Source organism: Fukomys damarensis, unplaced genomic scaffold, assembly GCF_012274545.1.
Source record: "Fukomys damarensis isolate Sample0158 unplaced genomic scaffold, DMR_v1.0_HiC HiC_scaffold_35, whole genome shotgun sequence".
NCBI lineage: Eukaryota > Metazoa > Chordata > Mammalia > Rodentia > Bathyergidae > Fukomys > Fukomys damarensis.
Window position 1 is genome coordinate 43,372,326 of NW_022900947.1, and position 72,089 is coordinate 43,444,414.

The window sequence follows — 72,089 nt, forward strand, 5'->3', positions numbered from 1 at the left end:
TTAATAGAGTGGCACTTTGGAAACTTGCAGCATAGGCATTGTTCCAGAGGCTCACTTCTTTGTACAATAAAGGAATGACTGTGATTTGGTGCTCATCTTAACACCTCACAGTGATTTTGAACATCAGATGATAGTAAAGGTTGCCTTTAAAGCATGTTTTACCTGAACGTGGCTTAATTTTGTCAGGGTGTGGATTTCCTAACTTGCTGCTAATAGAAGAAATCTCAGCTTCTCAGTGTGGCTCACCTCAATTCCAGCTGCACTTTGATTTCTGGGCCACTCCTACAACATTCCCTTCATACTTGTCTGTTCACCATTGATGGAGCATACTGTGTATCACTTAGGAAAATGCAACCTCCCATAACAAGTGTACCCAAAATACAGAGTCATTCAACACTTGAGCTGTTTCTCATCACTGAGCTGTGCAGGGCCAGGGCTTCTGATGGGTGAGTCCGTTCTGCTCCCCAAGGTCAGTCAGAAAATCAAACTGATGCAGGCTCTGACACTGTGGTCTCCACAGTGGTCCTGCTTATCCTCTTCCAGCCAGTGAGAGGTGAAAGGGCTCAGAAGGTCCAGTGGGAGGGTTCTGGGCCAGGCTGTCAGTCCTCTAGGGACTGGGTTAATTCTCAAGGCAGCGAGTGAGCTTCTCCTCTAGTGGCATTGGATAGTTATCCTGAGAATTTGGTGTTGTAAAGTAAGGTAACCCCCTCATGTTTTCCTTCTCCTGCAGGTCCCTACTTGCCTTTCCATTTCCCTGTCATGTTCTGATACAACAAAGGTCCCCGGCCCCTGTCTCAGACTTCCAGCTTTCAGAACTGTGCATGGAAATAACCGTCTAGTCTTTGTGAATCACCAGTCTCTGGCATTCTGTTATAGCATCAGAAAACAGACTGAGACAGTCTCATGCTCTCTAGGACTCTGTCATTTTGCTCATGAGTTTTACTTGCAAATTTAAGCCTCCTGGTCCATGTTGCACTGACTTCTTCCTTTCTCTGCTCCCACATGGAAGGTGTGAGAGTCTCTAATCCATTCTCCTTGTGCTCTGGTTACACCTTGGCTTTACTCACTGGACTCTAATCCCCTTTAGCACACCCTGGAAGAAAGCAGAGGTACAAAGTCATATGGGCCTGGGTTTAAATCAACTTCATGATCTTTTAGCTGTGAGACACTGATTAAGTCACCTCCTTCTTCTCATTTTGCTCATTTTAAGAACTGTGGCAATTCTTTGTAATGTAGTGAGGGTAAACTGTAGTAGCACTCGGTATTTTCCAGTGGGATCTTATCTATAATAGGTGCTCAATAAGTGTTAATATTGCTGCTTTTTGCATCTCTCCCAGTAATTTTCCTTTTTTAGTGTTTTATTTAAAAATGTACCTGAAGTGAGCTCTAAGTTCCATGCCTTCATAACAGCAGAGGCATGAGTCCAGAGTGTAAATGGCTGGAACAAAGTGTGGGCAGCACAGCCCAGGGCAGAAGGCAGTCACTTGGAATGGCATCAGTACTGTGGCTGTGCAGACATGCACTAGCTCTGTGGGACTTAAAGTCTGTTAATTTCAGCCAAGCTTGCAGCTCCGCAGACAACCTCTGAGAATTACTTTCTACCAAGCAACAGCTGCCTCATTACAGATAAGGCCCGAGTCACAAGGCAGGGCTCAAGCCAGGCTGTCCCCATGTGACCTACTTCAGCTTCCTCCAAAAGCTGCTGGGGCACTAGAGTGAGAAGACACGGGTTGGGAAACTGGGTGCCACGAGACAGGCCTGAAACACAGCTTACAATGTCATGGAGGATTCTGCCTTGTTTAGATTTATTCTGATGGCCACACCTGTTCAGGCATTTTGGGAGCTAACAAATTAGCTTTGGCCACCAGCCTGGAGAAGGTGAGGAAGAGAAAGACCCGGGTTATTGTTATCCTTGTAAATGCAAGTCCCCCGCAGTTATCCTGTGTGCCACAGGGTGATGTGACCCAGGATGAGGAGCTGTGTGGCACAGGGGTCAGAAGTAGGACCTTGGAGCCAGACCATGTAGTGTAAATGACATCCTCACAACCATTTCTTCAACTTTGAGGTGTAATGGACACATTCTTTTTGTGTATTTAATATGTACCATGTGAAGTTTTGATATATGTGTATACGTCATAAAATGGTTACCAGAGTCAAGCTAAGTCCATCACTTCCTATAGTTACGTTTCCTGTGTGTGTGAGTATGTGAGTGTGTATCTAAGGTCTATTCGTGTATGTAGCTGGGATTATAGCATGTGCCACAACACTTGGCTAAGATCTAGTCTCTTGACAAATTGCAAGTATATAGTATATTGCAGTTAATTATGGTTGCTATGCTCTTCTCTAGAATTTATTCATCCTCACTGAAAGTTTGCATTCTAATTTCTTTTCCTCTTCCCTATGCTCAGCTCCTAGTCTAGTCTTTGTTTCCGTGAGTTTGACTCTTTAAAGATGCAACATGTTGAGACGATGCAGTGTTTATTTTTCTGTGTTTGGCTTATTAATGTAATTTTATTCTGCACAGCAGAGGCATGAGTCCAGAGTGTAAATGGCTGGAACAAAGTGTGGGCAGCACAGCCCAGGGCAGAAGGCAGTCACTTGGAATGGCATCAGTACTGTGGCTGTGCAGACATGCACTAGCTCTGTGGGACTTAAAGTCTGTTAATTTCAGCCAAGCTTGCAGCTCCGCAGACAACCTCTGAGAATTACTTTCTACCAAGCAACAGCTGCCTCATTACAGATAAGGCCCGAGTCACAAGGCAGGGCTCAAGCCAGGCTGTCCCCATGTGACCTACTTCAGCTTCCTCCAAAAGCTGCTGGGGCACTAGAGTGAGAAGACACGGGTTGGGAAACTGGGTGCCACGAGACAGGCCTGAAACACAGCTTACAATGTCATGGAGGATTCTGCCTTGTTTAGATTTATTCTGATGGCCACACCTGTTCAGGCATTTTGGGAGCTAACAAATTAGCTTTGGCCACCAGCCTGGAGAAGGTGAGGAAGAGAAAGACCCGGGTTATTGTTATCCTTGTAAATGCAAGTCCCCCGCAGTTATCCTGTGTGCCACAGGGTGATGTGACCCAGGATGAGGAGCTGTGTGGCACAGGGGTCAGAAGTAGGACCTTGGAGCCAGACCATGTAGTGTAAATGACATCCTCACAACCATTTCTTCAACTTTGAGGTGTAATGGACACATTCTTTTTGTGTATTTAATATGTACCATGTGAAGTTTTGATATATGTGTATACGTCATAAAATGGTTACCAGAGTCAAGCTAAGTCCATCACTTCCTATAGTTACGTTTCCTGTGTGTGTGAGTATGTGAGTGTGTATCTAAGGTCTATTCGTGTATGTAGCTGGGATTATAGCATGTGCCACAACACTTGGCTAAGATCTAGTCTCTTGACAAATTGCAAGTATATAGTATATTGCAGTTAATTATGGTTGCTATGCTCTTCTCTAGAATTTATTCATCCTCACTGAAAGTTTGCATTCTAATTTCTTTTCCTCTTCCCTATGCTCAGCTCCACTTCATGTTGAACATAATTGCAAGATTTCCTGCTTTGTTAAGGTTCTATAATAGCCCAATTGCATGTATGTGTCCAATTTCCTTGTCTTTCTGTCCCTCAGTAGACACTTAGGTTGTTTTTGTATCTTGGATGTTGTCCCTAGTGCTACAGTAAACTTGGGAGTACAGATGCACTGATTTCCTTTTTTAGTTAACTATACCCAGGGCTAAGATGCCTGGATCACACGGTGGTCCCAGTTCAAATTTTCAGAGCAGCATCTGGGCTGTTTTCCATATTTATGTCCCAGGTTACATTCCCACCAGTGGTGACCAAGGATTTCCTCTCCTACAACCTTGGCCAACTTCTCTAGAACTCCGTATCTCATGTGGCCATCAGGATGTTGGGAACAGTTGAAATGGCAGGGCCTTCACGGCTGCATATTTTAGGCCTTGGGTGCTGCCAGGCTCCGGAGATCTGCCCCGAGGCAGACTTTGGAGGAGCTGATGCTGGGACAAGTCCTCCCAGAAAGGTATGTGGCTGGCGCAACTGCATGTCCGCTGCAGCTGCTAGAGGCCCAGAGGGGATCTGCAGAAATGCCGGGATGGTAGGATAGGAGCACCACGGAAGTCCGGGGTTGCTCTGTTAGCAAGTTGGATTTGGGAGTTGATCAAACGCATGCAGGTGACATTAATGTGACTTTGCTCATAGCCATGCCCCGGGGAGGTCTGGGAACAGTCGAGTTTATATCATCCACCATTCAGGATAAAAATAACATAGGGCCGGGGATTCAGCTCAGGGGTGCTGTGCCTGCCTCGCAAGCACAGGGCCAGAGTTCGATCCCTGGTACCAAACCAAACCAAACCAAACAACAGAAATACTAAAAAAAAAAAAGACCTAAAATTCTACTATCTCCTCTACTCACTTGCTCCCTTCTGTTTTTTTCTCACATGCGCCTACGACTTTGATAGAGCCTAGTTTTATCTTGTGGTCAGGCTAATTCAAGGAGTCAGCTCTGGCCGCCTAGACATAGTGTGGGGAAAGTGGCTTGGTTGGTAATGAGGGGCGTGGTGAGTGAGCAGATGTGGTACCCATCACCGTGCAGCGCGGGCACAAGTGAAGAATCAGCTGCGGGAAATAAATATTCTTATAGCCCTTACTAGGAGCTCCATCCCCCCTTTCAGAGAAACTACTCTTTATGATTAAGTGGTAATGTTGATATCGAGAGGAATGTTCTTAATCTCTTGCTCCAGCTTGTTTCTTCTGAGTCATCAGAACAATTTTCCTGAGCTTGTCAGTTTTTGCATGTTTGTCTCATAACAGGCAGCTGCATTTTGGGTTGATTATTTGCATTTTAAAAAATAGGCTGCTCACACTGCATTAAATTTTTATAGCTACTGTGTTCATTGATCAGATCACTATGTTAGCAGTTACTATTCCAGCTGTATATTTTAATTACACTTGAACAATCAGCCTTTCTTAGTCCTTGAGTAATTCGCAGAGTTTAATTTGTCCCTTTGTCTAATTCCAACTTAAATTATTTCATTAGTGTTGGCAGTCCTGTATTACACACCCTTCCTGGTCTTTTTTAAATCAATTTCCTGGGGTTTTAATTATGTAGAATAGTCAATAAAAGATCATGCCAACAAAAGAACTATCGAAGCCAATGATCATGAAGAATATATGCCCACGAGATATATTTTATTAATGAACATTCTTAACATTTATGCCAAAACATTAACTAATTAATTCATACCATGCCCAAGGAGAATGGTCAGCATTTTTATTTTTTATTTACTTAATGACAAACTGTGATACAGAGGAGCCAAGCAAAGTTTTGAAAGTTGCACAACAATTTAGAGGGGAATTATTAGAGATTTTTGATCATAGAAACATTAAAATACATGCTTTACTTGCTATGCTTTAATCATGCTATACTTTAATCAGAATACATTAAACTTTGATGAAAACGCTGAATTCTGATAGATGTTTTATTTTCATAATAAAAAAGTCATTGAATTAGAATTTAGTTCAGAGGTATAGCCTCTTAACTGTGGGCTATCTTTGACTCCATACCTGTCTTCTGGGCTCTACACAGTTTATTATTTAAAGCTGAATTCAAATAAATGCCTTTGAAGGGATGTGAGCTGCCTAGTTGTCTATCTCTGCTTGGATTCCTGGATTGGCTTTCTGAATTCTCTTAGGCCCTGGACTTTACTGCACCCATTTCTTGTTCAGCTAGAAAAGTGAGCTGCGAAGTGCAGAAGTTGGAAGGTTCCCATGAAGTTACTTGTTGAGATCAGTTTACTTCCATGAATCCACTCCAGTGTATTTTTTTCCATTACAGTGAGTAGCCTGTATAAATTTCCTTCAGAGAATTAAAGCAACATGAGTATTTCATTAAATCTTTTTGGATTATGGAAATAAGGGCTTACAGCTACAAGATAGATACACAGAGCAAGTCATCAGTTTGCCAGTGCTTAAAAAGCCTGTTGGCTTGGCATGGCAGAGAACACTGGCTGTGAGAGCAGAGACAGTTTCTGACTTGTGTCACTAACTGGAAGCTATTTGACTCCACAGGCTTCAGTTTCCTACGAGTATTATACTAGATGAGCTCTAAGTTCCCTTCCAGTCTCAAGATCCTGTGATTCTTTCATGAACATCAATAAAAGAATATACAGGAGGCAGAGAAAAATAAGCCATTGGTGTAAAATGCCTCTGTGCCAGACAGTCAGTTGTCTTCTGGCAGCATTTTTGAAACTGAGCTTTAACATCTTTGTTCACCTTCTCAGTAGGCTAGGAATTTCAGAACCACGTGGTCCAGGGAAGTGGTGACTGGTAAATATACACTTTAATACTTAAGAGGTCCATAAAGAAACTCTATGGATAACTCAGAGGTCTTTATACTTTCTGATCTCTTTTGGGAGGATATTGCTAAGTCACCAGCTGTCATGCTAAGATCATGAACCCCTTGAAGAAAGGGTCTTTTCCATTCATGTTACTTTTCTGAGTGCTTCTTACATTGTCTGGTATGCAGTAAATGATAAATTTTGAATGAATTTCAATATTCAGAGAAGGATCATGGAATCTTAGTACTGGGAAGGCTCTCAGAAAGCAGATTGAGTGTTTCTGCTGAGGGCAGAAATCTTTCTTATAGTATACTAGAAAGGTACTAACCTGCTGTACCAATACATCTCCTTATTCACTTCATGAATTTTCCCTGAGTGTCTCCTGTGTGTACCAGGAAGGATGATAGGAGACCACAGTGAATCCGGCGAGTTTTCTTGCCCATCTAACAGAGGGAGTGCAACCCCTTTCCCAAAGTTTCGGTGTGTACCTGATGGAAAACTTAGTTTTTGGAAAGAAGAATGAAAGAATGAAAGAAACATGTGAGCATGGATGAGGAGTAATGGTGCTGAGGGGTAGGCTGGTCCTGAACACAGGAATGCAGTCTTCAAAACCTCCAAACTCCACCAGCATTCCCTGCAGTGAAATAAAATCTGTGCTGCTCGCTGATCCAAAGTTTCGGTGTGTACCTGATGGAAAACTTAGTTTTTGGAAAGAAGAATGAAAGAAACATGTGAGCATGGATGAGGAGTAGCGGTGCTGAGGGGTAGGCTGGTCCTGAACACAGGAATGCACTCTTCAAAACCTCCAAACTCCACCAGCATTCCCTGCAGTGAAATAAAATCTGTGCTGCTCGCTGTTGCACCTTTAGCTCATAGATGCTTTGCTTTGGCTAGACAGAACCTCTCAAAATTTTCTTACACACCACTTGTATTTTCTTCCTCTCAGTCTTTGCTTAAGTTTTCCCTTATTTTTGGAACCCCCGTCCCTCTGCCTTGAAGACCCTCAGCTCCCATCTGACCATTCCCGTGGACTCACCATCATTTAAGGCCCATCTACAAGGCTACCTCCTCCAAGGAGCGCTCCTTGTTTCAGGGTGGTTCTCCAGCTCCCACTGTCCTCCCAGCTGGAGCTACTCTTTCCCCATTCTACGCCTCTGTAGACCTTGATCTATGCTTCCCTTTCAGCCAGTGCCTGCTTTTAAATCGAATATAATTATCATAGCCATTAAATGGTAATTACACTGGGCTAAGCTCCTTGAAAACAGTGTCCTTGTCTGTTATCTTTTTGAATTATCCACAGGCCAGGTTGAGTGCTTTGTAGTCAACAATGTTAAATAAATAGAATAAATTGCTCTCAAAAAATATTAGATACAAACATCTAAACATCCCGTGAAAAATGGAGTCACTGTATAGGCTGATCTCAATAGAGTGTAACATTAAAAAAGAAAACAAACTCCACCTATTTAGAATTCCAAAAACATTAGAAAAAGCAAATTTAATCTCCAAGAAAGCAGTTTCTCAAAAATATATAAAAAACACACAGGCAAATGAAACACAAAAACACAATTAAACAAAGAAATACATTCATAATGTGTACGCAACCTCTTAAAATCATCTTTTCTGGTCTTTTGCTCTAAAAATGTCTGTCAGGCCTTCTCTGCCCCCACTAAGCACCCCATGGTCCGAGCACCCCCATTCCAGCTGGTTCAGCAGACCCAGGGCCCCAGCCTCCTCTCTCTGCTCTTGCCAACACTGCTTTAGCCTGTCTTCTGCTTCTTCGGTTTCTTCTCATTCTGCCCACACTGGGTCACGAAAGCCCAAGAGTGACAGAGTCTGGTAAGCCGGATTTCCTCAGGGTGGACGTGAGTTGGGCGTCTGTGTGCGGCTCCCTTCCTTGTGCACAGAGGCTGTTGGGTTGCCCTTCAATTCACCATCAAGACAGCCCAAGTGGGATTTCACTGAGAATTTCTGGGGCAGGGGATTGCCATCACTTCCTCACTGACAAGGAGCAAGTGAGAGCTTGCTCTGGGGTTAGTGGCTCGCAGCCTCTCCCAAAGCGGGGCCTCAGGCCAACCGGTCTCAAAGGCAGATGTGGCAGGGGTCAGGCAGAAGAAAGCTCCTCTCGGCACTGGTTGGTGGACACCAGCTCCCGAGTTCCGAGGAGCCAGTGCCTCCTAAACCATTTGTCTCTCACGCTGACAGGAGACCCCCCTCCCCTGGTGGGAGATGACAGTAACCATTTTTCAGCTTGTGCTTCCAAAACGTAACCAGTGTAGTATTTTTTATTCTGGGGCTGCTTGGCTTGCTTCATTTGCTTTTATGACAGTGCTTGGGTACGATTAAATGACAATTTAATGTGTATAATAACTCATTTAAAGTTTTAGGGAGGGCTTGAATGAAGGTGATGGGGTTTGAGTGCATTTTTGAGCAAGCTGTGTAGTTTAAACCTAAGCCACGGGGCAACTTAGAAAGATTTCTTATCTGGGCAGAAAAACAGCTTTAATTTTTACAATCTTTCTCTTCTCCTCAGCTCTTTTTTTTTCCTCCCACACATTTAGTTCTGTATCTCAATTGTGCAGGAAAAGAACATGGGGGAATCTGGGCTTAATTTCTACCCTGGATTTAAAAATTTTCTTTTTGGGATTCATAGATATTTGAAAATTATCTTTGGGCACTGAAACCTGTCTTGGCCTGAGTTTGTGTGAACCAGCAACAGTTTGAGGGGCCCAGAGGCTGGGGACACAGACCAGAGTGTCTAGGCTTTCCTGTGCTCCTGACTGACGAGAGAATATACTTTGCCCCTCATTTGCCTGTCTGTGTCTTCAGAGGAGGAACGGATGACTGACTTCTCTGTCATTCAGTGACTTTGGTGGAGGAGAGGGGAGAATAAGAGATGCATTGGCCCCCTCTTTTCTCAGAGATCCTGGACTGAAATTTGCCCTGTGGTCACAAAGCTGGTAACGGGCTCCTTCACTGCCAGCTTGGTGACTGCCATGGTCCTGACCCAGGGACCATTGAGGGGAAGGGGCACCTGGCCCCAGAGATATGTCTAGCTTCAAATGCACTCTGCAGGTGAGAGTGGGCTGAGAGTGTCCCAGAGTAACTTTCCCTGGGGCTGGAGCTTCTGGGTCTTAAGTTCTAAATAGTCTACTAGCAACCAGTCTTGGTTTGAGAAGGAAAAGGTTGTAGTTGTTTTCAGACTTTGAAAATGCCATTAACAGCACACCATGTGAGTGTGACAGTCGGGGTCTAGAACTTCTAGGAGTTTCCGTGAGTCCAGAGCTCAGTGTGCTGGAAGCCAGGGCAACCGGTTCCCAGGAGGGAGGGCTGGCTGGGCTTTAGCGGAGGTGGCAGCAAAGCCACCCACATTTCAGAGCTTTTCAACCCCCACATCCTCCATCCTGATTCTAGGGTCCTGGAATGGTTTGTTCTCAGGAGCACTGTTAACTTCTCTTCTCTGCTGCTTTGGACCAGAGGAAGTTCAAGATGTGCCAAGCTAGCAGGGACAGAAATTACCCAGTTTCTAGGAGTGTGGACCATCAAGGTGTTTTTTAAAAACAATTATTAATATTGAGGATACATTTTAATTCCTAAGTTAGTCTCAGGAGTGGTTTGGGACTTCCCCTTTCAGAGCTATGTCTTGGTTTGACCAGTTAGTAATTCCAGGATCCTGATTTCAGCTTCAGCAGCAATCTGTGTTTTCCTGCCAAGCCCAAGGTGAGGAAGTGAGGTTGGCGGGTGGCGGGGCTCATTTCTTCCTCTGGGAGGTGTTTGAGTGCTGCCGACGTGGAAGGTTCTGTGGGAGGCTCCTGAGTGGAGAGTGAGGGAGCGAAGACAAAGAGGCTGAGTCTTTTTGCAGAAGCCTTTCAGATCCAAGTGGAAATGGATGTCTTAATTACAGACGCTTTTTTGGTTTTGTTTGTTTTGTTTTTCCCTACATGAAGAGCCAGTTAATTTCCACAAAGCACAACAACCATATTTTGGAATGTCAAGTTTTACAGTTATTTTGTTTGCGTCTCAATGGCCATTTCCAAAATAGGGGCGAGGGGGGGTGGTTCGAACATTTCGAGAATAGCAGGGTAGCCAGACCAACAGTAGGGTACCACTTTATAGGGCAATCAGAGGGAGAGTTGAAATCACAACCTCTCATTTATCCACTGGTAATAATGTAGCTGGAATTACAGGGTGTTTTTTCTGGCAAGAGCATTTGTTTCTATAGAACAGGACTAGATTTGAAAATGCATTTTGGGTTAGCAACCCCACTTCCCCTCCCTGGGAGACAAAGGACTTGAATACCACTTTTGTGTTCACTGGCTAACTGTGTGTATGAAGTGCAATTAAAATGTAAGTTGAATGTTTAAGATAAAAAAAACTTTTACTAAAGTAAAAGACAGTGCCATTCATCCCACGCAGGATGCCCTCTCACTTTGAACACGGGTAGCCCATCGCTCCCACCACTTTCTTTTGTTTTTTTCAGCTTTAATTGAGTTTATTGGTACATTTTAGGGATACGGTACAGTTACATTCATTGTTGGGATCTTGCACCTCTATAACTTCCACCACTTTCTGAAGCAGTCCTGAAAGTCTTCTTCCAGGGGTATTTTTTATCGTGCTGTTGTGACTGCCTCCATGTCCTGATTTGATTCAAAATGTTTGCCTTTCGTGGTTGTTTTGACTTTGGGAAGGGGCAGAAGTCATGTGGTGCCAGAGCCAGTGATTCTGGGAAAGCAGGTGGTGGAGGACCCTCCTGTGACATTTTTATGAGCTGCCTTTTCATGCGATGACTCTTGATGGTGCATTCACTGTAGTTTTGACCACATCTTTTAAGGACACTCACAAAAGAAGATCTCCTGGACCGCTTCAGAGAGCGTCAAGAACGATGGGATCAGTGTGTTTGTTCAAAGTGAACATACTTGGGGAAGGTTTTGAGAGGAGTCAATGACAACACCTTTTACTGTGCTGATTTAAAAAATTTAAGCCTTCACTCTACATTCTGATCACACCACCAGGAAGTTCTGCGTACACGTGCAGGTCAAGCAGGGGTAGGAGAGGGGTCTTCAAGAGGAGTGTGAAAATAAGTAGGGCTGCCCCTGCTTTCCCAGACTTCCAGCTCCAATCTAGGCATTCAGAGTTGGGAAAGCAAAATGGGCACAAGGTGGAAGAGTGATGAAGAAGACGAAGGACTACAAGGGGTCCATGTTTTTTTCTTTATCACTAGTGCATAAATTTGACTCTGAAGGCTAAATTTCAATTCTACAAAAAAAAAAATCATCAACTTAATTTTAACCCTATGTTAGAGGACTTAGCGGAATGTTACACCCCAAATAAAGACTATTATTAGTGCTGTTTTCGGGCCCTGTGGAGAGCTCTAGGGAGTCATTTATTAACTCATGGACTGACACGGAATGCACAGGATGGACACAAATCTAAGAGAAAGGAGGAGGTGGGACCAGGCAGGACAGGGAAGGGGGCACTGGCTCATCACGGCGGGTACAGAGGCCCCAGACAGTGGAAACAGCTTCTAGCCCAAGGATGCTCACTATAAGAAGGGTGGAGTCTGCTGTTTGCTATCAGCATAGAGTGGGCAATCATTTGTGAATTTATTTTGTTGAGTTTTCCCATTTACTAAAGGTGGTTTTGAGTCAAGAGGCCTTGCGGGGCTGGGAATTTAGCTCAGTGGTTTTGCCACCTGCCTCGCAAGTGTAAGATCCCAAGTTTGATCCCAGTACCCACCCCCCGCCCAAAGTCTTGCCCTTTGGTGCCCTTAATGGCTCTGAAGACAGACAGGGCGTCCCCTTCACTGCTAACCTCAGCAGCGATACACTGCCCCTCACTGAGGGGCCAGTGCTGGACCGGCCCCTCTGGCCCCTTTGCAGTACATCTGAGTACATCTCTGGATCCCCTGCCCCAGGCATTTCAGATGGGACAGAGATGGTGTCTGCATCGTTGACAGGGCTTGGGAGGAGAGGTCTCTGATTCATACCTGGACAGCAGTTCCGGAGGCTTCTATGGGTCTGATTTTTCTGATAACTTTTTTTTGAGCCAGTTACTAACCAGTGAGAGGTGGGCACATCTGTGGATCACATCCTGTTCATTCTGCTTATCTTCCTTTCTCATTATTTACTCATTTATTTTTCGAAACAGGGTCTCACTTTGTAGTCCAGGCTGGCCTCATGACCTTCCTACCTTAGCTTCCTGAGTGCTAGAATTACAGACGCAGCCTGCCGTGCCCAGCTCTTCTTTTAGTTTTGATGCTCTCTGCCATGTTGAAAGGACAAACAGCAGAGGCTTGCTTTTGTGGCAGGTCTGAAGCCACACTACTACTGACCTTCTCTAAGACTAGCCCTGATGGCCAAGCTGGGTTCTCAGGGGAGATGTAGTGGCTCCCAGGCTACTCAGTCAGAACCTCTGACCCACATACCTAATCGATCAGGGCACTCAAATTCTCAGCATCTCTTTACCACATGTACTCCGAGAAATAGTAGCTGAGGGACTGAATGCTTATGCCTTGTCCCTCGGCAGCACACACCTGCCATAGTGCAGGGACGCCCGGGCCTACATCACACCAGGTGTGCATCTTTCAGCATGAGCCCATCAGCCTCTGTCCCGGTGAAGGAGGCTACGTGGGTGTTGTTGTTTCCTGAAGGACATGGGGACTGGCTCACAAGCCAGCCCCGCAGTCTGCCAGCTGCTCCAGGTTCTGAGACCGGCTCCAGCCGAGGAGATGCTGCCAAAAGGTGGCAGAGTGCTATGGTCCTCTTCTGACCGGAGGACAGGGCCACTGTGGAGCTCAACAGGGCAGAGTGGGAGCTGAGTTCCAGCCTGTGCCTGAAGATGATGCCAGCCTTCAGGATGAGGTATCCTTTCCTCCTTCCCTAATTTGCATAATGACATTCTGCTGAACTCTGCACAGGGTGCCTTTTGCCTTTTTGTCCTCAGATCCCGTGTGTGCTGTGGCCCACGCATGCCGTGATCCCCCTGCACATTGCGTGGCCAGCTGGAGGCTAGAGGGAAGGTTAACGGCAGTCCCCGCAGTAAGCCTGTGCTATTAGCACCCGGAACTCGGAATTCGACAGGCCTGCTTGTGAAGGAATATGGCTGAGTTAGGTAAGGAGGGCACAGAGACAGGCCCGCTTACCTCTGCTCTCCCCCTTCTTTAGGATGCAGACCTTCTGGTTGACTCCTGAAGTGGGGAAGCCACATTACAAAGACAAGTGAAGTGAATTTCAGCGAAGTGATACCCTTGCACAAAGAGAAATTCTATGTAAAATGTCCCCCCAAACAGAAACGCAGAGCAAGGAGTTTGTCTTTGGGCTGTCTTTAAGGTATGAGACGAAATGCAATTGCTATGGCTGCATGAGACTCATCTGATCCGCAGGCCTTCCATTCCATGGGGGCTAAAACTGTTTTGTTTTCAAAGGGGAAAACATATCTATGTTTGCCCTCCTTTGCTTTGTAAAATTGAATCGCAGAGAACTCATGAATAATAGAAAGAACACTAAACACTGTGAAATTAACACTGGCAGAAACAATTTCTAAAAGGGGAAAGTGCTGAAGGAAGGCTCCCTTTCACCTCCCCTCCACATGGCCTGGCAACCGGGCAGTCTGAGCCTGGGAGGGTGGGTAAGGTTTTGGAGGCCTGCTTTGGCTCCTGCTTACAGCATGGTGAATATTTTCAAATCCTTTTAAGTCGAATCACTTTTCGTTTCTTTCCTGTTTTTTTTAGACTCAGGGTCCTGCTATGTATTTCAGGCTGCCCTTGAACTCATTTTATAGCCCAGGTGGGCCTCAGACACATGGTGATCCTTCTGCCTCAGCCTCTTGAGTGCTGGAATTACAGGTTTTCTTATTTTGTGGAGAACATCAAGAGTGGGAACTCTAGTGGTTATGCGTCCACTGAAGACCATGGGAGCGTCCCTCTCACTCTTCAGTACAGAGGGGCAGCTGAGTTTTATTGAACATTTAGTGTTGCCAGGCACTATGATTTATACACATCTTCTCATATATTTGTATAACTACTGCTGTAGCTTGGATGTGGTATGTTTTGCACACGTATAGCTCACGTGTTGGAGACTGGGCCCTTAGGGTGACAGCGTCGAGGTGGTGGGGTCTTCGGGGATGGGCCTAGTGGAAGGTCCTCGGGTCAGTGTGTGCCTTTGGAAGGGATTAATGAGGTCCTCATGGGACCCCAGCTTGGCTTCTGTCTAGCAATGTGATCTCTTCCGGTCACACACGTCCCCTCACTATGATGCCACCCACCGTGAGGTCTTAACCTGAGACGGGCTGATTCCAGTGCATGTCCTCCAGCCTTTAGAACAGTGAGGTTGTTGAGAGAGAACTGCTTTTCTTTATAAAGTCACCCAGCTTTGGGTACAGTAACAGAAAATGGATAATGCATCTCCCTAGTGAGGTAGGTGCAATGACCGCTATGGGTATAAAACAGGGGTAGGAAAGGCTAGGTAGACAGCGAGCAGAGATGGAGCTGGATACCTACCCACACTCGAATGACTCTTTTTAAAAAAAGCTTTTAGGTACTGGGCACTGAACCAGGGCCTCGCACATGCTCAGTGCATGTTTATTGCTGAGCTATGCTCCTGGTTCTGAATGATTGAGTTCACCAGCTCGGCCCCCAGAGCTCTCCTTCCCCTCTGTGTCCTTTTATCCTTAGTCTGCAGAGCCCCTGACCCTCCTGACGTGGCCTTGTGGCCCCTCTTCCACCTCCTTGCACTGTCCCACAAGGCAGTGGCCTGTCTTGAAATGCCTTGCATTTCACAGCCTCTCCGGGTTGCCTTGGAGTCCTATTGATGAAGAGAGGGTGTCCTACAAGAGTGAACTTCTTATGGAGCCAGGGATTTAGCTCAGTGGTCCTGGCGCCTGCCTCACAAGTGCAAGGACCTGATTTCAAAGCCCCAGGACCAAAAAAAAAAAATTAATGAACTTCATGTGGATCAATAATACTATGGGCTGTTTCTAGCTTGTAGTCACCGCAGCATAAGGGAAAATGCTTAAAATCTATAAAGAACTGCACAGTGCATGTGGTTATGAGGCAGGCATTCATTTGAGAATTGTTTATTGAGCACTTACTTTGCCAAGCACTAAGCTAAATGCTGGGTTTGAATTCCGGATTCACTGCTTAGAGCTCTGGATCTTGAAGGATTTATTCAACCTCTTTAATGAGAAGAATAATAGTCACCTCTGGGCTGTTCTAAGACTGGGAGCTGGCACAAAGTAAGAGCTCAGTACATGGTATTATTAATAAAATTACAAAGGAGTGGTGTTTCTGGCCAGTGCTTGCTTCCATTATTTTCCCTCAGGAGTCTGTTTCCCAAGGTTTCAGCTGGCAGGTGTGTGGCGCCTTGGCCCCCGTAGTTAATGTGCTAAGTTAAGCCATTAGCCTTTGCAGAGGCCTCTTGGACAGATAATGCCTCAGCCCTAAGCAATTCCTAATTCTCAGCACATGACCTACTGGGGTGGGAATCATTTCAGCCAGGGACTTGGGCATCAGACTATCAAATACCTACCTGCTTCTGCACCTTTGCTAACTGCTTTCTCCGGGAAGATAAGAAGTTTGCTGGGTAGGATCAAAGGAATGGGTGGTTGCTTCAGAAATATGGATATATTTATTTTAAATAATAAAAAAACCCCTCCACTTGTCCTACCAGGTGTTAGTCTCTCACCTCTATTTAATGCATAGTCCTCTGACGGTAGCACTTGAGGTTTTCCTGATGCTCTCAATAACACCACTTGGCTAATCGAATGTGATTCAGCTAATGGGTTTTCCATCAGCATTTATGGACCGTCTCATCCGCAAGCCTTCCAGCCAGAGAAGTGTGTATGCAGTAGGACTGAAACACCCTCCTTTCCAAGGCAACTAAACCTGTTTGAAAATCAACATGTAGGATTGGGTTTCCCTGGTGGGTCTTCTGAAACATAATGAGAACCGCTCTTTCTCTCTCCCCAGAAAAGAGCGAAAAGGACTTGAAGCAGTCCTGTTTTTAAGAGTGCAGTTTTTTTAAAAAATCTACAAAGCTGAGTGGTTACTAATAGTAACTGCTTTAGGATGATTTAAGTTATTAGCAGGAAACAGTGATATCAGAATAGCTGCGCTAAGGTTAGACTTGATGAAAGAATGTCATTGTACACTTTTTGTTTCAAGATGACACAGGCTTGCTACAAGTTTCAAAGAGGGTACATGCACCTTCCTCTAATGGTGCCACCTTATGTACCCACGCCAGCAGTCCCTTTTTAAGGTGTATTGCCTGGCTCTGCAGACCCCTGCTCAGAGGCCTCTGCCTCCAGTTCAGTTCTCTGGTTCGCAGGCAGTGTTTCCTCGCTCCTCCATACCCTCCCCTGGCTTTTGTCTCACCCGAGTCCCTGGATTCTTGGCTCAATGCTCACTTCTGCCTGGCCCTCTGTTCTCCTGACTCTGTGTCCTACCACCCTCCCTGCTCCCCTGGCCACACCAGCTTCCGCCGCTGCTGTCCCCTATGGCGGTGAGGGCGCCAGGGCAGGCAGGTCCTTTCCTCGGGGTCTCTGCCTGCATGACAACCGACCCACTCTCCTCTGTCTCCCTGTCCATTTCTGGCGTTCCTCAGCACCTTTTCCTGTCTTCCTTTTCATTTTTGTACCCTCGCCCAGCGCATACATTACCTCTTTTCTGGCTTAATCAGATTTGACATCTCTCTTCTTCCTTCCCTCAAGGTAAGCTTTTTGAGAGTGAAAAATTTTCTCCAAATTGTCTGCCGCTGAATCTTCAGGGACCAGAAATGTGGCTGGCATGAACTCAGCACTCAGTGAGTATGCATTGAATTGAGTGTGATCATGGGTGGATTAGTTTTAATTTGTTCAATTCCACTCGGTGTTTAGATAGAACAACAAAACCAGGATCCTTTTGTCACATGAGAACTTACGGTTTTCAGACACGTTTACATCTAAGTTATTGAAAAGCAAGTATTAAAATATTCTGAGAGTGGCAAAAGTCTTATTTGGGATTCCAAATAAGTCAAAATTTGGGGCTTGTGGTAAAGCCAACTGAAAGTAGAAATCTACATACCAAAAGAAATCTACATATAAATGAAAAACACATTAAAGACCTAGATCAAAGAAGGAAAGGGGACCTAGGAAGAGAAACAACTGGTGCACAATCTCAGCTTCTCTCCCAAGTCACTTTCTGACCTACAGACAATTTGATAATGGCTAGGACTCATTTTTTTTTTTAATAGGGGGAGATGACTTCTCTCTTTCTCTATTTTATCGTATTTTATTGTTTTAGTCATTCGCTTTGAGATCTTCAAGCTGTGGCTTGCTATTTGTAATGAGCTAAGGAAGGCACATCAGCTCCTGTGAAACTTTCATTATTGCTAAAACTAATGCGGTGGAGTTGAGCCCTCTCCCAGGGCTTCCCTATAGCCATTGCTTGCTATCAGTAATTTCAGTAAATATTCATAAATCTGCTATCATGGAAATTAAATAGAATGCCTCAAAATTACTTTGGGGGCATAAGGAGGGCCCTGAAGAGTGAACTTGGAGAATGCATTTCATTTGCCTGTTTGGAATGAAGTAAGTGTTCTTTTTGTCAGCAGATGACAAGCTGTAGCTGGGAGAAGTCCAAGGAGCTCTGCAGATAGTCTTCAGGACAACCCATGCACTGGGGGCATGACAGCTCTCTCCATACCAGTATGGGCGCCTGTGAGGGGGCCGCTGGCAGCCACTTCGGCACTTTCATCAGCAAAGAAGGGATTGCTGGCACTGAGTACACTTTAGATTATACTTTCTCAAGACTCCAGTAACATCCCTTGCAACCGAGAGGATTGTCCTTAGGCCAGTACATATTGACCGAGTGACTCCAGAAGGGGAGGTGCCCCACAGGAACGCCCAACCCTACCTAGAAAGAGCTGATAAATGACGGGATTTCTGATGGGGCTGTTCTGTTGGACACTTTTAACTGTAGGATTGAATCCTCTCCACCCTGCCCCCTTTCATTATCACTCTGTGGGCAGATCTAGGTTCTGGGGTCAAGGGCAGAATGATTCTAATGAATCTAGTGAATTCAAAGCTGTCAGGAGAGGCTGTTTCTAGAGACAGACGTCTGTTCTTGGAATCACTTAAAGGAGAACTATCATTTAGGAAATTAAATGCCTCAGCAGTATTTGCAGTTGTGGAAGATCAAGGTCAAGAGGGAAAAAAAGCCCACGAGGTCACTTTTGTCACTGATTTCAAAGCAGCTAATTCTTAGGGTTATTAGCTGCCTCAATTTACAACGCTATATACTCTTGAACACCCAGTGCTCATTATCAAAAATTAAAGAAGCGTGGAGCTGTGATTTGAATTATATTTTAGATAATAGATTTTGGGACATGCGTCCTAGTGTTAAGATTGACCTGACCTTTTAACAAATAAAGTTTCTGTGGGCATAGAATCCTAGCTGTAATACCTCACCTCCATGAATATGAGGAAAACAAGGAAATCTTCTATGCTTTTATTTCCATTGTGATGGCAGCCCAAGCTGGTAGATAATGCAAAGCTAGGCTTTCGAGTCCACAGCATCCACTCTCCTTGAACTCCATATGTCCTAAGGTTTTAATCATATGCTTTATCAGAATCTGTCCTCAGGAAGAAGACATAAGCATTCTTAGTTCAAAGGATTGACAATACCTTAGTGGGTGTTCTTATGGTTTAGATCTAAACTGTCCCACAAAATGTGTCTAGAGGTGGGGCTTTTGGAAAACAGTTGGATCAGGGAGGTGCAGTAGTTACCAGTGGATTCATCCTCTGGTGGGTTCATAGCTGAGTGTGCTGTTAGAAGATAGGACCCGGTGGGAGGAGGTGGGTCATTGGCGGTATGCCTTCGGAAGGCCCTCCCCCTCCTACTGTGTCTCTGCCTCCCTTGCTTTCTCTCTGTTTCCTGCCACCACAAGGTGAACAGCTTTCCTCTGCTAGGCCTCTCTGTCATGATGTTTCTTCGCTGAAGCTACTGACCACAGATGGAAACCTGTGAGGTACTGAGCCAAAATAAACCTTTCCTTAAGTTGTGGGTGTCAAGTATTTTGTCCTAGAGAGGAAAAGGTGACTAATACAGGTTTTCAATTATGTCCCCCCAAATTCTCATGTTGAAGTTCTAGCCCCTAGGACAGTGCCTCAAAGATCTGAAGCAGGTTAAATGAGGTCCTTAGGGTGGGCTCTAATCCAATGTGCCTGGTGTTCTAGAAAAGGAGATTAAAACATACAGATAGACACAGAGAAAAGCCCATGAGAGGACACAGGAAAAGACAGCCACTCTCAGGCCAAGGAGATGGGCCTTAGAAGAAAACAAAATCAATGGCACTTTGATTTTGGAGGTTCTAGCCTCCAGAATTGGGAGAAAATCAGTTTCTGCTGTTTAAGCCACACAGTCTATGGTATCTACACTTTGGTAGCTTGAGAGAAATAATACAGTAGATCTGCAGGGAAATCAGCAAGAACTAGTCTAATGGTGAGTTTTCACACTTCTCTGTGTGTGAGAGTTTGGGAGGTAGATAGTAGTGACATGCTGAGTCCAAAGTAAGGCTGGCCCACTGCAATGACTCCAGCTGGCTTTCCTATGTTTGTCTTTTCTTGTTCCAAGTCATGCTAAGAAGGAAACCATACCCACCCAACAACCAACCAACCAACCAACAAAACCTGCATTAAATATGGTTTTGTCACAACAATTCTAATCAAGTATGCAATTCCCATTATATACTGTCATATTTGCTTGTTGTAGTTCTCTACCTACATCTGAATTCTCCTTTGTGCTCTCAGAATCTTCTGGTGCTTTTATTTCTCACAGTTCCCTGGACTTGATTTGTCAGTCAAATTGTTGTTCCATCTTAGACTTGCTTATGATGATTTCTGTGCTTCCACCCCTCACATTTTACCTCCAAAATGCTTTTTGTTCCCTGTCCCACCACAGGCCACATGCCTTGCTTAGCAACATTTTGTATAGTTTTTTTTTTTTTTAACAATCAGAGCTGAGGATTGAACTCAGGCACAGACTCTACCGCTAAGCTATACCCCCAGCCCTCAGTTTAGAATATTCTGATCACATATCTGGGGAGAGACTCACCAACGAGTCTTAATAATTTTAAAAAATATTTCCAACCCCAAACCCCTTTTATTTCTAAATGGAAATCTTAACTTTACAGTTTAAACTCATTTGCTTTTTCCTCTTTCCTTCTTTTGTTTCCTTAGATATATTAGAAAGGCTGTCATCCTCTTAAGGATGGAAGCTTTATAAATTTGAAGCCTGTTATCTACTTTCCAAGCCAACTATTTTTAGAAAAAATATCATCTTACTGGATATATTTTCTGACTTTTAATTATTGTCTGCAGCTATATGAAAACCCTAGGTAGAAATACCATATTCCACTGATTTTAAGATGTACCTTTCCTCTCATATTTTAACATACTAACTTTCAACATTTAGCAGAACTCGTCTTATAGTTGATGACATCTTACCATTATGAATGGCAGCACTTTCTTAAAAAGTGATAATCAAAATGAAGATGTCTATTAAGTGATCAAAAAAAGCAGGAGGAACAGAATAAAGGAGACTAAAGAGACACAACAACCAAATGCAGTTCCTTCTTTCCTTCATTCCTGAAATCCCAGAATTGAGGGGAAAAATAAAAGCAAACAGAATAGCAATAAAACAAACAAACAAACAAAAAAGCATTTTTTTTTTTTTGTAACTAGGAGCAACTGAATGTGAACTCTAGCTCCATATTAGTCTGTTGAGGGTGCAATAACAAAATACTGTACCACAGACTTGAGGCTTAGACAACAGAAGTTTATTCTCATAGTTCTGGAGGCTGGAAAGTCCAAGTTCAAGGTTCTGCAAGGTTTGGTATTTGGACAGGGGTCTCTTTTTGGCTTGCCCTCTTGCAGTGTAGCTTTCCACTGAGCTCAAGTCTGTGCATGTGTGTGTGTGGCGGGGCAGGGGGTTCGGACAGCAAGAGAGAAAAAGACAGCTGCAGAAAGTGCTGGTGTCTCCTTATGAAAGGACACGAATCCATCAGATCAGCACCCCACCCTTGTGATCTCATTTAACCTTAATTACCTTGTAAAAGCCCATCCTACAAATACAGTCATATTGGGAATCAGGGCTTCAACTCATGATTTTAAGGAGGAAAAAACACATGACTTACCCATAGCAAGCTATACATTAAATACAACTGTAGTATAATATTGAATTTCTTGTATGTGATAAAGACAATGTAGTTCTGCAGGAGCTTGTTTTTGTTCTTAGGTGAGCTTGTTACAGTTTAGGAATGTGATGTCATGATATCTACCTGCATTTAGTTTCAGTTTAAAAAAAATATATATATATATATATATATATACACACATATATATATATATATATATATATATGCACACGCATACACACACATAGATACAGATGTGGTAGCATTTTAAAAATTGAAGTGACCTAAAATGAATTTAAATAAAGGATAAGAATGTATATCTAACTATAATTTCAACTTTCCTTTATGTTAGAAAAATTTCAAAATAAAAAGTTGGGGAAATAAATGAAAAAATATGATGGATTCTTACCATTTAAAAGATCTCTGAATTGATAGTATTTGATAAATCTCACTAAAACACTATTGTGAGGTGTAGTGCTGGCCTGCATTTGTCCAATTGGGACCCCAGATTTTTGATCAAGACAGTCATATAAGATCCACCAGTTCAGATATTTCACCTGGAATGAGTTGTGTGTCCTTGAGCAAATAGCTGTTACGTGTTCTATAATCATGAAATTCTGGATAATAGCAATGCTCATGCATTTGCTGTGAGAATTAAATGAAAATGTACATATCAATATTCTGAAAGGGGAAAAATAAGAACCAAGACACATCATGTAAAGGCACAAGTTCCCAATGACAAATGTCATGATATTTATATCCAAAATGTACCAATAAAATTGTTTTTTTTTTTTTTGGTACCAGGGTTCGAACTTGGGTCCTTGCGTTTGCAAGGCAGGCCACCGAACTGCTGAGCTAAATCCCCAGCCCCCAGTAAAGTTAATGAAAAAAAAGTTCCAAAAGGTTTGTGGAGCTTATAAACAGTATCAATCAGCATTATCAACATAGTCACTGTTGTGCTAGCTATCATAGTGCTTTGTTTGAAAAGGTAGTAAACAACCCTTACAAGTTTCAGAAAGGGATTCCAAGAGAACCGTGGGAACTCAAGGCCTGGAACTTCAGGCAGGTGTTGGGAGAGACCGGAGCCAGAACTGGGATGCTGGTAGAATCCAAGGCCACCGCCCCGGGACCCCTCTTGTTCTCCCTCTCATTCGGATACTGTCTCAGCTTCCCTCCAGGAGTTTAATTTATTTATTTCTCTCCATACATTATTTTTTTCTGCCCCCAAATGCAGAGATTGGGAGCAACATCTTCCCAACCCTGGGTCTGCATGCCCTCTGCTTACAAGACCAGCAAAGGTTGGTTAGTGTTTGCAGACAGTCACTTAGGGACCCATTTCTCAAGTTCTGAGAGAAAACCTGATCTAGCTTGGGCCAGGTGTCTATTCCTGGCCCAGTCAGTGGCCAGAGCAGGTGTCACGTGGCTCAAGGCTACCATGTCAGTGGGCTCTGGTGTTTCTCTGAGAGGAGGTAATGTGCCTTGATAGACTTACTTCATGGTGTCTTCTGCATGCCTCAAGGAAGACTGGAGGAAGAGGAAGATACTCCATGGGAGGGTGGCAGCATATCCAAACATGCCTCTGGCCTCTTTTTTTTTTTTTTTTCTCATTGAATTTTTTTTCTCATTGAGTTTATTTTAGGTATACAGTACAGTTACATTCATCATTGGGATCTTGTACCTTTACATGACAGGTCTTGGTTCTCATTTTTTCCCCATACCCCTGCCCTCCCTTCACCCCCTCCTTGGCCTCTGTCTTACTAGAGAGTGCTCCCCTCCATCTGCTCCTTTGGGTTCATCTCCTTCCTTTTTATTCCCTGTTCTCAACACCTGTAAGCCCCTCAAGAGCTGAGCACTTGGTTTCTAGAAAGCCCCTTGGAAGCAGGGCTGGCTCAGAGAAATAGGTGGCACATGGCAAAGTCTTAGTTATCATTGGGAAGGAGGTTCAGGAACAAGGCTGGCAACAGAAGGTTGAGAGGTGGGATGAGAGGACCTGTTAAGTTTCAAATCTGTGCTTTTTGCGCAACCTTGTGTTTTAACTACAATCATGGCTAAGTCTGCTTCTTTCCATTAAACTTTATAGCGGATTCTTGGAAGCTGGACGCGGTGTTCATTAACATTCATGTGAAATTGCTGATTTTCCCCTTCTATTTTCACTAGCTCTTAGTTGCTTTTTGTGACTGTTTTCTTTTTCCTTAAGGAATTCTCTCATTAGAACAGTTTCTGAGCTCAGGCCTCTGGGACCCATCATGAATAGAAAAGCCTCTTGCTCTCTGTTTAGACGTTTTTCTATCAGCCCTGTTTCTCCTCTGGCTTCTCACTCCACGGGGCTGATGCAGGCGTGGGGCTCCCACTGACTTCAAAGGACTCTGAGGCGAAGTGAGGAGTAGATTCACAGAAATTTCCTAAAGATATTTTGAAACTATAAAAAAGCATAGGTAATATTCTTGAAGGTGAATATTAATCTTTGAAAATGAATATTAGGAGTGTCAGCCAGCCAAAGTCAAGAAATACTTTTCTCATAATAGATGCAAGCCTTTGATTAGCAATATTTAGGATGCGTTCATTCTACTGGAGAGAAATGTTTAGGTTCTTTTGTGATTTCAAAAGCACAAAGATGGAATCTAAAAGTCAAGAAATACTTTTCTCATAATAGATACAAGCCTCTGATTAGCAATATTTAGGATGCATTCATTCTACTGGAGAGAAATGTTTAGGTTCTTTTGTGATTTCAAAAGCACAAAGATGGAATCTGCTAATCCAAGTGTGCATCGCATTATGTTTATGATGTGAATGTAGAAACTATAGATTTGTTTGAGAAAGATGTATAGTACATAGGATTTAAGGCAGGTAGTTTTTTAATTTCTGCAAACTTTCCAAATATCTCTGGAAAAGTTGCTGTACATTTCAGGTGGTCTCACAGACGGAGGGTATCACCCACCTGTAATCACATGCTTCATGGACAGACCCCTTCAGAAACAGAAAGATACAAGGCTATGTGGGGGGCAGGAATAGGAAGTAGAGACAACCCTCCCCCGGGAATGGATTCTTGGTTGTCTTTTTTTTTAATTGACCTCAAAAATCTTCTCTAGTGATATTTTTTTTCCTCATTGAGTTTATTGGCACATTTTAGGTATACAGTACAGTTATATTCATTATTGCGATCTTGTACCTCAGCATGACAGGTCTAGGTTCTCATTTTTTCCCCTTGTCCCTGCCTCTAGTGATATTTTTTGCATACCTTTTCTGATTTATCATCCCCCTCCAAACTAATCAGTTATAGTCACTGTGCCTGACTCATACACTTATATATACACACTCCTTGACTTATGATGGGGCTGCATCCTGGTAAACCATGGTACACTGAAAATACCGGAAGTTGAACCTTCATTTTAAAAGTAATTAGTGCTATGAATTATTATTTCTATTGAACACATTTTGAACGATATTGCAATACGTCTACACAACTTGTAAAGACCTAATCAGGATTCCGATCTCCTTAAACATTTAAAAAATCAGTTTGATTAACATAATATTTACACTCGTTTATGAAACACAGTATGACATTTCAGTGCATGTGCGCTATGTGTATTGATCACATAGAGGTAATAATGTTTTCATTTCCTTATCATTACTTTACTTTTGATACTTTGAGAAACTCAGAGTTTCCTCTCTTCTAGTTTTCAGGATGGACCTTCCCATTATCCACACGTAGAACTGTGCTAAACCAGTCAGTGGACTAATGTAGTTATCGCACAGCCTTTATCAAATTCATACGCCTTAGACCCAGCCACTACTGAAAAGCCCCACCTAGGAGCACGTGAGGCTTTAAAGAGACACCTAGTTATGGGCTATAGCAAGCCCCCCCAAAGATATCCTATCATTAACTGGAGGACATTATATTTAGTGAAATAATTCAGACACGGAATGACAGACAGGGCACGTTCTCTCTCACATAGGCAAGCTTGAATTATCAATCTGAATGTAGAATAGCTATTACTAGAGCCTGGGGAGGGTGGTGTGGGTGGGACAGGGAGTCAGATAATGGGCACCAAAACAGAAGGAAAATGCATTTCTTACACCCAACCTAGCCAACACCATAGTGTAGTACATGGTGCACCATGGAGCACCAGTTCTCCAGTCCCCTGAGAGCCTGGCTGATCGGGAGCTATGGCTTGCTGCCCCTGCCCACATCACCAGAGAGACTGCCTATTGCTAGCTGGGAAAGATCAAAATTCAATGTTCCAAGCATGGCTTCTACTGAACGCATATCACTTCTGTAGTAGCATGAAGCCAAAAAAAAATCAAAAGATTAAATCATCACAAGTCGGGACTATTTGTATTATTCTTCTTATTTTCTAGAATTTTCTATTTCCCCCACTGGTACAGCAACCATGATAGAACAGAAGCAAAATTATGGGTGTCCTGGACGTGGCTGTCTCAGCGCACAGACAAACCTCACTAGATGAGATTGAAAGCAGAAAAGAGGAGAAAAGCCCTGACTTCTAGTTTATGGAAAGAATGCGGTAAGAATAAAAGCTTGCTCTGTTAGCATGACGAGGAAATGCTGTAGAACTCAAAGAAATGTGACGTGCTGGCTAAGAAAGGGATAGACAGCTCTTTTCCGCTGATCGAAGACAACCGTCATTTCTGTCATTGTTCACATGTTCAGTAGCACTGAATGATGAGCACTCCCCCAACCCCAACAAAGGACAAGAAAGGACAGAGTGGTCATTCCTTCCTTTCACTGTCATAAAGCCAGGGCAAGGGGTTCATTCGTATGGTGAACACCTGACCTGGGCTCCTGGATTAGCCATAGGTCTTTAGTATTCTTCCTACCAGAGATGTGACTTCACTGGCATAGTAACAAACAATATTGCATTGGGAAGATGTCGCATCCTTTACAAGGAGGAATAAAGAGCCTCTTCCCAGAGTTTCATGGAGAGTGTGATCTTCATGCTTGGTGTCCATCTATTCACTAACTCCCCTTATCAGGTATAATATATTCCAGTTGGCAGCCTGATTTAATTGGGCTTGTGGTAACTGATTCAATTGAGCACTTTAATTAGGTAATTATTTTGCTGTAAGAGCCACTTTCCAGCATGCTAGAGAGAGGGAATTTTTCATTTTTCTCAAGCTGAACATGGAACCTGGCTTCTTTTCTTTAAAACAAAGTGGAATAAAAATGGACACCTAAAGAATTAGGCAGAGGTGGATCTGTGGAACCAAGAAAAATGACCTTGACATGTATTGATAAGGGTCAAGTGTGTTTTTGAGCAATGGAGATTGAATTAGTTTTCTTTTCCCTGACTGAGATAATGACACCACTGGGTGTGTCCATGCTGTTGAGCCGAGTGATTACTCGTTATCAGCCTCAGGCTCCCTCCAAAGTGTGCATTTTCCCCCTCAGACCCTGTGTTCTGGGACACAATACCCAACAACCACAGTTTAAAGGGGGAGAAGTTTAATTTAGCTCACGTTTTATGGGGAGTCATTCCACGGTTGGCTGGCTCCAGGGCAGGATATTGAGGCTGAATGGTGTGGTCCAGCAGAGCTGCTTAGTTCATGGCAGGTGGGAAGCACAGCTGGGGAGCAGGGCCAGGGCGAAAGGGGTGGGGGACCAGACACAGACCCCACCAGGGCCACACCTCTGCAACCCAGCCAGACACACACAGAAGTGTGCGGCACCAGTCCCTGTGAGGATACCGAAGGCACACCACGCGAGAAAACAACTACTGGGAAAAGAAAGTGAGACAGTAAAGAGACATTTCTATCTGTTCATTCTGAATAAACGTCCTTGAACCTAGGAATTTTTTCCCCAGGAAAATTTAGTTAATTATGACCCTGTTTGAAAATTTATTATGAAAGTAAGTAATTTATTAACTTCAGTAAGAGACTTTATCTGGAAGAAAGGCTCAGGCTTTGAGAATGATGCCTGAGCTGGCCCAATTAGGATAAAAGTTTTCCTGTAATTCCCACTTACTTTTGACATTCAACTTTATTGTCTTTTGTTGATTGGCAAGAGTGATTGTAAATAATTTAAGGATACCTCAGATCAAACAAACAAATAATTAGACTTGACGTTAGAAAAGCCAACAATACCCTAATTAATTGATTTGCTAATAGCTATTCTCCACTCACAGACATGATCCCAATTGAGTTTTAAGCTGTGACAAGGACCACAAGATAAACATTTTCTTTCTAAATTCCTGATTACCCACCAGCCTTGCAGTTTAACTAGTCCTTGGAGATTTTGGGTCTCTAATGGTCAAGGCTATTCTAAATAGCTTCTATCTGAAACATAAGCTTCATCTGGAAGCTCTTTGTGGAATGGTCAATCAACATGATAATTGTGTTTTGTTTTAGAATTTTTCAGTTTTACCTTTTTTAGCAAGGAAGATAGAAAAAAGGAAACACTGCTTAATTAAATTCTCACAGAAGCCAGGGGATGTTAAGTGAAACTGTCCCCAGTGGATGGTAAATAATGACAATTCTGTTTCCGACACCCAGGGGCCAGAGAAGGCTTGTGATCCAGTCATCACTGTGCAGTAAACCGTGCCAAACCTAATGGTGCGAAACAACCAGCATCTTGTGATTTGTCACATCTTTGTGGGTTGACTGAGCCCAGTGAGGGTTTTTTTTTCTGTTCCACTTGATGTTATCGGGCCATGATATCTGGGAGCCTGGCAGGGCCACAAAGTTCAAACTGGAGCACATACAGGGGCATAGGGGAATAGGGGTGCCAGTTTCCCCACTTGAGCTTTTTTTTTTTTTGGCATTGGGGATTGAATCCAGGCCTTTTGCACTGAGCTATATTCTCAACACTTTTTGATTTCTTGTCTTTGAGACAGGGTCTCACTAAGTCCCTAAGTTACCTAGGCTTGAATTTGTGATCCCCCTGCCTCAGCCTCCTAGAGCGCTGGGCTTATAGGCACACACTAGCATGCCTGGCCCTTGGGGGTCCTTTGAGTGTATTGGATGGATGCAGGAAAAAGTGCTCTGTAGAGTGAGGTGAGGTACAAATCTCTTAAGGCCTGGCCCTAGAAGCTCCAGAATGTACCTTTGCCACACTGTGTTAGTCACAGGACCTCCCACATAAGACTGGGCACTGGACGACCTTGGGAGACTGGGTACCACAAACATTTCAAGTATTTGGGAAAGCTTTCCTTGTCCTTCTCTGTGACCGTCTTCACTGGTGCTCAAAGTGACCAATTGGAGTCAGGGATGAGTATTCTGTGCTAGGTCTCTTTAGGAACAAATGAGAGGTGAAAGCTATCCCAAGAAGTAGCGTTACTATCCTTGAGTTTTCTTGTGTAATAATCAGAGCCAATAGGTGGCCACCTGTACTCTCCAGGAAGGGTTTTCCAGATGTTTCTCCCAGCTGGTGATGGTTGGAGGAAGACTCAAGTGTCTTGGGTTTAGATTTCAGCTCTTTCAGTTACCAGCTGTGTGAATCTGGGCAAGGGATTTGTCCTTACACACCTCAGTTTCCCTTTCTGTATGACGGAGCATCCATTCTACCACATGGATTGTGGGAGTTGAGGTAACACGTGCACAGTTCTTAGTCCTGTGTGTGGCATGTAAAGAGTGTGCGGAAGCTGGGGCAACTTCTACCCTGTCATTGTGAGTGTGGGTGGAACCTCAGTGCTCAGGAGCTGAGCAAGGAGTCAGAGGACACTGGCAGGTCACAGTCAGACAGAAGGAAATCTCCTAAACCAATCTTCTGCCAGTTAATACTCCTGGTTTTCTGTCGCAAATGTTCCTGTGACGCTGGGTCTCCCATTTCTCATGCCCCATTTCATGCCCATGCAATGAGGTTTGCTTCTGGGGCTGAAAGGTCTAAAGCTAGAGGAGCCTGGGCAGCAGGGGTGGAACCACATCAGGGGACATGGATAGCCAGATTCCTGTTTCTGTATGGATGTTACAATATCAGACTCTTGCACATGTGAGCTTGGGGTCTTTGAATTCCTTTAAATTATTTCACAGCCCCTATAAAGAAAATATTGCATATTACTATAGTCTACTTATCAGGAATGAAGAGTGGTGATACTCATGAGTTGCACCACCCGAAGAGACAAACCTGGGTGTTTCTTGGGCTCTTGTCTTTAACATTCATAGGGCATAGGCTCTTCAGTGTCTCAGTACCATGGGGGTTCTTGTGTTCTCCAGCCTCATTGTTTCCATGTGCAGGGCCTTAGAGGAACTCATTGATCTCTTGTCCCATTCTATTCAATTTTTGTTTTTAATCAGTACATGTTTGCAGTGCATAATGTTCACATTCCTTGTGGGAAGTTGGTTCATGTACCTAACGCATCTCAATTCTTTTTTCTTCTTCTTCCCTTGCCCACTCCCTCCACCTCTTGGTTCTCTTCCCACTTACAAAAGATCTATCTCCCTATTTCCTATAATTTATCTTTATTTTGCATTTCTTATATAAGAGAAATCATGCTGTACTTAAGCTTGTGTGTCTGACTTATTTCACTTAACACTGTGTTCTCCAGGTGCACCCATTTTCCTAAAAATGACTCAAATTTATCTTACTTTATGACAGAGTAGTACTTCATGGTGTATAAATACTATATTTTATCAATTTATTAATTTGTTTATAGTCATTAAACCACTTCCAAGATTGAGCTGTTAGAAATTGTGCTGCTATAAACACTGGCATGCATGTAGCACTGTAATATGATGTCTTTAACTATTTAGGGAAGATACCTAGAAGGGAAATACCTGGGTCGAATGGAATTTCTAATTTTAATTTTCTGAGGAATCTCCATACTGATTTCTGTAATGGTGGCATTAGTTTATATTCTCACCAGCAATGTAAGGGTTCCACTTTCCCTACAGCCTCATCAGCATTTGTTATTATTTGATTTCTTGATGACAGCCATGCTTTCTGGAGCAAGATGGATTCTCAGTGTTGCTTTAATTTGTGTTTCTCTAATGGGCAGAGATATTGCACATTTTTTTCTCAGTTTTATTGGCCTTTTGTACTTTTTCTGAGAAGTGTCTATTCATTCAAGTTGCCCATTTTTTGATTGCATCTTTTATTTTTGGAGGAACTTAATTTTTGGAGTTCTTTATATATTCTAGAGATTAGTTCTCTGTATGATGAATAACTGGCACATTTTTTTCCATTCTGTAGGTTATCTCTTCACTCTGTTGTTTTTTCCTTTGCTGTGCAGAAACCTTTTAATTTTATATAGATCCTTTTTGTTGATTCTTGGTGTTATTTCTTGTGCAATTGTGGTGTTGTTTTCAAAATCTTTGCCTACACCTGTTTCTTTACCTGTTTTACCTATTTTATCTTCTGGCAGGTAAAGTGTTTCTATTTTAACATTTAGACCCTTGATCCATTTTGATTGTAGTTTAGTACATATTGAGAGATATGGGTCTAGGTCCAATCTTCTTCATGTAGATAACAAGTTTTCTCAGCTAGTGAGAACCTCTTTCTCTCTAGTGTATGTTTTTAGCCCTTTTGTCAAAGATCAGATGGGTGAATGTACCTGGGGTTGTTTTGCATCCTCTGTTCTGTTTCATTGATCCATATGTCCATTTTTTGTGCCAATACCATGCTGTTTTTATGCTGCGGCTTTGTAATATAACTTGAGATCTGGAATTGTGATGCCTACTACTTTGCTCTTGTTGCTCAGAATAACTTTTGCTATTCTGGGTCTCTTCTGGTTCCACGTGAATGTTAGGATTGCTTTCTCTAGTTTTATGAGGAATGCTACAGCTATTTTGATTGGGATTGCATCAAATCTGTATATCAATTTTAGAAATATGGCCATTTTGACTATATTGGCTTTGCTGATCCAAGAATAGGGGATAGCTTTCCATTATTGATGCCCTCTTTGATCTCCTTTTCAGAGTTCTGCTGTTTTCATTGTAAAGGTCTTTCACTTCCTTGGCTAGATTAATCCTTAAGTATTTCTTTTTTCTTGATGCTGTTATCAATGGTAATGTTTTCTTCATTTCTTTTTCAGTGAGTTCATTACTGGTGTATAGGAATGCTACTGATTTTTGTGTGTTGATTTTGTACCCTATTAAATTACTGGATTTAGTTATTACTTGTAGGAGTCATTTGGTGGAAATTTTGGGGTCTTCTTTGTAGAGGGTCATAGTATATGCAAATAATAATAATTTGAGTTTTTCTTTTCCTATCCATATCCTTTTTTTTTCTTTTTTTTCTTTAAGTACTATTTTGGACAGGAGCACTATATTGAACAGGAGTGAACATGCTTGTCTTTTTTCTGATTTTAGAGGGAAAGCTTTCAGTTTTCCTTATTCAGTATGATATTGGCTATAGGTTTATCAAAAATGGCTCTTGTCAGATTGAGATAAGACTCTTTTCTACCTATTATCTTCAGAGTTTTTATTATGACTGATTGTTGGATTTTATCAGAGGATTTTTCTGCATCTATTGAGATGATCATGTGATTTTTATCCATTACTTCTGTTTATGTGGTATGTTACATTTACTGATTTATGGATGTTGAACCATCCTTGCATACTGGAATGAAGCCTACTTGGTCATGATGTATGAACTTTTTAATGATTTGTTGCATTCTCTTTGTTATCACACTAAGAATATTTGTATCTATGTTCATGGAAGAGATTAGTCTGTTCTCTTTTTTGGATGAATTGTTGGTTTTAGATTCAGGGTAATGGTGGCTATATATCTAGCAATCTATTAATTTTTTTCTGAATGCTCCAATTTATTGTGGTACAGGTTTTCAAAGTAGTTGCTAATAATCTGGGATTTCACCCTTTTCTTTTCTAACTTCATTGATGTGGGTCTTCTTTTTCTTTATTTTTTTTACTATGTATTTATTTGGTAAGATTGGCTAGGGGTTGTCATTTTATTTATTCTTTCAAAGAGCCAGCTATTACATTCATTGATTATTTGTAATTTTTTAGTCTCAATTTCATTAATTTCTTCTCTGATCTACATAATTTCCTTTCTTGTATTACCTTTGGATTTGGATTATTCTTGATTTTCCAGGACCTTCAGTACATCATTAGGTTATTTATTTGGCTTTCTCTGTTTTTTTTGATGTGGACATTCACAGCTATAAACTTTCTCTTGGGACTGCTCTTGTGTCCCATAAGTTCTGGTATGTTGTACTGGCAATATCGCTTGATTATATTTTTTCTGTTTTTGAGACAGGGTTTCACTATGTATGTCAGGCTGGCCTTGAACTAAGTATGTGGCTCAGGGTGGTCTTGAACTTGCAGCAATCCTTCTGCCTCAGCATCCCAAGTGCTAGAATTATAGGTATGCACCACCACACTTGGCTATCACTTGATTCTAGGATCTAAATTTCTTCCCTGATTTCTTCTGTGACTTACTGATTATTCAAGAACATATTATTTAATTTCTATGCCTTTGCATAATTTCTTTTGCCACTGATTTCTAGTTTCATTGTGCTATGTGATTTGATAATGTGCATGGGATAGTTTTGATTCTTTTGTATTTACGTAAGCATGCTTTACTGGCTAATATGTGGCTAGAATTTTCCATGTGTTACTGAGGAGAATATGTATTCCTTTATTGTTTGGTGGAAAAGTCTGTGGATATCTATTAAGTCCATTTATTCGAAGGTTTGGTTCAACTATGGTATTTCTTTGTTGATTTTTAAATCTAGTTGATCCATTTGTGACAGTGGGGTATTGAAGTCCTCTGCTATATGGTGGTACCTTGGTTCACAAACTTAATTATTTCCATGAGTCTGATCACAAATCAAATTGGACAAGAACTGAATCAAATTTCCCCATAAAGTTAATATTGAACTTATTAGATTTGATTTGACTCTCTTCCAACTCAGTTTGCAACCAGAAAGGTAGAAAGAATTGTTTGTGAACTGAGGTAACACTGTATTTGTGTTGATGTTTATCCCACTGGCCCATGATTCTCAAGAGAAAAAGGCCCCTAGCTGTTGGATATGTTCCCTTACTACCTGCATTACTCTTAGTAAACTGAGGAGAACCCTGTTGCAAAAGTACCTGTCCAATAGATCCCAACCTTCACACAAATGAGATTTCCCAAAATTTTGTTTGGGAGTGAAGGGCAGGAGAAGGCCACAAATTATCTGGATTACTGATCGAGAGGCACCCTTTTCAATGGGTGCCCGAAGCAATAGTTATAAGTGCATCACCTCTTCTTATCCATTGGCGCTGAACCAGGAGAATGAACAATAAGGTGCTATTTATTGGTTGCCTAGAACCCCAACAGTGACATTAGCTTAGCTGGGGATATCTGAGTGATCAAGATCTATCTGACACAAGTGAAATCATAGATTTATTTCTTAAAATACTTATTTCTTTAATGTGTGAATGTGAATATTGTCTTCTTTTTTTCTGAAAAGCAAACATTTACAGGACTCTTAAAAGCCTTGCTTCTTGCATATTCACAGCATTTCAGAAGGCGAGACAGGTGTGTTTCTCATTACATATTCGACAAATATTTATTTAGCACCTTCAGTGTGCCGAGCACTGTCTTAGGTGTTGGAGCTGTCTCTGGGAGGCAAAAACATATGGGGCCCCCTACTCTTCCTGTTGGTCTTATATCTACTAGGCAAGACAGCATGAATCTAAAAATAAATCACACCAATTATTGTGCATAGAAGAACAAGCTGAGGCCAGTATGATGATGCAACAGTATGTGATTCTGTGAGACTGACATATGCCCTGCTCTGAACTGTACATGGGATTTGGAGCCTGAACGTTATCTCTGAGAAAGCGATCCCTAGGTTGAGGTTGAGCACAAATAAATAAATGAGTTGAAGTTAACTGGGTCTGTATACTCATAGAGAAACAATTTATTGGCTTTCTTTTTTATCTTATCATCTGTAGTATTCTATTCAGCCTTTCTGAATATTCAGATGTGGCAGTGAGTTTATTTGTACACTGTAGCTTCCTTGGCCAATCTAAAGTAAGAATATACAGTCTGTCAAAAAAATTTTCCCTCAGTTGTTAACTCATTTTAAATTTATTAACTCATTCACTCTTCCAGTCCACCTCCCCATCTGCCCATCCATCCATCCATCCATCAGAACACACATTCATCATGTGCCTTTGTGTGCCCAGTACCATGCTGGAAAATGGAATACAGGAATATAAGAATGAAGTTGTGGTTAATCCACATTCATTATATTTTTCACTGGTCTCCTAAACTCTTCTAACTCTTCTGCTTTTCTTTTCTTTTTTTTTTTTTTTGGTACCGGGGATTGAATTTGGGTCATTGCACTTGCAAGGCAGGCCACCAAACCACTGAGCTAAATCTCCGGCCCTCTTCTGCTTTTCTTACTGGCCTTCCAGGTGTTGTGTTTATTTTTATTTTGTCTCCTTCACAAGACTTAGCTCCTTAGTCTCATTCTGTTTTGGGTTTCTAGTGCCTAATATGCTGACTGACACACAGATAATATTTAAGAAATGCTTGTTATATCAATGGATTCTGTTCAATCCTCAGTACCAAAAAAAAAAAAAAAAAAAAAAAAAAAAAAAATCAATGGATTCCACACATTACTGAAGGCATAACACTAGCATAAGACTAGCTGGTAGATGAGAGATAACTGCTGTGTTGGAGTAGCTTGTTTGATATTGTAGTATAAACTAATAATGCCTTACCTGAAAGTAGATGGCCTCTTGTGAGGCCCAGACAGGTGTGGCCAGGAGCCATCAGGACCAATCCTGCTGCTGTTTTCCCAACTGGTTCCTTCAGCCAAACACAATACTTCATCTCTTAGTATTCCAGGTCTTGGAATGTTCTAGGGAGCCAAAGCAATAACCACATTGCTCTGCTCCTTCGCAAACTTAATGGCATGAAACAGTTAAAGGGTTCTGTTTCTTAGGCACAAGTGCCATATAGACCCAGGGTTGTAATTACTACAGCAACCCATTCACTGGGTATCTTCATCATACAGCACCACACTGGGCTTTTGGATTCCAGAGGACTACAATGAAACAGTCAAGAGGAAAATAGATTTAAACTTTGCTCTTATTTCAGAAATAATTTCTATAAATTTCACAGTTGAATTCTCTGAGAAAAATGAATGAAGTACATCACAGACATCTTTGAACTCTCAAAATAGACCTGTGAGATCAGATGTAAAAAGAGGCAATGGTTTCTTCTCACAGGTACAATACAAATCAAATGATTTCCATTTTTTACCCTGTTGTTTTAGCCACCACAATAGTGTGGTAATATCTTTGAGTTTCCTTTCTCTTTGTCCTCCGTATTGCTCTGAAGAGTTAAAACAATGCTTGGCTGAGAAGTAAACTCATAAATTACCTGACAGCCAAGTCAGGGGATAAGTAAAATACCATCCAGTCTGATCACAAAATCAAAATGTTTGTGATTTGTCAAAACTTTAACAAGTCAGTCGCTTCTTTTGAAAAATGTGTCTGTTCGCCATGCTGGGAACAACCAAGTCATTCCAGGAATTTTGCTCAGATATAAGACCAAAGTCTCAATGTCTTTAGACTACAAATTATTTTAAATATATAACAGAATGGCTATTCAGCATTAATGTCTTTATTTTTAGGACTCTTATTTCATATTTTAATTCTCTATAGAATAGAGCCAACCTTGGTACCTTTGGCAACTCAAGTAGGTAATGTAAAATTTGTCCTGAAATTTCCTGAGTAAAAGTTTGGTCTTCAGGCCCTGAGCTATTTATAATTTTCCATTGATGTCACTGGTCTTTTTCCTTCTATATGGTCCTCAGAATAATGCAATTTGTGCATATTATATGTATTTATATATATGCATATACTGTATAAAACTCTCTGAACTTTGAGCTATTTCTCTGACCCTGGTTTACTGACAGTTGTTCCAGTTTGACTTCAATTAATCTTGCCCATAGAAGATAAACTGGGAATCTTTAGAACACATTTGTCAAACTCAAGGTCTTTCAAAAGTCAAAAGCAAAGATCTATGAAGAGATTTTGAAGAAGTGTTTGAACATTAGGATTGAGCGATTATTTCCAAACTTGCTGAGTTATGGCAAATCCTGGGCCTGTTCTCCCTTGAAGAGGCCAAACCAGGTTCCCAATTTCCCTGTAAACTTTCATACAAGAGGGCTGCATTGGCCTCTTAAATATACAAATCCACTTCTGAGAATGGTCCATTACTGGTACCTAGGAGAAAGGCAGTTTCTTACAGGAAGTTTGCAAAAATGGTTAAGGAGCACTCTTAAACCTTTCTGTATAGTGTAGCTAGTAATCTGAGGTGTAGTATTGATACTCTTTGACAAATCTGAAAACAAAGTAATAATATATACTCTTTCTATCCCCTGTCCCTTAACACACACCACTACCTGCATACAGAATGATTCACATATATGTAGAGTTTACGCAATGCTCTCCAAAACTTGGGTAGGAGTTACTGAGGGTGGGTGTTTCTAAACAAAAAATATTTTCATCTGGTCATGGAAAGGACTACAAGATATTTTATTCATAGATTTGTTACTATCTCAGGCTTGCTTTGTTTCAAGCTTACAAATGTCCTCAACTCACAAATATCTTCAAACACAGTACTGGTATTACTGGGTTGTCCAACTAATTAATAACCACTTGTGTTTTGCACTTGTACATATAATTAAGCAAGGTTGGTTAATTCTCTAAAGAGTGTTCCTTCTCGACACCTTTATTTTAGCTCTGAACAGAAGGTGAAGGCCAACAACACTTTGATGGGTATAGCTGGGAGAGTAGCAGTCTTGTAACATCTTCCCTTTATAGCCTCCATCATCATTTTTCTCCTGCAATGAATCAGATCACCCTGGATCTCATTAGCCAGCCCTCCCAGATGTGTGGTCTGCTTCAAATGGACTGCTAGTTGCAGATCATGCATGCTCAAATATCTCATCAATTCCACATAATTCCCCTAATTGAGAAACTTGTACTTTCACTGCAGCCTCAAAAAGCAATTTCCTAATGACTTATTAAAATAATGCCATTTGCCAGCCTTTTAAAGAGTCACACTTTTGCGTGGTGGCATGCTGTAATTAGGAATGCGGCATCAGTGATGAAGCTGAATATCAATTGAAGCACTTACACAGCCTGAACAGAGTTATGTCATTAATGGGGTACGGCACTTTGATTGTTCCTCGATACCTGGATGCTGTAGCAATACCTAGATCTTGGGATTACCTTAAAATGTTGATTTCAGACTCTTGAAACCATGGCAACAGTTGGTTTAAATGAATCCCAGAGCTTTAAAAACCAAGATTTTGTTGTTGAATTTCTTTATTTTTTTCCTTAACCCCTTGATTCACAAGCTCAAGGGAAAAGAGTTACAGCCAGACTTGTATTCACTCTTATTTTAGTAGCAAGGAGCAGAACATAGATGCAATTCTCTTCTCACGAGAGAAGGAAGAACTGATGTATGGCCCCATAACTGGGGGTCTAGAGGTTATAAAAGCATTTGGTAGGAAGAAACAGAACTGTGTTAGAATTCACTCAGTTGCCCAGGCTTGGAAATTACCCTCTTGTTTTCCACGTAGATACAAAGAATTCAAATTCTACAGACAAAAAATTTTTTTGTATTGCTCCCTGTCTCCTCATCTCCATTATCATTCCCCCACTCCGACAAGAGTCCCTAGCTCTGATCTGTGCCCTTTTTCTCTATCATCTTCTCAACCCTCCTCATGTCTGTCTGAGTGATAGCAGTGTGATCATGTCCTTTGAAAATCCAGACTTAGGATACAGTCCACATTTTAACACGAATTCAAGGCTTTCTGCTGAATAAACCTGTTTAGCCTACCTGTCCCCACCCATATAGTAGACACACCAGACTGCACATGTTTCCTGAACAGAGCCTGCCATTTCTTTCCTTTTTTTCTCTGCTGTCCTAGAAGATAAGCTCCTTCTCCTGGCTGATGTCATTTGTTTTGCAATGTGCTTTAAGCATCAGTTCAAACATTTTCTCCTTTTTTTCTTCTGTCTTCTTCTTCTACCATTCTCCGATGTCCTGCTCCTTCCTATACCACCCAGCAAACTCCCAGCCATATTAGAATCAGACCCACATTGCATTTCACTGTAATTAATTATACATTCCTATTTTTTTTTTGCTGCTGAATTATGAACATCTTTTTTTTTCAGCTTTAATTGAGTTTATTGGTACATTTTAGGGCTACAGTACAGTTACATTCATTGTTGGGGTCTTGTACCTCTACATGACAAGTCTTGATTCTCATTTTTCCCCCTTCCCTCTGCCCTCCCTTCACCCCCTCCTCCCCTCCCCATCTACAAACACTTTATTTTCATCTTTTCATTCTCTCACATTTTTTTCTTTTCCCTTTTTACCCTTCCCCTACCCATCCCACCTTCCCTACACCTTTAGCTCCTTTCTTCCCATTTCTAAATGTCAGTAATCTTATTAGAATCTTATGCATTGTTGCAGATTATCCACACCAGGGAAACTATTCGGTATTTACACATGTGTGACTTATTTATTTCACTTAGGAGTATATCTTCAATGTGTAGCCATTTTACTATGAATGAAGCTATTTTCTCGTTCTTTATGGCTAATATTCCATTTTATAGAAAAACCACATCTTCTTTATCCAGTTTCCAATGGATGGGCAAATGGGCTGTTTCCAAGATTTAGCTATTACAAACTGTGCCGCTATAAACATGGGTGCACATACTTCTCTGTGATATGATTCTTTTAGTTCTCTTGGAAAGATACTCAGCAGAGGGATGGCTGGGTCAAATGGAACCTCCAGTCCAAGCTCTTTGAGGGATCTCCATATTGATTTCCATAGTGGTTGCACCAGTCTGCACTCCCACCAACAATGGAGAAGGGGTCCTTTCTCCCCACAACCCCGCCAACATTTGTTATTGTGTGATTTCTTGATACCAGCCATTCTTTGTGGGGTGAGGTGGAATCTCAGTGTTGTTTTCATCTGCATCTCTTGAATGACCAGTGATGTGGAACATTTTTTCAAATATTTTCTTGCTGCTTTTACTTCTTTGTCTGAGAAATGTCTGTTCATTTCGGATGCCCATTTTTGAATCGGGTCTTTATATTTGAGGGGACTGATTGTTTTGAGTTCTTTATGTATCCTTGATAATAGTCCTTTGTCTGAGGAACAGCTGGTAAATTTTTTTTCCCATATTGTAGATTGTCTCTTAGTTCTGCTGATGGTTTCTTTTGAAGTACAGAAGCTTTTTAGTAAGATGAGATCCCAGTTGTTGATTCTATCTGCTAGTTCCCGTGCTACTGAGGATTTGTGAATTATGAACTTCTTGAAGGCCAGAATTTGCCATAATTATTTCCACCATTTAGCAAAATGCATGGCACATGACAAACTTCTAATATGAGTTTTTGTTGAGATGAATTGAATGGTCACTAAAACTGATTCTTTGTCTATTCTTCATTGAAATAGCTCAAGAAAACAGTAAAGAATTATGAAATGTTTTGGTTTCTTCTCTCTAACCTTTCTTATCAGTGCAACATGGCTCTGGTAGCTTTGACCAGCATGTAAGAGTCCTCAATGGCTGGACCTCCAAAAAGGACAAAATTTACAGTTTTGACACAATCCAAAAAGCAGAGGTTAGGGAAGCATTAGAAAGCAAGTTGGGGTGGCATTTTGATGTCAGTGTTGAGTTGGGTGGCATGGCCCTTGGATCCCTGCTGTATTATCCTTCTCACTGCCTCTCTTCTCTTTCTCGCTAGTTACTTGACAAACTTAGAATTTCATTGATTCACAGACTGTTACTCTCAAGAACTCCCTCAGACCTGTGGAGATTCATCTCCCTTCTTTTTGGAGAATTTTTCTTTCCTTTCTGGATTTTTCTTGCCTTATGGCAAATAGGTAAGTTAATAGGATCATTTGAGAACAGTAGGTGGTCACGGTCCATTACCAGTTATTTGGTTTCCAATATAGTCTGAAAATAGAAGAGATCTACCTCCAGGGCTGAATTTTTCCCATTGAGAACCTGCCTATGCTTATTAAAGGACCTCAGTTACTTCACCCTGGAATCCCCAGTGCTATATTGACCTATCTCGGGTCAGGAAATTGTCCAGCAGCAGCAAATCCTTCGTCTCAAACTCTTCTCTGTTTATGATGTTTTAAAGGCTGCTGGACCAACGGAGGTCAGGGAACAGTAGGCACAGAAAAGTCTGTTTCTGAGTGGGGCAGAGGCGGAAGCAGTAGAGATGTTTCACATTTTTGTGGGGGGGTTTGATACAGGGTCTCACTATGTAGTTGACACTGACCTGGAACTCACTATGTAGCCCAGGCTGGTCTTGAACTCATAGCTATCCTTCTGCCTCAGCCTCCCAAGTGCTGGGATTATAGGTGTGCGCCACCATGCCCGACTTTGTTTTTTTTTTTTTCCACATAATTTTTGTTTTCCCATTTTCATCCTTATCTCTAGGATTCACTACTTTTTTTTCTTTTTTATTGAGTTTATTGGTATATTTTTAAGTATACAGTACAGTTACATTCATCATTGGCATCTTGTACCTTTACATGACAGATCTTGGTTCTCATTTTTCCCCATACCCCTGCCCTCCCTTCACCTCCTCCACCCTCCCCTATTTACAAAGACTTTGTTTCCATTTTTTTCTTTCCTCATATTTTTTATTGTCCCTTATTTCCTTTCCCCTGCCTTTCCCAATTCCCCTACACCTTTAGCTCTTTTCTTCCTATTTCACATTAGGATGCACTAACTTTAAAAACTATCTTTTAAAAATTCCTAGATTTATCTTTCTTTCCATGGATTCTAATTTGGATATTTCTTTATTTCTTGAGACTAATCATTTATTCATTCAATCATTTATTTCTACAGAATTTAGTTGAACACCTAGAATATTTTTCCCATTAAGTTTGTTAGTACATTTAAAGTAAATAGTACAGTTACATTTATCAGTGGGATCTTGTACCTTTACATGATATATCTTGGTTCTTGTTTTTTCCCCATACCCCTGCCCTCCCTTCACCCCTTCCACCCTTCCCTATTTACAAAGACTTTGTTTCTTTTTTTTCATTTATTCACATTTTTTCTTCTCCCTTATTTTCTTTCCCCTTCCCTTCCAACTTCCCCTTTAGCCATTTTCTTCCTATTTCACACTCCCAGTTATACCATTTGAACCATACATTTTTAGTTTTTCACACCAGAGAAACTATTCAGTATTTACTCAAATGTGTTCTATTTATTTCACTGAAGAGTATACCCTCACTGTGCATCCATTTAGCTATAAATATTTCTAGTTTCTCATTCTGTATGGCTGAGTACTACTCCATTTTATAGAAAAATCACATCTTCTTTATCCAGTTTCCAACTGATGGGCATTTGGGTTGTTTCCAAGTTTTAGCTATTACAAAATGTGCCACTATAAACATAGGTGCACATATATCACTGTGATATGGTTCCTTTAATTCTTTTGGAAAGATACCCAGCAGAGGGATGGCTGGGTCAAATGGAACCTTTAATTCCAGCCCTTTCAGGTCTCTCCATATTGATTTCCACAGGGGTTGCACCAGTCTGCACTCCCACCAACAATGGAGAAGGGTTCCTTTCTCCCCACAGCCCTGCCAGCATTTGTTATTATGTGATTTCTTGATAGCAGCCATTCTTTGTGGCGTGAGGTGGAATCTCAGTGTTGTTTTCATCTGCATCTCTCAAATGATCAGTGATATTGAACATTTTTTCATATATTTTCTTGCTGCTTTTACTTCTTTGTCTGAGAAATGTTCATTTCAGATGCCCATTTTTGAATTGGGTCTTTGTATTTGGGAGGGTCTATTTTTTTGAGTTCCCTATACATTCTAGATAGTAGTCCTTTGTCTGAGGAGTAGCTGGTAAACATTTTTCCCCACATTGTAGGTTGTCTCTTAGTTCTGTTGGTGATTTCTCTTGCACTGCAAAAGCTTTTTAATAAAATGAGATCCCAGTTGTTTATTCTTTGTGCAAGTTCTCATGCTGCTGAGAATTTGTTCATAAAGTCTTCTCCTTCACCAATATCTCCGAGAGTTCTACCTAATTTACTTTCCAGTAAGTTTAGTGTTTCTGTTTTGATATTTAGATCTTTAATCCACTTGGATTTTTGTTTAGTGCATGGTGAAAGATAGGGATCTAGTTTTAATCTTTGGCAAGTTGAAAGCCAGTTTTCCCAGCACCATTTATTAAAGATGCTATCTTTCCTCCACTGAGGATGGTTGGCTCCTTTGTCAAGGATGAGGTAGCTGTGTATGTCCGGTGTTATCTCTACATCTTCAGATCCTCAGGTCTGTTTCTTTGCCAGTACCATGCTGTTTTTATCATAGTGGCTTTGTAGTATAGTTTCAAGTTGGGAATTGTGATAGTCCCTGCCATGTCTTTGTTGTCTAGAATGGATTTTGCTATTCTAGGTCTTTTCTGTGAATGCCTAGAATATTATCAAGTTCAATAACGATAGCAGCAATCTCAGTAGTTTAGCACAACAAAGGTTTATTTCTTATTCCTTTAAGTTCAATGTGAACATTGCTACTGAGGCAGTTTGTCCACCATGGGCAATCTAAGGACTTGGTCTTTTTCATCTGTGGCTCAGTCATATGCAAAAATAGGACTTCTTATTGCCGCATGCACAAGGAAAGCCTTTGAAAGCTTGGGGTGTCTTATGTTGGGCCTGATAGCATAGTATGTTGCACTCACATTTCATTGGATAGAAGCCAATTCTATGCTTCCATTTTCTTAGTCTGGGAGCAAATGGATAGATGCAAAAGGAGGATGTAAATGTATTTTAATTTCATGTTCAGGAAGAAGAGGAGAATTGGTGAACATAATGCTAGACATTTTGCTAAGTATTGGGCAGTAACTAAAAATGAATAAGAAATGCTTAGTGTCAGGAATCTGGGGATGAGACACACATAAATAGAAAATTAAAGATAATATGGTATTGACAGTTATTAAGTATTTAATCTCCTCCATACACTGCTCTGCCCTTCAATTAATTTACTCTTTACAACAGCTGTATAAGGTAGGTGTTTTCATGATTTTTATTTTGTAAGCAGGAAGTAGGCACAGCAGTCTAAGTGATGTGCTCAGAGCAGCGCCATAGATAAGTGACAACCAAATCTAGGTAGCCTTATCTCCAAATTGTCAGCACTTAGCATCCTAGAGTCACATTATAGTACAGTGCTAGGAGATGTACATACATGGCTTGGGAGATTTCAGGGTAGGTCCACCTGGCTGTGGGCTTAGGGAAGTGCTTTCTGCGGTAGGTGATTCCTACACTGAGGTATAATGGCTAAGTCAAAGTTATCCAGTGTGGGGGCAGGAAGAATTCCAGAAAGGAAGAACAAAGACAGAGTATTTCCCAGGGCCCATCAGAAGTTGAATACCCTGGGTCAAGGTCCAGGCTGGAAGTGGAGAGAGGCGAATTGCAGAGGAAGATGAGGCCAGGTCATTGAGAGCATTGTATGTAGCACTAAGGAGCTAAGAATTCATCCTAAGTGACAAGAGCCTTTGAAAGGTTTCAATTAGGGGATGTAATGAATCAAATTTACATTTTATCTGTATTCACTGTGGCTATGTGAAAGGTGGATCAGTGTGAGGGTGCTGGCTAAGTAAGAGATGAGTTGAGAAGCTTTTTAATAGTACAAGAAGGTCAAGCTGAAAAAAAAAGGAGAAAACAAGACCCCCCCCAACCCAAAAAACAAAAAAACTTGTTTTTATTCTGATTGCTTGGGGCTATAAAATAATAGTAAATATTTGAATATCATTTTCTGTAAAACATGACACCCATTTATCCCCACAACATCCAGGTGAAAGAGAGTCTTCTATTAACTTTACCACACAGACGAGGAGACTCGGGCACCAAGACTGAACCCTCCACAAGCATCTGCAGAGCCTTTACAATTCAGCCCTGGTATGGACGGCCCCCTGCATGAAGTGCTTTTACATTTTGTTAAAGATACAGACATCTGGGTAGGTTCATGGGTGAGGAGGAGGAGGAGGAGGAGGAGGAGGAAGAGGATGAGCGGGAGAAGGGAGGAAGGAGGAGAGAGAAGGGAGCGATTAAGGGGGGAGGGGGGAGGGGAGGCACTGCTGCCAGATCAGCAAAGAGTGAGCCAGTTACTGGGGACGGAGACCTTTCAAGGAGCCAGGGAGGGGGTTCTTGGAAGTGAGTTCAGGGGGTCAGCTGTGCTTCACTTTACAGATGAAAAAACGGAAGAAACAGAAACATTAGGACTCAACCAGGGTCTTAAAACTAGACAGTTTCAAAGGGGGGCTGTGCACCCAGGCCGTTACCCCTGAAGTCCCTCCTTTCCATCACCAGACTTGTTGCCTCTCTATTTGTTTTTTGTTTGGTCTTGTTAGCATTCATTTCTGTACAAACATTTTTACCATCAGCATAAAAACTAACACGTTTTATTAAGTACTTTTTCCAACTGCGTAGCACACAGAAGCAGTGTCATCTGTTTTCATGTTTCATGGCTATGGCAGAGTGAGTGGGTGTTTTGGAAGCAAAATACAGTACTTTAACACAGAACAAACAATGGTGTCAGCATGATGTTGCCTGATCCACATCTAATAAGTTATTGAAAGAGAAAAACATTTTCCTAAAATTTGAAGAAGCCTTGGATCAATACAAAATTTAGTGTCTTTCAAGCCCACTTGCATTGTTTATCAACAAATATTTTATATCAATAAAAAACCTTTGGTAGCTTAGGAATACACATATTCTTTTTTTAAAGAATACACATCTTCTTGATAAGAGTGGTTTGCTAATGAATTATTCCTCACTGATATCATGTCTTTAAAAAATATGTACGTCAATTGGCTTAGGAAAACACTTTATGAACAAAACCTCATTTGCATGGGAACTAGCACAAAGAATCAACTGGGATCTCATCTTATTAAAAAGCTTCTGCACAGCAAGAGAAACCACCAACAGAGTGAAGAGACAACCCACAATATGGGAAAAAATTTTTAGCAGCTGTTCCTCAGAAAAAGGTCTACTATCTAGAATATATAAAAAACTTAAAAAAAAAAGTCAGACCTCCCAAATTTAAAGGGGTCTGATCCAAAAATGGGCATCTGGAATGAACAGACATTTCTCAGGACACATGAAAAAATGTTCCACATCATTGGTCATTTGAGAGATGCAAATGAAAACAGCACTGAGATTCTACCTCACCCCAGAAAGAATGGCTGCTATCAAGAAATCAACTAATAACAAATGCTGGCAGGGCTGTGGGGAAAAAGGGGCCCTTCTTCACTATTGGTGGGAGTGCAGACTGGTGCAACCACTGTGGAAATCAGTATGGAGATTCTTCAAAAAACTAGGATTAGAGGTTCCATTTGACCCAGCTATTACCCTGCTGAGTATATTTTCCCAAAAGAACTAAAAGCATAATACCACCATGATATATGTGCACCCATGTTTATAGTGGTACAGTTTGTAATAATTAAATCTTGGAAAGAGCTCAAATGCCCATCAGCTGGTGACTGGATTAAGGATTTAAAAAAAAAATAGAGTACTACTCAGCCATAAAGAATGGGTTGGACGGAGAGCAGGGGAATGGGAAAAAAATAAGAATCATGTAAAGGTACAGATTCCCAATGATGAATGTCATCATATTGTATACCTGAAATGTACCAATAAACTTAATGAAAAATAAAAAAGAACGATAAACCAGACATTTATATATACGTGGATGGACCTTGAGACCATGCTCTTCAGTGGAATAAATAGGACACATGTGTAAATACCAAATTGTTTCTCTGGTGTGTGAGAAACTAAAAGTGTAAATGAGGACCAAAATGTATGATTAATATTGTGAAATAGGAAGAAAAGGTTCAAGGGGAAAAGGGAACTAGGGAGGGGGTATGAGGAAAGGAAAGAAGGGAAAGAAAAAAATGAGAAAAGAAGAAAAAAATGGAAACAAAGCTTTTGCAAATAGGGAGGACTGGAGGGTTGGAAGAGAGGGAAGGGGGATGGGGAGAAACAAGAGCCAAAATATATCATGTACAGGTACAAATTCCCAGTGATGAATGCAATCATAACATGCACATAAAATTTACCAATAAACAATGATTATGTATATATATATATATATATATATATATATATACACACACACACGCACACACACACATACATACACACACCCCCACATATATATGTATATCTCAAATCTTGTTGTGTTGGGAGAGTCTCTGTTATCTGAAATCTCTCTTTAGGCCTCCTTGTTTTCATTTCCTATCATCAAGAATATGTAGCCTCCATCCAAAGACCACCATAACTAGGGCTGACTAATTTATGGGGCTCTTGGCACTATGAAAATGCAAGACCCCCTTTAGAATAGTTAGTGAGAATTTTTATTAGTATACGCTTTTGATATTCTTTTGTGTCTTAAAAATATGGTGCTGGGAATTGAAGCTAGGTCCTTGCACATACAGCACTAGTGAAGATGGTAATAGCACAGTATGAAACCAACCGCAGAAGGGGTCTTCTGAGTGTGGGTCCTGGTGTGACACACCCTGGAGATGGCCAAAACATAGCTCTGTGGTTTTCCAAAAGCATTGTCTGGAACATGTAGTTCTTCTGATGTCTTTTTTGTGTTACTTGTGTTTCCAAAATCCTTAATCAGCTCACTGGGGGCTCCTTGTTTTGAAGACTTTCCCAGTTTCCCTCATTATCCAGGACATCGAAGTAAATGTCTCTGAGAAAAGTCTCTTCCTTTTCCTGGACAGCAGGCTGCCCGTTTCAGTCAGATTCTGTCTGTCTGCCTCATGGCCTCTGGGTACACAGGTTAAGGCTACTATCAAAAGGAAAAGATCACAGCCCAATGGTCTTTTTGTTTTAAGGAAATGACAGAAGAATGCAAAGAAAATATATTTTCAGTATACACAACTGTCACAGGATGTGGGCAGAAGATATAAAATCCCTATAAGTCAATATGAAAAAGACAACTCAAATAGAAAAATGGATAAAAGACTTCTTTAAGCACTTTGTTCAAGAAAAATAATGAATATCCAATAATCTATTATATATTTAATATTATCACCACCAACAACAGAGATAAAGGAAAGACTGAACGTCAGAGCAATATGAACATACCTTCCAGAAAACAAATCTTTAAAAATAAGTTCTTTTTAAAAACAAAAGTAAATTGGTCTAAAAAAGAAACTTACCGCTCCTCCATATGGCTTGCATGATATAATAAAAAATCTGAAGTTGATTTGGTAATCACCCCTGCAGCATAAATATCCTTTTAATCACTGTGTTGGTCAAAATATTTAATTGCAGTACTTTATTATTCCATTTCAAAGAAAAAACATGGTTTTGCTGATGACAGGGATGCTCTCATATTACAATGGGGGCAGATGTCTGCTCTTCATCTGAGAAATTATCTGCATTTCAACGTCACAAATATCCTTCACAGTAATTAATAACAGACTGTGTAAGAGGACCCTTTCACCTCTCTGACAAATTTAACCAAATTGGTGATACATAACTGTCTCCAAACCCATACGCCATATGTTCCACGTAGCGTTCCTTTCAGGGCTGGCTACTAACTAGTCAGGATTTATTAGGTCCTCATCCTTTACCGAGTCTTCAATTTCTTTGTTATTTACTCCTTACCAGCTCTGAAGAACAGGGCTCGATTTTCACTCCCATTTTGCAGGGCAGACAGTGAGAGGTGAGGTGATTTGCCAAAGGAGGGTGAATGAGATAGCGGCCAGCCTGAAATGAAAGCCACAGTCCCAGGTGGTAATTTAGAGTCCAGACTTCTGAGTGGATGCTGGCCGCATCTCCATCACTTGGTTTCATCTGAGGCTGCTGAAGTATTGCACGAATGGAAATCCTTTTTCTCATGGTCTCTATTGCATCACTTTGCACCCATCCTGGTCTAGTATTAAATCTTCCATCTGTGTAAAGGACTCGAGCCCCTGATAGAGTTGTGAGCTCCCTGATGGCAGGAAACAGGTTTTCCTCTTCTTCTGGTATTCTTTCTCTTCAATAGCACACTGGGAGGCATATGGGTTAGCCCTCTAAACAAAGTTGTTTTGCTCTCATCCCCTATGCTGACCTTTTGTAAATTAGGTGGCCAAAACACAGGATTTCAATTTGTTTTACAAAGTGAAAATTTGCCTTTACCAAGGGAGATCTGTGTTTGGGCAGCTTTTGAAATGTGGCCTGATTTAACAAAATTTGAATTTGACATTATTTCATGAATGAACATTTGGGTAGTAAATGGAATATGCATTGCAGGGACCATTGCCCCATTCTGTGCTCTGTATTCCCTGGGAATATGTGCTTGGGAAATTAGAACTGTGTAGTAGGTTGGCATCACCCTTTGTCAACACTCATCTGTGTCTTATTTAATTAATTGTTTCTGGTCTATGTGATTTCCAGATTGGTAAGGAAAATGAAAGAATGGAAAAGGAGGAATGAAATTTACTAATGGACAATAGCAATAAATTATGGTGAATATATTCATCTTCAATTTGAATTATTTTAGTCATTTAAAAAGGATTAGTTATGCAAGATGATTTCTTTTTTTCTTCTCATTGAGTTTATTGGTACATTTTAGGTATACAGTATGGTTGCATTCATCATTGGGCACTTGTATCTTTACATGACAGGTCTTGGTTCTCATTTTTTCACCATACCCCTGCCCTCCCTTCACCCCCTCCTCCCTGCCCTATTTACAAATACTTTATTTCCATTTTTTTTACTTTCTCATGTTTTTTTTTCTTTTCCCTTGTTACCCTTCCCCTACCCTTCCCACTTGCCCTACACCTTTAGCCCTTTTCTTCCTGTTTCACATTGTCAATTATACCATTAGGATCTTATGTACCATTATAGTTTTTCACACCAGAGAAACTATTTGGTATTTACACATGTGTGACTTATTTATTTCACTTAGGAGTATATCCTCAATGTGTATCCATTTTCCTATGAATGATTCTAATTTATCATTCTTTATGGCTGAGTAGTAGTATTCCATTTTATAGAAAAACCACATATTCTTTATCCAACTGATGGACAAATGGGCTGTTTCCAAGTTTTAGCTAGTACAAACTGTGCCACTATAAACAACTGATGGGCAAATGGGCTGTTTTCAAGTTTTAGCTAGTACAAACTGTGCCACTATAAACATAGGTGTGCATATATCGCTGTGATATGGTTCTTTTAATTGTTTTGGAAAGATAACCAGCAGAGGGATGGCTGGGTCAAATGGAACCTTTAATTCCAGCTCTTTGAAGTCTCTCCATATTGATTTCCACAGGGGTTGCACCAGTCTGCACTCCCTCCAACAATGGAGAAGGGTTCCTTTCTCCTCACAACCCCAACAACATTTGTTATTGGTTGATTTCTTGATAGCAGCCATTCTTTGTGGGGTGAGGTGGAATCTCAGTGTTGTTTTCATCTTTATCTCTCGAATGACCAGTGATGTGGAACATTTTTTCATTTATTTACTTGCTGCTTTTACTTCTTCATCTGAGAAATGTGTGTTAATTTCAGATGCCCATTTTTGAATCGGGTCTTTATATTTGGGGGGCTGAATGTTTTGAGTTCTTTATATATTCTAGATAAGAGTCCTTTGTCTGAGGAGCAGCTGGTAAAAAGTTTTTCCCACATTGTAGGTTCTCTTTTAGTTCTGTTTATGGTTTCTTTTGCAGTGCAGAAGCTTTTTAATAAGATGAGATTCCAGTTGTTGATTCTTTCTTCTAGTTCCCATGCTACTGAGGATTTGTTCATAACGTCTTTTCTTATGCCAATATCTTCAAGAGTTCTGCCTAACTTATCTTCCAGCAAATTTAGTGACTCTTTTTAAGTATTTAGATCTTTAATCCACTTGGATTTTAATTTAGTGCATGGTGAAAGATAGGGTCTAGCTTTAATCTTTGGCAGGCTGAAATCCAGTTTTTCCAACACCATTTATTAAAAAGGCTATCTTATGCAAGATGTTTTCTATCCTTTCTTCATTTTCCTCTTTCCTTCTTTAAGCCTTTTCTCTAAAGTTTTTCATTTTGTTTGGTTTGGTGACTCCTAAGTATCAAATTCATCCACCTAGCCTGACAAATTGCACATCCTCCTTTGGCAGGGCTGATATGCACTGATTTCCTCTGACGGATGTATCAATTGACAGCCATGCTGGGTTGTCAGTCCTTGTACATAGCTGCTGTTAAAGATTTGACTATAACCCTTCCCTTGCCATTTGTGATATGAGCCAGTGGCATGTTTGAATTCTCTTCCATCCAAGTGTTCCTACTGAAACTTTCTTTTCAGTTCCACTTTGGATTTCCAAATTAGAAAATGAAGAAGGTACAACAGACTGTTATTCCTTTTGGTTGCCCACTGGCTGTAGACTCTACTTTTTTTTTTTTTTTTTTTTTTTTTTGGTACTAGGGATTAAACTCAGGACCTTGCACTTGTAAGGCAGGTGAATTGCCACTAAACTAAATCCCTCTGGTGATGGCCCCTGTTGGCTATACTTCTTGCAGTATTTCCTAGATTTTTTTGGGTGGTCCTTTCTCCAGGAGATCTGATTGATCCCTGACTTGTGTTCCAGACCTGTTCCTGTTGATTATGGGTCATGTGATTGATCTCATCATTGTCACAAGAGTCCCTGAATCATTTCCCGGGAGCTCCGGTCTCAAAATAGATCTTCACTTCCACTGGTCTTACAGATGTGAGAATGAAGAGACTGGGCTGCTATGGCTGTCTTGTTAACATGTGCAGTCTGGGCATGGAGAGGCAGCAGAACCAGGAGGTGCAGAGCAAGAGAAACTGGCCCCTATGATGTTAGCTGTATCTAGCTTTTATTTAACCCAGTTCTACTCCTGGTATTTTTATTTAATTAACAGATCAGTTTTAGATCAGTGTCATGTCCACAACAACAACAACAACAACAACAACTAAGCAAAAGAACAAAGATTTCCCAAATATCCCCTGATCGCATACATACATATACAACCTAATCATCACGAAGGTCCCTCATCGGTTACAGTCTATGAAAGAACACCACATAGTATCACAACCCTAAATCCACTGATTTGTTTTTACCTCCTCCATAGTTTTGCCTTTTCCAGAATGCTACATAATCGAAATCATACAGGCTTGACTTCTTCCACTTAGCAGTGCTCATTTAAAGTCCTTTCACATGTTTCTATGGCTTGGTAGCTTTTTTTTTTTTTTAAATCATTGAATAAAGTTCCATTGTTCGGATGTAACACAGTTCATGTATCCAACCACCTAGTGCAGATCATTTGAGTCAATTCCAAGCTTTGGCAATTGTGAATAGATCTGTTGTAAAATACCCATGGGTAGTCTTTTCGTGGACACATAGGACTTTTGGAATTCTTAGACCTAACTCTACTCTTTTCTTAAACAATTTGGGTTGGAGTTTATATTACAAGCAAGTAAAATGTCTTAACAATATACTGAGGCAAGGTTCTAAATGCTCCAAAATCTTCTTGTGGCTGCTTTCTGTTTCACCTCATTTTAGGGACCCAAGACCCTCTTAATCATGGTTCTTTCCCTTTAGGAAGAGAGAAGTGATATCTATCTGTAATGACTGTCATCTTTGGACTGAATTATGGTTACAATCCTCAAAATTTGTCTGTCTTTAATTAAATTCTTCCAATCTTTCCTTTCTCATGAACCAGAAGGATTGTTTAGATTTAGAAAATGGATCGTAGCATTTTTGTGCTGACTTGCCCACTGTATGCTACTGTTCTTGAGACAAAATCCTGTCATTCAACAAGTCCCGCAGACCTGGGGAGATCTAGCATCTTTCTGTAAATATCCATTTCTCATTCTTTGTTCCAAGTCTATCCCAGCTTCTGTCAGTTCCATGACAGTTTTGCTTCCCTCGAGTCTGTGCATCTGATGTTCTCTTTGTAGACTACTTTGTAGTCTACACGTCCCAGCCCGTCTCCTTTTGCTTGGCCAACTCATCTTCGTCCTTCAATTCTTAACTCAGATAGCACTTCATTTAGAAGGCTTTTCCTCACCCTGATCCGTGTAGCTCTCTTTCCCTTGTGTACTCTAGCCTATGTTTGCTGAGCACTTACTGTCATGCTGAATTGTTGTGATGCTGCACTTGCTCTGGAGGAGAATTTTGAAGTGAGCCACTTCTTGGAGCCTCGCCTCAAACTCACAAGGTCTGGGGTTCATGGTGGCTGGGTGGCTGGGTTGAACACTCTACATCTACTGCATGGAGGTGGGGATGAATGAAAAGATTCTTAGGGCCGAAGGGAAGGAGAAGAGAATACGAAAGTAGTGAGGAAGTAGGAAGACAAGAAAATCGTGGTATGTTTTTTTTATTGCATCTCTTTGTGAAATGTATTTCTCCTATGAAATGAATAAGACCCTCTTCATTTTCCAACAGAGGTTGAGGAATGTGAACAGTTAACCAAGTCCAATAATTAACACGAGGCAAAGTTGGTAGTGTTGACAGACTTAGGAAACCAAGATTCAAGACACTTGGCTAAAGTTCGAATTCCAGATGAAGGACTGTCTTGGTCCATTTGGGCAACTATAACAAAATATTGCAGACTTGGTAATTTATACATAATAGAAACTTGTTTCTTATGGTCCCGAAGGCTGGGAAGGCTAAGGTCAAGGTTCTGGCTAGTGAGGGCTGCTCTCTGCTCCCAAGATGGTATTTATTTGTCCTCACATGGGAGAAGGACTGAAGAGCAAGAAAGCCAAGCTCTTTCATACAAAGGCCTGAATCTCACTTATGAAGGAGGAGCTGACATGACTAACCAACTCCGAAAATGCCCCAACTCCGAAAATGCCCCAACTCTTTTTTTTTTTGGTGCCAGGGATCAAACTTGGGACCTTGTGCTTGTGCAGCAGGTGGCAGCACCACTGAGCCAAATCCCCAGCCCTCCAACTCTTTCTTTCCCACCTTTCTTTCTCCCTTCCCTTCCCTTCCCTTCCCTTCCCTTTCCTTCCTTCCTTCCTTCCAGTATCAGGAATCTCTCTCTCTCTCTCTCTCTCTCTCTTTCTTCCTTCCTTCCCTTACCCTTCCTTCCTTCCTTCCTTCCCTATGGAGCCAGGAATCAAACTCAGGTCCTTGCACTTGCAAGACAGGCAGTGGAACCACTGAGCTAAATCTCTGGCCCTCCTCCAACTCAATATCACCATAGTATTCAAGCCATACTAATGACAAACATTGTTTACTATAAATATATCACAGTTATCTATTGCTTATCTGAAATTCCAAATTTAATTTGTGAGCAGTATTTTATTGAGCAACCCTAGGAGGCGGGTACTTTCTACTACATGAATGGTAGGTGATTCCACAAGTAGGATAAAACACTTGTCTAATAAAGTAGTTGTGAGTATTAAAGAAGAAATATCAGTGGGCAGGCCAGCGTATCAAGGTGGCTATGGAAATTTATAATTCTTCTTTTAAAAAAATCTTATTGAGTTTATTGGTACTTTCTTAGTATACAGTATAGTTACATTCATCATTGGGTTCTTGTACCTTTACATGACAGGTCTTTCTCATTTTTTCCCCATACCCCTGCCCTCCCCTCACCCCCTCCACTCTCCCCTATTTACAAAGACTTTGTTTACATTTTTTCCTTTTCTCATATTTTTTCTTATCCCTTATTTCCTTCCCACTTTCCCTCCACTTTTAGGAAATTTATAATTCTTATATTCTTAGTGATAGTAAAAGCCAAGAGGTCACATACTATATTTCGAGAAGAGTCATACTTCTAACTTGTACCTTCATTATGAGAAATTTAGGAAACAGTTACTTTCAATGCCCTTGGATAACAGGTGACAATTATTCATTAGTTACAATTTTATAAACTAGTTAAAATATTTTTTGAAAAGATGCTCATAATTTATAAATGAATACCCTCTCCAAAAGGGAAATAACAGTAGATAGTTGATTATATCTAATTTGTGGAGTATTTTGCACGTGTGAGAAATGATGATGACAAATACTCTTTGATAATATAAAGAAACGTGTACAGTATAAGATAGAATCAATAATCATGCATACAGCTTAATCCCCACTGTTTGAAAGGAGAAAAACAAAGAATGAGTGGATGCTAGTACTTAAGGAAAAGATTGGTAAGAAATGCATCACATGTGGAAAGTGTTTTCTTTTGGTTGTTGGAGATTGTGTTTTTCCACTTCAACTTTGTGGCATTTTTTCAAAATTTCTATCAATAGTATATATTATGTTGACAATGAAACCGCTCAGAATTTTATTTTAAAAGAGCAGAGGAAGATACTGATATTTCTTGTAATATCTGTTTTCTCCAGTAGATATGTTTTTAGCATCATATTTGCACATAGCAGAGAATACTTTTTGAAGGACTAAATAGGAACAAGGAGCATGTCAGTATTTTTTCTGACTGTATTCTCTGTAACTAATTAAAGAGAGCTGAATAAATGGGGATTTATCTCTTGGTAGTTTGGGATAAGCCTTCTCATCTCCCTGGGACTCAGTTTTCTCACCCGTGAATTGAGTGCTTTGGATTATCATTTCCCTGGTGGTTTCCAGGAACTGAACTTTTTTTGTGATTATTTCATTACACAAGCAAGGCTCAGACTGTCAGGGAGAATTTTGAGAGGGCATTGCTGATCTTGTAATTCCCAGCTACTCCTTAGCTCTTGCTTTAGGATCAAGCAAGCCTTTTATGATGGACTATTTCGAGACTCCAGAATTGCCCAGTTTTACAGGGATCACTCATGATTAAGTCTGCTGCTTTCTGCATTTCAAAGATTTCATTGTACGTCACTCCAGTGCCTTTTGAGTTATAGCTTGGTTCTGTAAGAGTAGCAGTTTTCAGCCTTTTTTAGGGTTGCTGGCACTTAGCAGTGCCTCCAGAGAGCCGGCTGGACAGTCTGCTATGTCCATGCTATATCAGAAAACTGGCATGTTGGGAAGACCTGTGTCTTCTATTGTTATTTTGTGTTTGATAGGCAAAGAGATATTTCACACAAAAAGAAACTACCAAGGAAAAAAGAGGAGCCAGAAACCCTTATGTTCAGGATTCAGTTTACCCAGCTGAGGAACATTCACAGGTAAAATGGAAATGTATTCGGCTGAAATGGGAACGGAGCTTCTGTGTCCAGCAATCTCTATAGTGGGAACGTCTTTTATTTGTAAGCTTTTCTTTGGGCCATTTCCAGTTTTCCCCCAATTCTTTACTGCAAGAGATGTTTAGTAGCCATTTACTACTTAGATCAATAGCCCCTAAAACCTTTCTTAGTTAACGCTGTATTCTCTTTACTTTTTCTCAAAGCTGCTTAGTCTTTTTGATGAAAATGATTTCAATTATTATGTGAATAGTTTACTCTGTAAAGAAGACAGGAGAGCTCCCTAACCTGCTTAAATGAATTCTGTTTAAAACAGGAGCCAGCTGAAATGCTGCTGGTCCAAGATTAAATCCATTGTGGAAATAACAGGAAGGTCTAGTTGCCCAAGCAACATACCATAGCTGTCACCATAGTCTCCTGGAATTTACTCCTTAACTCCCTCAAAAGAAATTCAAACAGAGATTAGGACAGTGGAAAAGGTTTGAATGTGTGAAGAGGGAGGTATAAAAAATAATGAAAAAAAACCCACCTCATTTCTCTAATCCTAAATTTAAAACTCACATGCAAGAAGCCATCAGTAATTAGATTTTATAAGAACTACACTCTGTTTTATAGGCAGAATCTTGCAATAAACACCAGTTTGCCCCCTCTAATTAGAACCTAACTCTGTAGTGTGTGTACCCTTTTCCTTTTGCCAAAGCTTATCGATTTTGGCAAAAACGCCATTATTTCAGAAAGAAAGGCAGAATATCAGGCATTGAACTGTAGTAAACATTCATGCAACTGGACACTTGTCTATTCCTGTCCTTGCTCTCCCACTATTGGGTTCTGGCTGCAGTTGTTAGAAACTGAATATAAAGGAAGAAGAGACATCAATACCTCTTGCAGGAGCAGTTTCTTCCAATCTTGTCACTAGCAAATTGAGGGGAAAAATAAAAAAATGAGACCCCGTTTCTACCCTCTCTTGCAAGGATGTGTTTGTGGAATTTAAATTCATCCATCGAAGGAGGGGTAAATGGAGAGTAGGATGGAAAGATACTCTTCAGTTCAGAGGGCTGTGAAATGCATAGGTTGTTATGAGAAGAACACAGAATGAAGAACCAATAAGAGACAGTGTGTTTTCAATAGGCTAGGAGGTAGATCAGCAATTTATGCATACTGTCACGATTATTTCTTTGCTTTGTGAGATGTCTGACTGCAGCTGCCTTGCCACACTGTTATTGCCCTACCTGACCCATGCACAGGGTTCTACAGCCTGTGGTTTTGTGCCTTTGCACATGTGCTTCTCCCTCCCACTTGTTTTCACACTCTCGTCTCCGGCCCACACTTGAAGGTTTGGCTGAAATGTTAGTCATCTATGAAGTCTTTCAGATACCTTCGGGCAGGAATAACTTCATCCAGTCTGTGCTCTTAGCGTGACTTGCCTTTTTAAGAGAACACTCACATTATGACTAGTTATTTGTGTCTGTCTTTCTTGCTGGACTGAGCTTCTTGAGAATATGCTACTCTGTTAGTGGATTCTGTTCTATAAAGCACTGAGTACAAAGTAGGCAACTAACTTCTATCTCTCTCATTTTCTCTTAGATGGTAGTGGAGGATGGAATATTTCTTTCCCTTCTTTTTAGTGCAAAGTCTTTGTTAGTTATAGTAAAGAAACGACGATTTTGCCTAACACGCATGCAAGTTGACCTACACGAATTATTCGGCAAGAACATAGATTTGTCTTTATTTATAAACTCTGAAAAATATTTAAAAAGCTAAGCTTTCTCATACAATGACCTATAGAATTCTCCCTCCGACAAAAACAGCTCTCTGACAAAAATGCCTTTCATTCACGATCTCAGGGACATTGCAAACCTTTTCCAAGGAAGAAATGAAGCAAAATTGGATCCTGGGAAGTTGAAAGAAATGGAAGGGTCCAGAAAATGCAAGAAGTCCTGGAGGGTCTTCTGATGAATTCCCCATAGGTGGAAAGATGACTGAGAGAAAAGAGCAAACAGGTCTTTGACACCACTTTTGTTTATGGCCATCCATACGTAGAATTGTTCTCTTTGGAAATGAGCTACCCTTCTGTGGGAGTCTGGGAGTCTCTCTCTGGTGCCCTTTCTTCTATGCCCTGTGCCTACATGTCTGGAGTCCCACTTTGTCTTTTCTACTTCCTTCTTATGCCTAGTGTCCTAACTTCATTTTCAAGGTTTAACACTGACTTGGGTGGCCCGATCACCACTATGCTTTAAGAAGTAAATGTGGGTCTAAGGGGTAGCTCACTGCCTCATGTCCCTGGTGTAAGGGAAAAGGCTGAGGTTAAAATATTCACCAGTCCAGTGAAAAGAGACCACACTTGTGTTCATAGACTGCTATTCATACTTCCTAGCTTTGTAAATATTTTTTTTTTTCAGATTGTGCAGCAAAAACATATCTATCTATTTACTTATTTATTTGGCACAGGGGATCGAACTCAGGACCTTGCACTTATGAGGCAGGTGGCGGCACTGCTGAGCTAAATCCCCAGCCCACACCTGTCCATTTATATATATTGAGAATATGCACAAACATGAAACCTTTACCAGGAATTCAACCAGTATTTTATTCAATTTTTGAGGTATAAAAGGTAGGTAGAAGTTTCCTCCTTCTACTCATCTTATGCTTGCAGCTCATAAAACTTTCTTATTGCTTCCAATCCATAATTTACCTTGACATATTTAAATATATAAATTACTTAATATACACACTTATATTTATAATTGAACAATTTCAAAATATTGAATGTGGCACACGATGGTGGGTTCTATGAAAGGGTGTGTGTGTAAAAGTAGATTCGATTCTTACCTGAAAGGAATCAATTAACTACAAACACATCAGAAATACAGGCATGAAAGAGATATTATTTTAAAAAGAAAAACACACACATTGCAGCCTAAACAGAATTATTTCTTAGGAGTGGGTTGAGATTTTGGGGAAAAGAAATTATTTTTTTCTTCAGGCCCTCCAGTGACATTTAGTACTTTATTTTATTTTATTTCTTTTTTCATTTAGTACTTTATAATACCTTTGAAGTGACTGCATTGAATCATGTACTCAGAAATCTAATCAACTCAAATATTATACGGTGTTAGAAAGAAAATGAAAAATATCATTTTTCTAGACGAGCTATAGGGATCAGCCGTTATCTTATTGCCCTAATCTGCCTTCTGAGAAGCTTGGTGCCTGACCCAGCACCAAGAATGTTTGGGAAAAACAAGCCCTTCTCCAGGACTGACTGGAAGTGGGTAAATACCACCGTCTTTCATCTCATGAAAATAAACATTTCCCCCTTTTCTGTCTTCGGTTTAGGCTTGACTGAGGATGAAAGGAGGAGTTTTCCTCTTTCTTTCGGAGCAGCATTTATGACCTTTAAATGGAAGTCCCTCTCTCTGCTTCTTCTACCACGACCTGGGGCCTGGCTGCCTGTGTGTCCGTGTAGCACAAACCCTGGGCTGCCACTCGGGATGTGCTGTCCTATTTCTGGCACTGCCCCTGGCTTGCTGTGGTGACCTGGTATAAATCAGACACACCTCTGCATCCCTCTGACCGCAGGGCAGCTGCTGAAATGTTCTCCCCTGTCTGCAGTGTCACAACCAGTCTCTCACTACAGGCTTGAGAAGGGGACAGAGCCGTGTCACCTGTCAGAGGAATCAGGCACTCAGTTCCTCATTCTTTCTAATATGATTGAGTCTCCTTGGGTAAAGTCTGCCGGAGGCTCAGAAGCAGATGGTGTGATTTTTACTTTACCCAATTAAAAACAGAACAGAGCAAAACAAAAAAATCTCAAACCTTGTAAAATGGTCCCCACTCAGGTAAAGCATTGGGAAGCTTTAATACTTAGATATTTGGTCTTCTTGGAGATTTTATATATATATACATAGTGTGAAAGGAGACAATTTTGAAAATTCTTGGCATCATAAAACTTGAGGATTAGAAAAGTTTTGTAATTCATCAAGAATTGGCTGCTCATCAGAATTAGGCAGGGAATTTTAATAGGAAAATAGATTCTTCTACCCCAACCTAAATACATGAATTCCAAAGGCCCAAGCATCTTCATTTCAAGGGTATTCTTCAGAAACTTCTGATGATCAATTAGGTTTGGATACTATAGATCAAGTGCACTAAAGTGGACCTTTAGGCTCCCTTTCAATGTATTTGTTTGCAATTGTCTCTTGCTATGGGTGGGGATTGGTTCCAGGCACCTCCTGACAATACCAAAATCTACCGATGCTCAGGTCCCTAACGTAAAGTGGAATAATATCTGCATATAATCTAGGCACATCCTATTAGGTACTTTAAATTACCTCTAGTTTATGTGTAATACTTCCAACAATGTCAGTGTTATATGAATAATTGTCATACGATTTGTTTCTATAGAATAATGACAAGAAAATTCCATTGACACAGATGATTTTTTCCCCAAATATTTTGATCCACAGTTGGTGGAAACCATGAATTAGGAGCCCATACCCAGGAAGCACTGACTGTGCTTGCAGATTCGAGGCAGTCACTTGTCAGACAGTGTAAATTCCATATTGGTGTTGTCTGGGAAATTAATGATTATTACTTCCTTTGATTAGGAATGAAAACACTAATTGCTACAGCCACTGGAATGTATTAATACTTGCTAGAGGATTTCTGTGCACCAGATACTCTGTTATAGGGGATCATCTGTCCTGGATTGGTTGGTACCATTCCATTCCAGTTTCAACACTAAAAGGCCTACATCCAGGGTGTGTAGTTATCTAGCTATTTTTCATACAGTGTCCTCTTTATTTTTCAAGATCAGTCATGACATATTGACCTATTTTTGACTTCATTTAACATTTGAGGAAACTGAGGTACAAATAATTTAGGCATCTTGTCCAAGGTAAACTGAGGTTCAACTCAAGAACCTTTCTTCATCAACATTCATTTTACATCTTCAGTTAGTGGCATAGTCTATCATGGGTGCTCCAGGCCACTTCAAATAGTCCTTCTTGTTTTCTGACCAGTTTAATACTGGCCTTTCTGGGTCACAAAATCTAGTCTTGCTGTTGTGTTGTGGGAATTAAAATGGAGTCTTCCTGTGACTTTAAAAATTTAAGCCAAACCAGATTGTAAAATAAGTATCATGTGTAATGATCACAAAGGAGAAGAGAAGCCAGTGCAGAATGACTTGAAATGCAGGATGGAGGAATGCATCAAGAGAGTCAGGTGGTGGGCTTGCTGTTGGCTTAGGAAATGTTTGTGATGTGATGGTCCAAGTTGCTTGATAGCAAAATAAAACCATCAATTAGTAGTGTTCTCAATTACCCAAAATATCCCAGAGAAATTGGAACATTGACTTAATATTTTATAATTAATATATTATAGCTAGTATCATTTTTGGAGGTAATTACAATGATACTGTGGTTATGTTAATGTAGGCACCTATTTCTCTCCCTCTTTCCCTGTTTCCCTTTACTCTTTGTTTTTATTTTTTGAGGCAAGGTCTTAAAACCAACATATCATTTGCTTAGGTTGGTCTTGAATTCGTGACCCTCCTTCCTCAGCCTCCTGGGTAGTTGGAATCATAGGAGTGTGGCCCCACTCCTGGCTATGAAATACAGGAGTGTCTTAGAGATATATTGCCATAATTGCCATAATACTTATGGATGAAGTATATTGCCATCTGGATTTGTTTTAAAATAATTCAGTGGAGGAAAAAGAGAATGTGGAGAAATGTAGATAAAACAAGGTTTGCCATATATTGGTAATTATTGAACAGGATGCAGCTACATGGAGGTTCAGTTTTCTATTGTCTCTACTTTTGGCTTATTTAAAAATTTCTACAGTAAAAATTTAAAAGCAAGTCCCCAAGGTAGAATCAGAGAGGAGTCCTGCTTTACCTCAGGGTAGTCACACTGCCCCACGGCACCCTATGTGTCTTTGTCGTTGAAGTTTCACCGGAGATGTCTCCTTAACTTTATGTAACCTTGCCTATTATGCAGAAGATAATTTAGAAGGCACTACATGAGCTGTGACTGTACTATGAAAATTCCCTTATTAAGTGAGTACTTCCTCTGTGGGAAGAAAGGGCTCTGATCTGGGACGAGGTCAGGGACAGACATCCACACCTGGCCACTGGCTTCCAGGGTGGGACACAGCCAGGCCAGAGATGGACTTGCAAGGAGCAGGAGAGGCTGGAGTGAGGTTTAAAGGAAGAGACCTCAATCCCAGCATGAAACAGACTGCCTTCTGTCAGCCTCATGACTCTCACACCAGATTTTCTAACCCTACCTCTAGCTCATCTCTTCTCTGCTAAGTGATTTTCTTTTTCTCCTCATTCCTGAAAAAAATTATTTGCTTTCAGACTCCTGATTAAAGTAACTCTCTTCTGGCTGTTGGTTTTAAGAATCTGTCAGCATTTTCTATTATATGCCTCTCTCAGCTGACACTCTATTCTTAATTGGCACTATTGTAGTGAGGAAAACAGACAAAAACCTTTAGTTAATGCTGGGGACCAGGCTGTGTTTTCAATCTTAACACTGTGTACCCTGGATTAGTGGGCTTATGTTAGTCCTTTAATTTTCTCAAATATCTTTTATTCCCAGGTGATTTCTCTGTTAGCTGCAGGACCTTGGCTGCAGACAGCCGGAAGCCTTTACCAGGAAGACTAAAGTCTTCACCTAAATTTAACCCTATTTCAATAGTTTTCCAATTAGAACAGCTCATATGAGAGAAAGTAATACTGTGAAATATACTGATTGGAAGCACCCTTAGAAATAATCTTGTCTATGCCCTTATTTTATAGATTTAAAAATAGGCCGAAATCTTTGAGTGAGTTGTCTAGGTTAGAAATCTATTTAGTACAACACATTTTTTCTACTTCTATTTAAAAACTTTTTCAGCTGTATACTTTTTAAATTCACTTTTTTAATAAAGATTTTTTTATGAGTTAATGTGGGGAATTTAAAAAGGTACACACCTTGCATATTTATTTTATCTCTACGTTTAAAATATATCTTCATTTGCAGACATTTTGTGTAGGCTGTACAAAGTGGCATTTCTACACATCCATAATGCATTATCACTGATTTCAAACTTATTTGAAGGCACTTGAGTAGAGTGAAATGTATAGCTATTTTTAAGCAGTCTAGCTGCAAAATTCCTCTAAATTCTTAAGGTTCCCCAATCCTTTTATGGTTTTTGTAATTCATGGCTAATTTGATAGCAATATTTTTAGCAACTCACCTTTATTGAATATTTCCAAAGAATCCAAGCTGTTTCCATAGAAACAGTAAGTCCTTCTCTTTACATACACATATTCTATCAGTTACCTTAATATCAAATTAAATTCTTGAGTTAGAATGACAAGTACCCAGGCAGCAGCTCGCTTAGCAACCAGCATAATTGACTCTTGGTAAGCACAGCAAAGGAACAGAAGCACAAGGGTATCCCAGGGATTTACCTGCCTTCCAAGGAGGAACATTAGTCAGTAGGTCTGCAAAGGTAGTAAAAAGCTTTGGTTTATCTGACCAGATGGTAAAGTGGTAGCCATTTAATAGATCATTTCTTTTTTTTTTTTTTTTTTTTTACTTTTGATTGACATATTTGTACATATTTATGGAATACAATGTGATGTTTTAATTCATGTATACATTGTATAATCAAATTAGGATGTTCAGCCTATCATTTTAAACACCTATTTCTTTGTGTCTAGAACTTTCAGAATTCTCTCTAATAGCCATATACTTTGAAATAAACCCCACATTGTTGTAAAGTGTATTCACTCAAGTCAGATTTATGTTAAGTGAAACAAGCCAGTCACAGAAAGAAAAATACCTAGGGATGTCATTCACAGATGGATTTAAAACTGCTGCTATCATAGAAGTTGAGGGTAGATAGTAGTTACCAGACTCTTCCAAGGGAGTGGGGGTGGGGAGAGGTTGGTCAACAGGTACAATATTGCTGTTAGGTAAGAGATTATTTTTTAACAAGTATTTTCTACTGAGGTCCCCTGGGCCTTTTGTCATAATCAGGAAGCATCTGACCCAGCTCTCCTGCCTCTGAAGACTCTTGCTATACCTTTATCCTTCTCTTTGGGCCCATGTCCAAGAAGACTGGAGTTCAATCACACTTCTGGAATCTGTAATATCTCTTTTTGCTTTGAAACACCTGGGTATTGCTATGTCTGTATTCCAAATTCAGTTATGTATAAATCACATGTTTTTTTGTTTTTTGGTCACATGATTTTGAGAATGTCCCCTTTTTCGGGAAGAAGGGCCTCATCTCCATAAGTTTAGTTCATTTGTGAGCAGTCTTCTGGGAGAACTTTCTCACGTGAATAGTTGACTTGGGAGAAAGAGCTGGGGTCGCTGTAGTGGAGGGCTGCAGTGGGAGCACTGCAGCTTGTTTTCAGGAAGGCAGACATGGGAGTCTGAGGGCACAGTCTCCTTTGCTTATGTCCACCCAACATGAAGGGTATCTTGGCTCTAACATGCTCCCAACCTCACACATTATTCCCACATTACCTTGGAAGTACTCCAAGTTATCATCACTTTTTGTCTCCCTGGAAGCCAAGTTTTAATTCCATTTCCTATTATCCCATCACCGTGTCTCTTGGACATTCTTCCTTCGAAATAGATCTGTCAGGCCCCTTTGTAAAAATGTACACCTATTACATTCCCTTTATTCACCGTGGCACTAATGTCCTGACTTCAAATAAATGTCCTGAAGCTCTGTTGGCTGGCCTTTACAGGGCAGCACATTTTAAAGTTACTTTCCATCTACTGTCTTCTTTTACTTTGTTTAAGATGTAAAATGAGGGCAAAGAATCACAGGGCTTAACTAATGGTCTGCAATTTCCTGCTGTCTCTACACCTTTTTTATGACATTAATTCATTGCCACTTCTCTGACCTGTGGAATCTCGTTTGGATAGAAATGACTAGGAGTTAAAATAAAGTTAAAAAAATACCAATTTGATTCAATAGTCTTGTCAGAGTTCTTGTCACTGCCTCTTTGAAACAGGATAACACTGTTGTAATCATTTGAACAACTGCACTCCATATTAAAACACATATCTTAATTACTCATCTCCTCTACCTAAAGGTTAGGGCTTTGATTTAGTTTCCTTTGGTTAGAAGAGAAGCGCTTACAATCAAGTAAGTTTCCCATTTCTGCTGACTTTTCTATTTTGTCAATGTCTTTTCTAAACAAACATTTAGGGTGAGAAAAACCATTCAATTTCAGTTTTATGTTTCAACATTACCATTTGATACCACTCGAGTATGGCAAAGGTGTTACGGTTAGTATTTATCAGGCAGATTATTTATTTATTTGTTTGTTTTTGCATGTCCACTTATTAAACAAGAACTCCTTAGTGACAATTTAATATAATATTTATTAGGGATTAGTGTTGAGAAAATAATTTCCCTTTACATACAAAAATGCAGATTTGAACGCTATTAAAACAAGCAAGACCAGTATCATGAAAAATTGGTCTTTCAAAAGAAATAAAGGGGAAGACTGAGGGCAGCGTGAAGCTATGTCTGGTGTAAAGGAGAAATAAATAGGAGCACACTTTGGGGTCCCCACTGCAAATGTACAGGGTCAAACCTGAGGCCCACAGCACAGCAGCCACGTCGGTGTGAGAGGCCAGCATGGGAGCTCTGCCCCGAGAGCCACATGACCCAAAGTTTGCCTGGTGCCCATCACCATGGAAAGCTCACAGCTGTGTCTGAACTGCCACGAGAAACAGACTTTTCAGAAACAAGGCATGGCGTATTATTACCACTGCCCCTAAAAGTGCCACTAGGTAAAGATCCAACTAGTGAACCTAACAGAAAGTTACGACTTAGCTGTCTCACTGCACTTTCTTTGTTATCATAGAATAACATGTCGACTCTTCAGAAGGTCAAAAAAGAGCAACAGTTTCATGTTTCAGTAAATCATCCTCTCCTACCACATTGGCTCAGTTAGTTTACACAAGACTTTCCTTGACCAGGCACAACTTGGCCTGCAGGGCTGGAAAAGCCGAGGGAGCTGCTCAAGTCTGCCTGTGCCTTGGTTTCATCCAGCTCCTCACAGAAGAGCACCTACTACCTTCAGGCCTAAAACCTGAATAGGGCCATAAGTCCACCCTGAGCATCCACAACCCCATCTGAAATCCAACTGCTTGGTACGGCTGGAGACGGGCTGTGGCACTCCAGAAAAGTGGGGAGCACTAAGCCAGTCCTGGAAGATGCCAGGCCAGAGGGCATCTTGAGCGCCTGAGGTGAACAGGCCAAGGAACCAGAAGTGGGCTTTCCACAATTTCAGATCCAGCAAAGGGGAGGTCACCATGGATGACAGTCTTCTCTCTCATTTTTTCCATATGGAACGGCTTTTACTGTTCAAGGTGAGTGACAGCTCTTGAAGCTAAGCAAATGGTTAAACAATGCCAAATGCAATTATATTCACTCTTACTTATTTCACAGAAATTTACTTTTACTCTCAGACATTTAAGCAGCAACAAGATGTAGGGGCGAAAGCAACAGAGAGGAGATGAGAGTAGCCAGGGGATTTTTTTTTTTGTGGTCGTTTTTTGTTTTCTTTTTGAAAATACAAAGTTTAAGGGGGGAATGGCCCAAAACATAAAACTAGCATTTTTGAAAGCAATATTAAAAGGACGCAATCTGTCACATGCTACAAAAATAGTGTTATCTGTTTCAACTAAATGTACATCTTTTTTTCCCCAATTCTATGATTGACAAGAGTGCTTCTGTGACACACAAAGCACCAAAGGTGAAGTGATTGTTTGTCTTAAAATATACAAAGACAGAATTACCTCCTTTGAGGAAAAAAAAGGTCAAACCTGTAATGCATATCTGCCACGGGTTCCTGAACCCCTACAATTTTCAACACATACAAATGATTATAATCCCTACCATTCCCTTAGAGGGAACCATGTCAAAATCAAGTTATTAAAAGCACTGATTTTATTCAAATAGGTCAATTTCGTCATGATTTGAAAGTTTGTGGAGTGTGTCAGGAATGAAAAAGTTGGGAGCAGGTGGCCCCTCTGTGGCACTGGGCCAGCTTGGGGATCGTCCCAGGCATCCTGCCCCTGTCCTTGCCCTCCCAATCCCTAGGTCCAGCCTGGTCTCCTTTTTAGTGCTTTCCTTCCTCACTTCAACAGAGAAGGAAACAGTCTTGAAACTTGCAATACCAATTCTGGAAAAATCAGGAAAACTGTAAGTGGAAGGAAGCAGCCATCAGTTAGGCCTCACAAAGACACAGATCTCCCAGGTGTTCTTATGTCCTGGCCATTTCCCTGGTGCCTTTCCTGATTAACAGGGAGAAACTTCCTGTTGGATGTCAGTAGCAGCTTCCAAAGACAACTCAGATTTTTTTGTTTATTTGTTTTGGTTTTTTGAGACAGGGTCTCACTATGCAGTTGAGACTGACCTGGAACTCACTATGTAGCCCAGGCTGGTCTCGAACTCACAGCAATCCTCCTGCCTCAGCCCCCCGAGTGCTGGACATACAGTTGTGTACCACTATGCCCTGCTGACAGCACGGATTTGGTAGTTTCAGACTGTTACCAAAACCCACGTAAATCATTATCAGGAATTTGTTTCACAAGATCACTTTTCAGGAACAATTACAAAAAGAAACTCTAGGACTTGTCCTAATTCCCATCAATAAAACTGATCTAGATGGTTTCAAATGTGTTTTTAACATAAATATCAGAAACATAACAGTTGTGATAGCTCACTAGAGTCCAAGAAGTATTAACCCTTAACCAGTTTGTTCACCTGAAGTAAAATCTCGGCATAAAAAGTGTGGACAACAAACTAACCCTTTGAAACAGATACTCTGCTCAAGGGCCCCCATTCTAAACTTCATTCTAAGCAAGTTGCCAGTATCAAGGTCAGTGGGCTTCTAGGCCATTTTTTTTTCTTTGCTGTTATGTTCGTGGAATAAGAAAAAGTAGAAAGAAAAAAATTCCCCAAGATTGAAAAACTGTGTCCAAATGAAATAGCATACATTCAAGATGAGGGAAAATACAGGACCTTCTCTGTTTCAAGCCCAAAGCATGTAGAAAAATCCAACAGAATATTCACTTACAGAAGAAAATTCTGCTAGATCTACCTAGATCTAAAGGTATTTTTTTTCTAAAACAGAGGAAATGTAAAAGGTTTCTAAGTAGAGGAAACTTAAAAGGTCAAATATTTCAAATTACTTTCCGAACCAGACAAATCTTATGATTTAATAGATAGCTGCAGCCAAGTGTGGTGGTGCATACCTGTAACCCCAGAACTTGGGAGGCTGAGGCAGGAGGATCACCATGAATTTGAGGCCAGGCTGAACTACATTGTGAGATCCTGTCTGAAAAAAACCTTTTACAAAATCTGCTAATAGAATAAATGAAAGGATTTACAGAATCAGGAAGATTTATAGAGTAAAGAGTGCCCCTCTAGGTCTGTGTCCTGCCAGGGACCTATGCTAGTTGGTCAACTGCTCAGACCCAGACCAGTAAGGAATACTGGTCGCTAATGTTCCGTTCTTGCCCTCAAGCTGGTCTGGGAGCCAACACTTCACTTTTCTACAGACAGGAACACAGGCAGGCAGTTAACTGAGCATGTTTCCATAGCAGCCTAGGGTTGTAAGTATACCTAAGGCCATCAGCAGCCTCCTCCCTTCTCCTCCTCGACTCTACCAGCCCTTGTGTGGACCTCATCTGCCCACCAAGCCCCCTTGCCTAATTGGGCCTAGGAGTGGATGCTGATAAAACAGGCCCTGGACACTGGAACTTCATGATGAACCAGAAAGGTGCTTGGAGACCTCTAAACTAGTCCTGGAGCTGGATGCAACTTTTCTATTCATGTGAATCAGCGAGCAACTTGAGCTACCAAGCGTGTTCCTTTTTCTACTGCTTGCTCAGTATCAATCATTATTCTGTAGACAAGATATAGAGGAAATGACAATCTGATGGTGGAGTGACTTCGTGGTTGCTCTGTTGGGAACATGAATGGCATAGCAGGAATCCTCTTCACACATACATACATACATACATACATACATCTTCACTCGCTTTGCCTCTGTCTCCACACTCCATTTCTGTCAGGACAGTTTCTAAGTCCTGCCCATAGGAAATCCAGCACAGACGGGGATCAGACCTTGGTCCGCCTCTGGGAGCACATGGCTGGGTGAAGCATTTCTTCCAAACAGTGCATGTGAATCAAAGAAAAGAGGTGAGCTTGGCTCACACACAAAAGAGTTATCTAAGGGTCACTCATGGCAAGCAAGAGCTCTCACACACGTACAGACAAAAGTTAGGGCTCTGTCTCCTCAGAGACTGTCTGTGGCTTATCACAGTCTGAATCACTAAGAAAGCTTCAGAAAGGCAAATGAAATTGCAAGCCTGAAGAAAGCAAGAATGTTTTTACACGAGTCTCTAAGCTGTGGCTAGAAGCATCCAGAACAAGTTGGAGGCCAGGCATAGCCAGCCTGCCCAAAGGATCGACCTTCGTGCAGGAGGCAATAATGGCACCCCAGAGCCATGCTCTCAGAGCCTGACCGGTCCTTGCTGGTTTCCCTGTGGCCAGGCTCTGTGCACACCAACTCTTCAGCTCACTGGGCTAAGGCAAACAAGGCTATGGAATGAGCAGGCTACTGTGTTCTTGCTTTTTTTGTAGACGAGCAGTCTGCCTTGGAGGGTTGATTACTTTAAATCAAACTTTTGCATGAGATTTCAGACTGTAATCGAGTTTGCCCTTTCTAGGGGCCAACAGCTGTCTAGGTTTTAACTATTGCAATACCTCTGTCTGAAAGAGAAAGGGTATTGCCTCCTCCATCCCTTCAGAAACACGAAGAGAGGGTAAGGTGAGTCATAGGGGAAATACACAGCCAATCAATCAAGCCACTGCCAAAATAAACTCTCTCTGAAGGTGGCAGTGTCTGGATCTATCAGAGCCACCAGAGGTTCCACCAAATCCTGGAAGGCTTCAGCCCTGCGTCTCCACATCTCTGTGTCCAGAATGGACACAGTACCAGCGGTTCCTTCAAGCTCAGCTCCAACTTCTGTGAAAGCCAATTCAGCCCGCCAGAGCACTGAGAACACTGAGAAGCTAAGCCTCAGCCTTAAAATGCCCAGCACATAAGTGACATTGGTCCACACCGGATCAACTAAATGCAAAAATGCATTTCCTTCAATTTGCAAAGAGGTCATTTTAATCTACACTATCTTCTGTTTGTACACAGAGGAGACAGAAGAACATTCATGGTGGATAACCACATTCCCTTCATAACTTTTCCTCACTGTCTGTACATGATGAGATGTAGGGCTGAGCACCACACCAACAAGACTGTACAGGCTGCTTCTGGTTCTAGTGGGAGCAAAGAAATAGTACAAGGAAATACATCTACAAAAACCATGGGGAAGCTTCATGGCACAAGGGATATTAAATAGTCACAGGGATATAAAAAATTGCAAAGATTCTATCACTAAGATGTAAATTAACACCTAAGTATCTCTGGGCAGGAGATTTCACTTTTTATCATCCCTCAGCATTTTTGGTCTCAATGGGCCTCAAAACTACTTCTTTCCACTGGCAGCACATCCTCAGGAGGCTGATCAGTGGTTTCCTTTTACTGGATAAGCTGGTTTTATTGAAGTGACTCAAGAAAACTTGGGCAACAATCTCCCCTGAATGAGATTCTTTTTTCACTCTCACTTCAAAAGGTGGCCTTTATTGAGTCCAAGTAACTTGACTCCAAGCAGATTTCTGATAGAGATCAGGGTGGTCCTTCCAAGTGGGCTCCACCTGATATAAGGCTGAGTCTTTGTGGCCTTAATTTTTTTTTGAGACAGGGTCTCACTATGTAGTTGACACTGACCTGAAACTCACTATGTAGCCCCAGGCTGGTCTTGAACTCATAGCGATCCTCTTGCTTCAACCTCCCCAGTGTTGGGATTACAGGTGTGTGCCACCACACCTGGCTTTGTGGCCCTATTTTAAATGAAATTCTCAGAGGGCAATAAGCCCAATTTTGATTATTTAGACACACTCAACAAATTCACAATAAATATGTAAAATAAAGAGATAAAATTCCCTTAAAATCACCACATGTAAGAGATTCAAAGTCTTGTCAGGCAGATTATTTGGGTTGCAAATAATAGAAACCTATTCTAGTTCATGTAGGCACAATAGTAATTTATTGAAAAATACAAAGGGACTCAGAAATCTAGGGGAAGGATTCAGAAAATTAACAGTGTGTGTGTTAGCTATTGCTGTAATAATACTGCACAATAAGTCATCCGAAAACCCAGGGGCTGAGAACAATAAGCCTTTGTTCTCATTCTCATGGGTTTGCCTGTTGACTGCGGTTTGGTGAATCATGGATGGCTTGGCTGGTGTCGGGGTTAGTATTGGCATCCCAAGACATCTAGGTTCCAAGTCCTGTGACACATGAATATTAACTTTCTATGGCAAAGATGGAGCTAAGTTTTGGACATGGAGATAAGGAGATCATCTGGGGCTAAGTGCAGCACAAGCACCCTCATTAAAAAGGGAGGAAGGGGGCGATCTGACACAAAAGCAGAAGTTAACCTGGGAGGGGCAGGGAGATTTGGAGATGCTGTGCTGCTGCTGGCTTTGAAGATGGGGGTAGGGGTCTTTAGCCAAGCAATGCAGATTCTTGGGCTGGAAATGGTAGGGAAATAGCTTCTCCCCTAGACCCTGTGAAGGAAGCATGGCTTTGATACCTTGGTTTGAGCTCCATGAAACTGGTTTTTAGTCTCCAAATCTCTGGAAAATAAATTCCTGTTGTTTTAATCTGCCAGCTTTGAGATAACATATTACAGAAGCCACAGAAAACTGTCATAATGGGGGCCTCTGCTCTGGGTGGCGGGTTGGCTGGGCTTGGGTCCAGTTGTGGGGTGGGCTTAGATGTGCTCCATGCTTGTTCTTTCTGGAGCCAGGCAAGGGGAAGAGGGTTGCCTGTGTGTGCTTTTCTTATAGCAAATCACTGGAGGATAATTGTCAAGCCACATCGCTCAGGCACACTGGAGGCATCTGTGCATCATGTTGGCTAATATTCCTTTCACCAGAGCAAGTCACATGGCAGGTTCAGCATCAATGACTGGGGAAGTACATTTAGCCTACACAGAGAAAAGCAGGGCTGAGGGGAGTAAATGTTTGCTGAGCTATGATCCAGCTCGTCCACAGCCAAAGCAGTCCGCACACCATGGGACTGACCTAGTTGTAGTTATTAGATACTGGGATCTGCCATGTCTGGTGACTCAGCACACAGGGTGCTACCATTATCACTTAGGGACTTCTAAGCAGCCTTTTGTTTCCTCTTCTCCTGTTTCATCTGGGTCTTCTTCAAATCACTTGACCTTGAATCAATGGCACAGGTATAAACCTTGGATTGGCGAAGTCTGGGTTATGAGTTCAGGAAGAGCAATTGCCTGGCATTTTCAGCTTCCATATTGGAGGATGAGACCCTTCCTTCTGCCGAGTCTCACACAGGTAAGATTTTTTTGGGTGGGTTCAAACATTTGGGTCATGGCAAGT